Source organism: Armigeres subalbatus, chromosome 2 (genome assembly GCF_024139115.2).
Source record: "Armigeres subalbatus isolate Guangzhou_Male chromosome 2, GZ_Asu_2, whole genome shotgun sequence".
Taxonomy (NCBI): Eukaryota; Metazoa; Arthropoda; class Insecta; order Diptera; family Culicidae; genus Armigeres; species Armigeres subalbatus.
The window spans coordinates 92,324,345-92,396,433 of NC_085140.1; the positions used below are offsets into that span (position 1 = coordinate 92,324,345).

Sequence of the window (72,089 nt, forward strand, 5' to 3'; positions counted from 1 at the left end):
GAAAAGATCATGTAATCTACCACATGCAAATAAAACTGAAAAAAGCTTAAAACAGAAACTCCACTGCAAACTGTACCGCTTCTTCCCACCATCCACAACCAATTTTAGGACGAGTTGACGAGACGAGTATATGTCACATTGCCATCAATAGCAACTTCAAGGTAAAAGAAAAGTAAACCGTTTGCCCTACTGCGCTCCCCGCTCGTAAGCGTGTATTACTACGAGGAAGCGTCGCAAAATCTCGTTGGACAAGTCCGACGGATCATCTGGTCAATGGACGCGGTTGTCCCACTCCGCAAAAAAGCGACGCAAATAGCAGCCCACGATCGTGTCGCCTGAAATCGCGTCATCGAACCGGCGGCATGACTGCCGCAGCCGCCAGTGCTTCAGCGCCAACCTGTAAGCCCGATCGAGTCACCATGCTGTACCGAGAGCGAAAGCAAACAATCTCCCTCCACCCTTTGGCGATTGGTATCGACTTGGTTCTTTCATCGATGAGACAAGCATATGCGGTGCAACCATGATTATGCTCTTGTTCAGGGGTTCACAGGGATTGGGCTACGCGGAGCAAGTAGATTGGTAAACATAAATTCTTCATAATACATAGACCATAATACCGTTTTGACTCAAATGCCGAACACTCGCTTTTAAATGGCCATTTTGGCTTTATTCGTGTAATTCTCTCCATAGCATCTTGAATTCATTTGTAATCCTGATCATCAGAACTGAAAACCGATGGAAATTTAGGTTTAGGGTGCCAAAACGGTGCCAGTGTTCGGAATATGAATCATATTCGGGATTTGAGCCAAAATGATGCATTTGTTGGATAGCGTTAGTTTTATTAGCAATGCGACCCATGGTCCTTACAAACAAATTGTGCTTTATTGGCACATAAACGTTTATTTTCAGCATTTGCATGTTGTAGAAAAAAGATAAAACCTAAGCATTCATCTGCTGGGTAAGAATAACAATTTAACTTACATATTTTAATCCATGTCAGAAAACACAAAAATTAGAAAAATGAGAAAACCACGGTATAGATTAAATTCGATTACTAATTATTGGAACGATTAATTAAGATGGGGTTTTCACTGAGTCAGAGCTCTTGAGTATTCCTTTTAGCTAGGTAGGTTTTCTTTAACAGAAGAATGCTCTGTGTAAATTAAAAACAATTTTCTGTGGCAACAAAGACAATTTTTTTCGAAACTTTAGAATATCTCTTCGGAATTTCTCGTGGTAAAATAAAAAAAACACTTCAGTTGGAATTCTGAAGAAATTTTTTTCTGCTGAAATGAATCAGAATTATTTATAGTAAGAATAATAAACAACACATCCCTTTAGAAAAATTGTCTTAAAAAAAACTCAAACAATATTAACCGCAAAAATTCAACAATTTCTCCGAAAATTCAGTTTTTTTCTAAGAAAAAAAAAACCCGTGGACATTTTAAAGAATCCCACATAGAAATTCAAGAGAAAACCCTTTTAAATAATAAATAGAATTTACTGCCGAAATTTAAAAAAAAACTTAGAGAACTGTCTCTAGCCTCCAAAATAAACGAAAGATAAAAAAAAGAATTCTCTTTGGAAATGTGGAATATTTGAGAGCATTTTGTCCTGGACATTCTGAATGTTCTATGAAAATCAAAAATAAATCATCCCTTGACATTCTGGAGACAGATTTTTATTTGTTGGAAAGCATTGATAATTTATTTTTGTAAAGGAGTAATACGATAGAAATTAAACAATTACAACAAGCGATATATTTTAAGTATTTTATATAATAAACTAGCAATAATTTGTAATAAATTTGAGAATTTTGTAGAACAGCGACCTTTAAAAAAAACAGTGTTTTAAGCACTTAAAAACAGAATCTCTCAATTCTCGTGTAAACATGGATGAGACAGTGTGCCATGAGCTACTCAAGCTCACGTAGCATCAATGAATCGCCTGCTTTGAGCGTGCTTACAGCGGCACACGAGGAGTTAACTTTCGTGAAAAGCTCCTACTGTTGAGAAAACCCGCGTTAGATGTCTTTCGCCATACAAATTCCTGGTGGTTAACTCATGCTGGCTATTTTGCGCATATACTATAGCTCCTTGATGTGATAGAGCGGCGAGTAGCAAATCAGCCACTGCCAATAATTCATTCGGTGCGACGAGAGAAGCCAGCGCACGCAAAAAATAAGTGAGCGTGTCTCAATGTACGACTCATGAGACTCATCTCATGCGCTAGGAATGTATAGCTGGCGTTACTAAGGTCACGATATTATTGAATGAAAATTTCCCACCCAAGTTGTTTTACGCACCTTCGCTGATGTTTGCAATAATGGTTTGCCATGGCAAACAGCGCATGAGCTGATTGCATTGAGATATCCAAAATTTTATGTGCGCGTAAATAGCAATCTTTGACCAATCTCATCCTTTTTTGTACGCGTGCACGATGCTGCTTAAAAACTTTAAAATCACTTTAACCTGGTCAAAACCTGAACAGAACGGATCGCAATGTTCACAAGACTTGTAGAGCACACCAAAGGCTTCCGTTTAGAGGTTGTTGCGATGATTTTTAACCTTTATATCTCTTGTTAGATTTTTTTTCAAAATTAAAAGCTACTAACACTAAGTCGACCTGAGCCACCTCGAAATTTTATCCGAATTAGCTGAAAATTTGACAGAAGGCTTATTTTAGGAATTTTGATTCTGGGTTGACTGGTTGAATTTTTGATACTTTTTGAAAACATGAAGAGGTCTAGTGTAGTACAGTACATATGTATATTTCTCAAACAAACGAAAACAATTCATACATTTCCGAATAAACTTTTTTTTTGCCAAAAAACCGTATTTTGGGCGATCTAATTTTGGCCAATAATGTCATTATTCAGATTCTCAAAAAACGGTTCAGCTGAATTGGTTTTGGTTTAGATTTGTTTCAATTAGTATTGAATGGTATTGGATTTATGTGTTGATTTGCATTAGATAAGCATTGAATGAAAATTTGAATTGTACAGAATTTTAAAGTTAGTTGAACTTAGATTACGATTTACTTTGAGTGGGAATTTGTTTAACCTGAGGATAAATTTTCTTAAGGAATTCAAATTAGTTTGCATTTACGATAGATTTAGATTGGTTGCGGACTCATTTGGGATTGGATATGGATTTAATATGAATTGGATATGGATTTCATTTTGAATTGTTTGAATTTGGATTCCACATAATTTTAATAATTAATTATTGAATATGGATTTGGATAAATAGAAATTGACCTTTTCCACCAAAAAGTGCATCGCATTTTGTTTGTCTCAAATTGAAATTGAAATCTAAAAAAAAAGTTCTGCAGCCTGTTTATGTCAGCATTATCAAATGGACAGAGCACTTGTAAATTTGAGATCCAGCGCGTATTTATTTTTTTTATTGAAGTCATAGTAAAAACATAATGAAACAATTTCACCAAATTAATCCATTTTATGTAAAAAAATCCAGAGGAGACCGTCACTTCCATGACCGGTTTTTCGACTTGTTGCCTTAAGGTGAAGGTCGGTTGAATAGTATAATTGAAACATGAGGTCATGGGGACCTCCACCCCACAGGTGCTCAGGGTGTGGCATTCACCAAAGTTAGAAAGTTAGAACAGCTTTTCTGAATGTGGCAGAGTGAGTGGCTGGATCCCTGAATGTTGTCCCGCGGACCAAGTTTGCTCATAGTGGTTTGTTAAAATAGAACTCCCTGTTGGGAAAGTATATTTTGTTTCATGAGATTTATCAAAATACCCGATTGATTAATTTCACTTTTTAATAGGGGTAGGGTAAATCACTACTTGGGCCTATGGACCCGGTTCCCGGCTCACTGCACAGAAAACTAATGATTTAAACTGTTTGGATATCGTAGGTTTATGGTTGATAATTTTTAAAAAGTCTCCCATTTATTTTTCACAATACTCAATATTTTTCTATCACTTGTTTTACTCCTAATTGATTCAATTGTAGAAAATAAAAATGTAGAATTCAAAATTTCACTCTCCGATGCCACACCACTGAGCCGAAGTGATTCTTTCCACTTTTACAAAACGGTATTATCGAATAAACACCTACCTGAAAATCGTCACAGTGCTCGATACAACCATTGCATGAAGCTGTTAATCACCACACCATAATTCTAAACACCCGCACTTCAATTATTCTTATTTATTCGTCTCACTAGAACTTATTTAAACATACTAGAATACATTTTAAAATGTATTCACAAACCGAACAAAAATTCACCTCGGCCCAAGAACTTCTAGCCGCACCGTGCTGCCAAAAGGCCAGGATTATAAAAATTATCCTTCATCGTTAATAGGAAAATTGTCTAATATGTTGACGTTATCATGTTATTTATAGTTCTCTCGATTTTAAAAGGTGAAATAAATATTGTTTTAAAGTATTTGGAAGAAATTTGGATGAGTTTATATATCTTCTTAACCAAATAAAAATGATTATGAATAATACCATCTGGCATCTTGTTGTCGTGGAACGTGCATATTTTTGTTTACATCGCATTTTCTACCGTCCCGAGAGAGAATGAGAGTAAAATGTTAAGAGATTGAGTGAAATTTTGCTTAGGCCGGGAACTGGTTTTTTTGTATGCCGGATTGGGAATCGCTATGACTGAAATGAGTGCTGCACCTCGTTCATTTAAATCAAATAAAAGCTTCTTTGAACGATATTTAGCACGAATAGCTATTTTTTAAGCAGAAGTGAACCCCAATGCAGTATTATACAGCCTACAAATTTCAGAAAAAGTTGCTTCCTGTCATAAATATCAATTAAATAATGCAGTCGTACGCATGTTAGGCCGGGAATGGGGTAAGAAACCCTATATACTTAAGGTCACTCCTGACGGAATCCAAGTTTCAAAGTGCTCGCGTTTTCGGGGGCACACCACTCGATACGGAGGCGGCGCACAACTGTCATTTTTGTTGACTTAGCTTTGCTGCGTCGCAGCATGCGTGAAATAATAAAAATGACAGTTGAGCGGTGCTTCCGTATCAAGTGGTGTGCCCCCGAAAACGCGAGCACTTTTAAATTTGGATTCCGTCAGGAGTGACCTTAACGGCGTAGGTTGCTGCGTATCTGATTATAGAAATGTTTCACACTCAACCACAAGGGACATATTTCAAATCGCCTATGAAACATTTCCATAAACAGATACACAGCAACCTACGACGTTAAGTGAATCCCCCTAATATTTTTAATGCGACGCCGAATTGAGACTTATTATTTTACACAGGTTTATTGATTTTTCGCAATTGGTACGAAATGAAAAAAAAAAGTCTCAATCTCATTTTGACTTGGAAACTGCTGTACCCTCCCTCCTTTTACGCGCCAGTGTTGCACGACGGGAGAAGTAAAATGGTAATAAAGACTGAAAAGCACTACTACGGAAGCTGAAACACAAGCAAAGCTTGAAACATATTGGCACTATCAGTTAATCAGAATTCCAATGGTCACTTTCCCGATTAGCGATCGCGATACAGCAAACATTTTAGGAATGCGAGAGACAAAAAAATGTGGTGACAAATGTCAACCGTTCGCGACAAAGCCTACTGTTCGATCAAGATCGAGTAAATGTTAGGCCAATTGACCAATTTTTCAATTTATTTTTTATTTTTGATACTTTAAATTTTATAAAAATGTTAGCTGCGTCAAAGTGTAGGATTAGAAACCCGGATAATCATTTACCGTTCTTACCGGCATAGTTGATATCGTTACCCATTAACACTAAGTTCTTCGAACAGTTCACTCCAAATAATCTAAACCCCACCTGATTGTCCAGATACATTTTACGTGCACACGTAACTGCATATGCCTCAGAAAATTCAAGGGAAACTTACGTGTCCGTTGAATTATATCTAAAACTCAAGTAGAACTTACCTGATTATCACGAAGAATTAAATTCTACGTATTTTTTCAGGTGGACACAACATACACTGCCGTAATCTGAAAAAGTGACGTATGCGCCATTTTACAACATACATGTTTTTCATTTTACTGTTAAAGAGTTCGATGAGTACTACTCGTTAACACCATTTCTGGAAAATGGCTAAAACGTCACTTTTTTAGATTACGGCAGAACAGATTTTTTTGGGTGTACATATTTATGATAAAACTATTATTGCGAGAAAAGAGAAAAATTCTAATTTTGCGGAGCAAAGAAGAAGAAGAAGACTGAGTGTCGGAAACTTCAAAATGGCATGCACTGTACGAAAAGTGTTGATATTTATTGATTTTAAGAATATTCGAGAAATCTAAAATGTTTCCAAATAACATAAATATATGACAAAATGCCTTCAAAGTATCATAAAACTTGTTTAAAAAATATAGGGACATGTAACACTCGTTTAAAGTTGCATATTTTTGTTGATTTTAATAATCAACATTCACACCGAAAAAAGAAACCAAAAATTTTTACCGTGCAACAAGTGATTTGACGATTGCGGAACAGCTTTCCGACAGTCGACCGTCGGACCCCGGTTCGAATTTTTCAATCTTCTCGCAATACATTGACCTTAATCAACGAGGTTTTGGTCTAAAGAACGAACCATAAGCAATGCAATATTGATAAAATCCCTTCTCTAAAAATGTAAAACAAAATCCGTGCTGTAAACAACTCGTTGCTCTATAGCAGACCCCAGACGAGGCGTATATTGACAATACTTTTCTCATCAAACTTTTCTTCAATATTTTCACTGATTTGCCGGCATGGCAGTAACTGAAGAAAAACTCATTTTTTTTAAACTAATACGAATCAAATAGCGGTATAACGCACAAAACATGCACACACTCAACCGTCATCGACTCCTGTGGGCAAACTGCGGGGGGAGATGAGGGGAAATATTGAAAAGAATATCAACTATAAGTTTGTTGAACGGCATCGTTAAATCTGGATTCACTCTGATAAGTGATGTGCCTGTGCCAGTTTTTTATACACTATGATCTCAACGAACTACTCAGTATCCCGTCAAAAAATGTTCAATGCTGTACCCGATAGCTCTTGCGAATTGTAAAGGATCACACTTCTACCGGCCAAAACGACGCGCTATACCTATACGAATACACGATCTTTCAAGCAATAACAAGTAATTACCTTACCACGAGTACGCTGGCTTCTACCCCTCTCTTACTAACTGAAAATTAAATGATATTGATTGTATGTATCACATTGAATCATGGCTCCGTAACGTGTTATACACGCCTGAGCCTACCAAATAAACGAACTTAGAAAAACAAACAATTACCTCCGTTGTCCAGCGACGAGATTAAAAAAACACACATCATGCACACCACACACCAAACTCCACAAAAAATTCGGCTGCAAAATAAAATGTTCATGGAGAATTGGAAATTGTCTTGTCTTGTCTTAGCACATGCACAGCCAGTATTGAAAAGCATCCTTGAAATGTCGGTTGTATTTCCGAGCATTTTCTTGTCTGCATTAATATTTGCAGCATATAATAAATATGACACAAGTATTAAAACGGCCAGGCCCACCATGCAGGCTTAAATTTGGAAGACAATCCATAACTCCCCGGCAATCAGATTATATAGATAGAAATAACATGATCAACGAAGAGTTTTGAATCTACGAAAGGAAGAAACGGGGAGAGCCGTACCAACCGTTTCACATTCAGGGGAAAATATGATTGACCTTACATGCCTTTCGCCAAGTTGCTTTACATCCTCTCTAACAGGAAATAAAACAATTGAATTATTTTTCTTGTGTGTCAGTTAATGATAGGTTATGCTGAATTATAGGCCCAGTAACCTTGTGTACACTTTTAACTTATAACTTCTTATAGCTCACTTCTGACTTCCCATTGCTCACTCATCACTTCTAACTTAAAACTTTTCACTTCTTACTTTTCACTTCTCACTACTCACTTCGCACTTCAAATTTTTCACTTCTCATTTCTCACTTCCCACTACTCACTTCTCACTTCTTACTTCGCAATTCTCATTTCTCACTTTTCCCTTCTCCATTTGAATTTCTTACTTCTCACTTCTAACTTTCCACTTCTCAGTTCTCATTTCTCTAACTTTTTATTTCTCACTTCTCATTTCTCATTTCTCACTTTTTATTTCTACTTTCTAGCTATATCTACTGGGGCCCCTCCTTAGCCGTGCGGTAAGACACGCGGCTACAAAGCAAGACCATGCTGAGGGTGGCTGGGTTCGAATCCAGTGCCGGTCTAGACAATTTTCGGATTGAAATTGTCTCGACTTCCCTGGGCATAACAGTATCATTGTGTTAGCCTCATGATATACGAATGCAAAAATGGTAACTTGGCTTAGAAACCTCGCAGTTAATAACTGTGGAAGTGCTTAATGAAGCACTAAGCTGTGAGGCGGCTCTGTCCCAGTATGGGGATGTAATGCCAATAAGAAGAACATGAAGAAGAAGAAGAAGAACCTTGTGTACACCGTGAAATAGATGTTTAGATTGTACGCCATGCTAGTTACAAATCAATTTGACCGGCCCTGATAATATATTGACGATTCTTCAATAGCGGGCATATGATAGTCCCTAACATAGTAGCAACAGACATCGCTAGTTAATTTAATTGGAAAACAAATCCACTTACCTCGCGTAACAAGACATGCCTTCTAGAAGTGGAAACACCCTATAACTCACCAACAGAGTACCAGAGTACACTCACTGATGTTCCAATACAATAGGAGTATTCTGAAGGATACAGAGGTTGAACGCATCATTCTGGGTATCATTTTTTATGAATTCAATCCACGCGTCACTCATGCTTTCTTGGCCGAGTAATTAGATTAATGGATCGGAACACCAATTCACAGAGGTGTCTCTCGTCCGAAGCCTCGTCTCGTTCGAAACTGATCCTTGAACGACCTTATCTACTGTCCTGTCCGCTCCTCCTTTCAAATTCCAGGATTCTCAAAGATTCTTCGTTTTTTTGTAAGTATTGGCATAATCATTGGGTCGGTTCTTGAATTTTTTCAGTGAGAAACAGAGAAAATTTGAATTTTTTGCAGAAGATAAAAAATATGCGTCCGTTATCTTGAATAGCATACTACGATCCCATGAAGAATTGGAAATTTTCCATAGAAAAGTAGGAAATTGCAAAAACAGGGTATGAGAATTAAATAAATAAAAAAATTCCACAAATAACGCAAAATAATTTAATACAAAACAAAAAAATAATTTCACTTTTAAAAGCAAAAATTAAAAAAGAAAAATTTTCCATAGAAAATCAAAATGTTCCGTGGAAAAAAAAATCCATAAATTATTCAATAACAGCAATAAACAATTACAAAATTTTCACAAAATATTTTTTTTCACAAAAAAATAAAAAAAATCCACAAAATAATCAATGAAGAGCAATAAAAATTAGAAAATGTCCATAAAAAATGCAAAAAAGCAATAAACCTGATGAATTTTTCCATTGACTTTAAATACGTTTAAAAAATGGGTCAGATGATATATAGCTATATATGTAGACGAAGAATCAGAAGGAATAAATTTTGGCTGTTACGCCCTTTTCAAATGTTGGTCTAGATCTATGTAAAAAGGCACTAAGGCTTTTTTATATTTCTTTATATTTTTTCCGTGGAACAATATGATTTCCTTATGGAATTTTTTTTTTTATTAATGCAATTTTTGCCTTTAAAAATGCTAATTTATTTTTATTTTGTTGAAAATTTTACATCGTTCATGGAAATTTTGCATTATTTGTGGAAATTTTATATTTATTTCATTTTTGGCAATATCCTTATTTTTTAGGGAATGTTTTAGGGGAGTTTTTATTTTATAGTCAAAAAATTCTCGGTGAGCAATCTCACAAATTAAAAGACCTCGAAAAAGTGAAATAAGTTAGAAAACGAGCAAATGGTTATCACTCATGTGGGCCCTCCTTAGCCGTGCGGTAAAACGCGGCTACAAAGCAAGACCATGCTGAGGGTGGCTGGGTTCGATTCCCGGTGGTAACTTGGCTTAGAAACCTCGCAGTTAATAACTGTGGAAGTGCTTAATAAACACTAAGCTGCGAGGCGGCTCTGTCCCATTGTGGGGATGAAATTCCAATAAGAAGAAGAAAAAGAAGAAGAAGAAGAAGGTTATCACTCATCCGATCGTATTTTGATGCTGGGTCATTAGGCTCAATGCTATTAGGGCAAATGGTCATGAGACCGAATAAGAAGTGAGTTGTGAGATATGGGAAGTTAGGAGTGAGATGCGAAAAGTGGGAAGTAGGAAGAAATAAGACAGGAGAAAACAGAAAGAAGAACAAAGAAAGAAGAAAATTAAAAGAAGAATAAAGAAAATAAAAACCGAATAAAAATAAAAAGGAAAAGAGAAATAAGAAAGAAGGAGAAGAAAGAAAGAAGACAGAAGAAGAAATAAGCAAGAAGAATTAAGGAAAAATGAAGAAGGAAATAAAGAATAAGGAACAAGGAGAAGAAAGAAGAAATAAGAAAGTCGGAAGAGATGAAATAAGAAGGAAAAAGAGGAGGAGGAAGGAGAAAAAAACCAAGAAAGACAAAAGAAAGAAAAGAGTAATTCTCTCTGAGACCGGGTCGAGGTTCTTTAAAATGCCGCAATTTATTTTCATTCGAGAGCTTGCGGCGAGTATATGAAGGATCTGAGTTAAATTCCTCAGAAAGATCGACCGTTAGTTATACACGAAACAACTTTTATGAACCCCTCGATTTTTGTCAATTCTTGACTTACCAAAACTGTCCTAACTCCAACAATTCTAAATCGATCTTATTGGTCAGCATACCGTTGGAAAGAGGAAGAGTGTGCCCTTATTTTGCAATAAAATGTAGGCATCATATCGAATTTGGCCACCATTTTGGATTTATTTTTGAAAACTAAGTTTTGCTTGGATCGTAACCAACGATTTTGAATAATATTACATCTCTCAGCCTCATCCGAGGCCTCAGCTCACCCTTTATTGTGCTTTGTGTCCAATAGTCTCAGGTATATGCTTTTTCTATCAAAAGTTATGAACGATTTATCACATTATTTTTTAAGACCCACCTGACAAACGAACATTATTTTTATGGTTAATATTTGACTTTGACGTCAGTTCCTTGATTTCATACACTATTCTATGCCAAATGTGTTTTAAAAATGAAGAGCATATATACAACAATATTTTATTATCAAAATTTTTGAGTATAACGGAGGTGTATTCAAGTTAATCGATTTAATAAGTTAAGAATCTTGGTATTAATGATTATAAAAGTAAGGTAGAGTTATTTTCAATTATTCTGAACTATAAAGCGCGAAAAAATAATGTCGGCATCGAAAAGAAAGAAAAATAGATTTAAGACATTAAGACATTAATTACGTTGGATTGGATTGATTCGAAGCATGGTTTTCGTTTGCGTGTCTTCAAAATAACTTAGCTCAAAAGAAATATTGAGTTGCTTACCAAGATACCTTCCCATGACTTATCTTCTCAACTAACCAACTTTTCCTTTCCTGTGACACTCACGGAGATGTAGAGGAGCCTCAAATCTTGTACAGTAAGAATAGCTTTCTAATCCCAATAAGACTATTCAATTTGTGAGCTGTGCATATTTGTTGTATACCAGCAAATTACCTTCAACGACTACGATGCGTACAGTCGATCAAACTAAGCTAAGCTAGGGCTGTATGGTGTTTGGCTAAGGTGAGGGACGATAAATAATTTAAAAAATACTGTGCAGCTTGAAAAGATGAAGGAGGAAAGCGGATATTTGTAAAACAAAGTAGTAATCTGGAGTAATTATTTGATCACTACTGAAAGAATGGATCAATTTCAGCATTCTTCGGCAACTTTGGCGGGCAATCACGTGAGAGTTCGAGGTTCTTAATATTTGAATAAATACTATAACAACTAGAATGCATTGACAATATTGATCATACTCGACTATTGATTCTAAATTACTTTTATCATTACTTTTCTCAATGGTTGTTCTTAAACCACCTTTTTTACGTGAATAACAACAAAATACAGGTAAACTTCGATATAACGTACATATCGATTTCAAGTTTGTACGTTATATCGAATTGTACGTTATATCGAAGCATGAGTAATCATCCTTATTTTACACTACATAAATGTTGTACTATCATGTACTTTATGGGCGAATTTAATTTTTTTTACATGTTGCTCAGCTAGCAGTGTGAAACAGCTTTTCTTGTGAACAATTCCTACAAACTTTTTCGTTGCTAAGAAAAATGTCCCGGAGAATTGTGTTCGTGATTTTATTTCTATATAAAGTACAGGAAATAAAAGGCTAAGAGGCACTGGAAACACAAGGCTTGCTTTTCGTTGCACTGTTTGTTTGATTTATTGAGTATACGCGATCTTTAGTGGATTTAAACTAGGGCACGATGGGGCACCTGATTCGCCAAATTGAATATTTTCAACATTATTCTGAAAAAAGCTGATGTCATTTTGTTGGATGTATTCTTCCAGAAATTTTAATTATGCCTTGAAGGAATTTTCAACAAAATGTTTGAAGGATATTTTGATGGAATTTTCAACCAAAAAGATTTCCTAAAGGGATATCCCAAGAAATTCCAAACGGCATCTCCAAACTATTTCCAAAAGAAATGCCTAAAAAATCAAAAGAATTCTCCGAAGCATTATCTGTTGGTATTACCGAAAAACAATCTAAAGGAATTTCCTGAGAAATGTTTAAAGAAATTCTGGAAATTCTGAAGAAAACTCCAGAGGAATTTCCGAAGAAATTTCTAAAAGAGTTGCTGAAAAAACTGAGGAATATGCAAAGTAACTTCCTGCAGAAAGATCTGAAATACTTGCTGGAGAACGAATTTCTGGAGGACTTCTTAGAAAATCCTTAATTTTGTAAATTTTTATTACACAGGATTTTGTTTTTACACGATTTTTTTTCGCTCGTATTTTTGATCGTGTGACTTCAATTTACCACCAAACTCTTCGCAACATGTTTCAAAAAATCCAGAATAAATCGAAGAAAAATCACATGATAATTAATATGCGTTAAATATTTAGGATGAGCAGAAAATTGAGAAAATGTAAATCGCGTAAAAACAAAATCCAGTGTAATGTCTTTTTTTAAATTTAGAAATTAAGTTCGACGCTAACAGGAATTTCTGAAGAAATTTCCTAAGGTATTTGCAAAAGAATCTCCATAGGGATTTTCGGTGGAATTCCTGAAGGAACTCTTAAATGAATTCCTAAAAAATAATTCTAAAGCAACGGATTGGGCCGTCAACGGAACCAGGGAATTACGGCGGTTCTTGCTGGGGTTTTCAACGTGAAGACCGTGGGGTTGTCCTCAACGCCTTCTCTTGTCTCAAGTACTTTCTCTCTACTCTTCAACTCCCAACTTTGGTAACATTGTAACTTTGCAACATCCGTTCGATTCAAAATACTTTGGAATAGTGACCGCATCCCAGGGTTATGACCTCCTTTTTCAAGTCAGTGACCTCGTCTCATAGTATCGACCCAATTACGCCACCCCTTAGTGGCTACTTAACGAAGGTACTTCTGGCCTTCAGGTGTTTAGTTGGAGGACTATGGTGAGTGGTTGGATGCGGTCTTACAGGGTGGTGGAGGCTAATCATGCCCTGCTCTACTGCAGTTGCTGGGAAAACCTACGAGACGAGTTTTACCTGCCATTCACAAACAATTAACGCATTAGACTACATTTTCAAGAATTCCTCGGAAACACTCATCACTTTTATTCTAGAATTTTTTTGAGAAATTCCTGGGATGATTTCTAAAAGTGTTGCTCAAGGAGTTTCCGAAGGGGGTTCGGAGGTCATAGGATTTTCTTGAGAAAAATTAAAGAAAGAATACGATGTAAAAGTATTGACCTAATGTCTAAGGGAAATTCCGAAAGAATTCCTGGAAGAATTTTCAAAGGAATTACTGGATTCATTTCGAGATGATGTTTTGCAGAAATCCCTCCGGGAATTGCCGGAGTTCCTGAAGGAATTTCCGAAGGAATTGCTGTAGAAATTTGGGAATTTCTTAGCAAATTCTATTTCGAGTTCCTACCTAAATACCTTTAGGAATTGCTTGAAAATATATTCAGGAAACTTCTTCGGAGATTCTTTTAAGAATTCATTCAAAAATACCATTGGATACTCTTTAAAATATTCATCCAGAAATTACTTTACGAATTAGTTCCGAAAATTTATTCAGTTTCTTTTAATCCCTTCATGAATTCAATCATATTTTTTATAAGAATCAATTCAAATTTTTTTTTAACTATTTTAGAATTTCCTACAGGAATTCCTCTACAAAATTCACCAGAAATTATTTTGGGAGCTTCTCCAGGAATTTCCTCTAGGATTAATTTTAATATAATCTGGTACGCACTTCAAGCCTGGATCTACAATACCATTACTTTACTCGACATTAGCTGACTTTGTCCTGAAGACAACCCGTCATCAATTCTGACTCGCAAAATGTGTAAAATGGGGAAAAAAGTAATTATTGCTTCTAGCTGATAAAATTAGACTCCATACAATAATGCCATCCCTACATGAATGATCATAACGATTTAGTAAATTATTTTGTAATAACTACCAAAATTAAAATTATTTTTCAAAGTGTACGTTATAACGGGGAAAAATGTACGCTATATCGAGTGACGTTATATCGAGTATACGTTATATCGGGGGTACGTTATATCGAAGATTACCTGTATAACTTCTATCAAGTTGTATCACCATCTGCAGTGGGTGGGTGGCCAAACTAAAAACATCGAACACAGTAAACATTCGCTAATTATGGTTTGTTCCTTTGAGGGTTTGTTAACTGAGTGAAACTTAATTAAAATGCAGCCGAACTTCAAAATGTTATGTCAAACAATTTTGGCACCTAAATTTTATTTGTTTGATGTGGAAAGCCAACAACTTTAACGCTTGTCAGCTTGTAATTTCATATTGAAGGTTATGACACTTTTAAAAACTTCTAAGGTGTCAAACGGGAATTTTCTTAAGTAGACAGGTGCTATTGTGAACCGTGCTGCAATCAGCCTACAAGCCCCCAATCACCATGATCGTATGCAAGTCTCACTCTCTGTCTCTCGTGGCACAGACCGCGCGCTCCAAGAAGCCCGTGTGGCTCCGATTAAAATTTGTCTACTCCTTCGTCCGCCACGCCACGCCGGGGACGATCCACAGAGCTAGCATGCATTTTTCCAAGCCTGAACCCCCAAGCGTACGCCGTTTGGCGCAGATCTCGCAGAGGCGTAGGAATTCTATAAAATAGTCAGTTGGGCAAAACTGAACGGCAGTACCGAGTTTGATGTGCATCGAGCAGCATTATAATCATAAAGAACGAGTTAAATTCGAAAACGGATTTTCGAGTGTGATAAAAAAAACGAAAACCCTGGAGAAAAAATAGGAAGCTGGTTACAGTTCTTTACGTAATAAGTGTTCAACCGCGAAAATTGAGTGCTTCGTTCGCAAAGGTTAGTTCGCATTAAGGACTAAAATCTGCATACTGTTCAGTGGGGGGAGGAGTGTGACGAACTTGGTGAATGTGGTACACAGTGACTAGTCTTGGTTGGATTATGCAAGGCTTGTTTGGCTCGAGCAAGGATTGCTGACCGAAAACCCGACCGCAACGCCAACCAACAGGGCGCGCAGTGCAGTAGCATCGATGAAGTGCGCACATTTTCTTAAAAAACTAGGACATGGCTCTCGATGATCGCATCGATTGCATAACCACGTGCTGGTTTATTTGCGGCGAGACAGTTTTGTCCTCCCACCTGGACCCAGAAGTGTGTCAACATGCGCCGCCGTGTTTTCGGTTGAATGCTCGCCGGAGTGGCTGAAGGGGTTATATCATGATGGCCCAAGACTAGATCAACCGACATCTTTGGTCCGTAGGAAAGGGCATCATCGAGTTGTGCGATGTCCGCTGTGGTGGTGGTCTTAGCAAAGGGAAAACTCTCACGAACATTGCAATTGGAATATACATTTCGAGCAGCGCCGAGGGTTTATGGTGCTATTGTTTGTAAACCCAGGGACGGAAGTGGGACGGTTATGCTTCGTTCGCTTAGTGATTTAACTTGCAAAGGAGTTTAAAGCATCTCGTTGTAGCAGGTGCTTTGTTCGGGTTGCTTTGAGATACAGCAGTGTAAATTATTGACGATAATATCTGCACGAGTGACTTTGCCTTTGTGAATGAAAGTGAAAGGAAGTGATGCACTGCTGCTAATATGCGATTCCAATCATAATATTTTGTAGCATGTATATTTTTGCAGGCATGCTGCTTTTCATATGTATTTAATTGAATGTTGTGTTATCTCCGTGACCTCAGACAATTAGTTGAAATAAATTATGCCAAGAACACTAAATAAATTTAATTTTGAAATATTTTGCTATCTTATTAATTTGCATAGCAAGTCTCAGAAGACAAGTTCTGTGTTTTTGTTAAACGTTCTTTATTTTATTTGTTTTGGAATTTAAAAGCCGAATTCCACTTTTGCGCCTTAGACAAAATCGACAAAAAATGTCCACCAAGAAATTGAGCACCTTCGAATTTTTAATTTATTATTATAGAAACATACTCCAATATTACTCGTGAGTGCATTCCAAAATCAGATGTACTCGTTGCATTTCGTCATTAGAAACATCACTCTAATAAATATAGTGTTTCCATTTCATAGAAGTTTGTACTTTAATTAAAATACGATTAAATATGTCATATTTGTTTGCAATTTCAAAGCTGGACTATACAACCTATAGAATATTTATGGTTCACCGCTCTCATTGATGTCTTTTGAGTAAACGGTAAAACACGATTACGGGGTATTTTTTATAGCTTATACAGTGCTAGACATTCGTTTAGCCGCACCCAACATTGTCTTTGTAGTTTGAAAAATAAGTTAATTTTTAGGTTACTTTTGTTGATTTGGGATACAACTGATTTATTCTTTTCTATTCATAGCCCAAGAAAATAAAATACATCAAATTAAATTCATATAATCAAAAAAACAAAAAAAAATGGGCTGGAAGTTCGTTTAGCCAAACCATTGAAATTTTAGAATAAAATATTATTATGGAACTAGCGGGCTTGGTAGTCATATGGCTACTACATCTGCCTCATACGCAGGAGGTCGTGGGTTCAATCCCAGGTCCGTTCCATTCTCCTACTTTGTATCTTTCTCTTTATTTCTCATGTTCTAGCAATCGCTAGAACTGGAAATGGACTTCCATACCGTTTCCATTACTATTCCTATACCTTCAACTTGAGTATTCTATCAGTAATCTGCTAGAATTGGAAATGAACTATAGAGCTCGTTTCCTACATCCAATTAGAAATTCCATCAGTTACCTTCTCCTATCTATCACATTGGCAGCTCGTTAACCAAGACGGACCTCTGCTTCTCCAACCTAACCCAGAAATTCCAACAAATTCCGCATGAACTCGTGGCAAGTGCAGAGGTATATTCGGCTTGCAGTGGGCGAGTGATTGCATCATCATTTCCTCTCCCTTCCCTACATTGACTTGCATTCTGAAGTGGCAGGCGCCAGTATGACCTAACAAATGAGATCACCAGTACTTGTACATTGAAGATGTGTGCTAGTCCCAAGCAAACATCTGTTGGTTTCCTGTGCAAGAACAGCTGATCTGGTCATAATGGAGTAGCAACTACGAGCAGTCAATCAAGCTCAAGCTCAAGCTAAAATATTATTATAGAACAAATTTAGAAATTATTCCATAACTAGTACTTCGTATGGCCTCCTCCATTTCAAATAATCCGATTTGGCATTGAATCGGATAGCTTCTGTAGTGTGGCCACTGTCTTTAGGCTGGACACACTGTCAAATTGCCGTCCATTTTCGTATGCTTGCCCAGCTCAGATGCCTCAGATATTCCCGATAGGATTGCAGTCAGGACTCCATGCCGGCCATCCAAGCAGTAGAATGTTTTTTTTTTTCGCTAAACCATGTCTTAAACCGCTTGGAAACATGGATCGACGCGTTGTCCTGTTGAAAAATTACGTCTTCTGATGCCTCGTTCTCCATGTGTCCGACCCAAACATCCTTCAGCAGATCCAAACATTCCGGGGTTCATTCTTGTAGATATGGAAGCTTGGCGTGATATGAAAAGGCTCCCCATTCCTGCAAACTTTTACGCCCAAAGTTTAGAGCTGACGACCTACTTTTGGTTTAGATCATGCCAATAAGGCAATCCATTAGACAGTTACGATCAGCTGACGGTTTCTGTTTACCTTAATTTTTTGACTTATTAGTGCTGTCCAATGAGGAGCTCGAAGTAGCTCGAAGTTCGTCCCAAGATTTTTTTATGTATAGGAGGTTATACGACTTCGTTAGTTGATGGGAATAACCAGCGCAGGGGGAAAAAGTTCATTTTCAGTGCAAAACGTAAACAAACCAGCATAAATTCCATACACAAATCCAAGATGGCTGAGTTGGGGATATTGACAAGTCAGAATACCCCTCAATAAATTCATCCTGGTTTGTCCCATCCCTCTCATGTCCATTTGTTAACAAAAAAGAACGAGGAGGAAGGGAACAACTTCGAGCTACTTCGAGCTGCTCATTGGACAGCATTATTCTGACCGGTCTGACAGAACAATCCAAAGAAATTGATAAGCGCGGTTTACACCAGAAGTAAGTTGCCTTCAACTGCATACACACTTTGTTTTGATTTTGATTGTCAGTCCCATCGCTGAATGTCCTCATGAGTAGCCTAATGGTCCAATGCACCGAGTTCATCATTGACGTTTGAGCGGTGTGCTGTTTACTAAGAATAAATTCTTTTTCATTAAGGTCACTCCTGACAAAATCCAAGTTTCAAAGTGCTCGCGTTTTCGGGGGCACACCACTCGATACAGAAGCAACGCACAACTGTCATTTTTATTTTTTCACGCATGCTGCGACGCAGCAAAGCTGAATCAACAAGAATGACAGTTGCCCGCCGCCTCCGTATCGAGTGGTGTGCCCCCGAAAACGCGAGCACTTTGAAACTTGGATTCTGTCATGAGTGACCTTAATCGAGTTCATTTAAGTGTTCATTTTTAGTGAACAGCGCACCACTCAAACGTCATTGTGTTCATTCGATGCTTTAGACCATAGCAGCTATGGGGAGATGCATCGAATGAACACAATGACGTTTAAGCGGTGCGCTGTTTACTAAAAATGAACACTCTTTCATACATCGAGTTCATTCAAAATGAATTTCGGCACCGCTCAAACGTCAAATAATGAACCTATGCACTGCCCCATAGACCTGTGCAGCGGTTCATCGAATTCACTCACCCGATGGATTTTGACATTTGAGCGGGTCGTCTTCTCGAACAAAAGTTCATTTTGCGTTCATTATGCGACCCGCTCAAACGTCATAATTTCTTGGGGGAGTTCATTTTGCGTTAGTCTACATCACTTCGGTCCGTCCAGATTTTTTTTTTGTTTATTTGAAAAAAAAACAAAGATTTGTCACTTTCCATTCCATGCAAATATTTTCTCGCGAATTTGAAACAGTTCTTATGGGACTTCGTCAATTTCGGCTTACTCATCAGATTCGCCCATTTCATGGCCAGTTCGTCCAAAAGACATCCAACTTACGACCTGGATTGGGATGCCCGGGTAGCCTGCTCGTTGGATCTTTGGCCTTCCTTAGCTGCGTGGTTCTGGAAGCTGCCTCTTGGTTCTGCTTCAATCCTGGCTGGCGATCTTTTGATCCATGCTTTTACGTCTGCCGAGGAAACAGATGTCATTTCCTGGCACCCCGCAGTGCCTTGGAATCCAGGCAACAACTTGTTAACTGCTGAATGACCTGGAATCATGTTTCGAATGGTCTTTGCAGCGCCTCGATAGCTCTGGCCGAATCAATGAGGACAACGACCGGTTTGTCGGAGGGAGTGATACCGACAATGGACAGAGCTGCGGTTTCCGATGAAAGACATTGCTTGTTCAGGAAGACTATCCGACATCGTTGGGTTGTTCCCTGTAATGCCTAAGCCGACTCCATCTCTCGAAAGCTCACCGTCAGTGTAGCGGAGCTCATGGTTCCTAAATTTGATGTTTAGCAGGTCGGTGACCGATCTTCATAGAGCTTCTGTGATATCCCCTCTTTTAAAGCAACTCGCATTAGAGCTGTTCATGCTGGCTGCTTCGGGCAGGCAACCTCAGCAGGTGTGGAGGGTAGAAAAACCAGAAGCTATGCAGATATACTAAGGTTAAAGAGTGTGGAGAGTATGCTGATAAGTTCCCGAGATGCTTCACAATTTAACATCAGCCCGTACAGCATCCTGCTGTCAATCAACGCATGGCCAATAGCATGCAGTGGCATTTCTTCTATGTGGTGGTTTTAACAAGGTTAATCCTCTATCTGCAGTCGACTCTGACCGATTTGAAATGTTGGATGTACGACAATCCTCAGTCGATGTAGACTCCAAGGACCTTAACGAGTTTCCGGTTTGGGATCGGCTGCTCGTTACGCTTGCCAGCACGAATGCCCGCGGACATTTTCTCCGACCGACATGGCGAAATCAAACTACGAGGCGATGAACTGCACAAACCGCTGCCTGTTTTTGGAAACGCGTTCACGCCGGAGTATCTCCGACGAGCACAAGCAATACCCAACAAACATTGGAAGCCAATACAGCTATTCAACGAAAAATAGTCTTCTCCAGCTACAAAACCAGATTATTCAGTTAAAATTGTTTCCTAGGTATGTCGTCCGTGTATGATCTTCTTGAAGAGAGCTCCTGGGAAGATTGGCATGTTTCCCTTGGTCGAAGCCACTTTGGAGTACGTCTCCAACTCCGGAGAAATACGTTTTGCCTACGGCTAACCAACCAGGTCGTCGAGCCTTTGATACACATGAAGTTGGTGAGATAAGCCGGTAATCAGCGGTATCGCGGAAGGAGATACTGTTTTTAGGGATCGGAATAACGTGGCTGAGCCGCCACTCGTCGGAAAAAGTTTGACTGGCTGATTTACTTGATTTAGCAAATTGAGAAATACTATTTCGTTCTGACTTGACTTGATTTACCAAATTGAGAAATACTATTTCGTTCAATTACCAACAAAGGGCTTCGCGTCCTAGCCATGAACTGAGCTGATGGATAGATAGACCAGCGGCGACAAAGACGAACGTACTTCAACGCGTGTCGAAGGTTGCTATCGAACGACTCCCAGTCGGCGGCATCATAACGCCACCACGGCCTCTTGGAAGTGGTGGGTGGAAAGGCGTTGACAGTGACTTAAATTAAGAAATGGTTGCTCCCATAGCCCAAGCAACCAGAAGTTCAGATTTTACTTAAATTTACTCTTAACCGAACTAATTGGTTCACTATGGTTCACATCAAGTTCCAAGTATGCTTAACGGAACTTTAAAGTTCACTTTTACGCTCCCACCATACAAAAATTACTTAAAATGAGAGCTGATTAGGCCAAAATAGCCCTTCTTATCCGAACTTCTGGTTGCTTGGGAGAGGTCTGAGGAGACCTCTCACTTTAATACGGGAAGGATGGGCTAGCTAATGGTGGTCACGTCTATGGAGGTAGCAGAATGTAAAAAGGTGGGTGAACCATCGTTGAGCTCCTGAAAAGCTTCGAGTTGGGCACCACCACGGGGGTCCGACCTTGTACCTCCCCAGGACGGGTGCTGAGCATTCATATCTCCCAAGAGAAGAAGGGAAGAAGGGATCTCACTAATGATGTCACTCATCTTTTGTTTCATGGCGGGAAATATTTCACAGGGAAGGTAGACATTTACCATGCTAATAGCAATGCTGTATTGTAGACGAACTCCAACGACTGGGAGGTCTTCGCTAAACTGAAGAACATCAAAAGGAATCTTCCGGAGGAGGCCGTGAAAACCCATTTGTATTTGCCTCCAGCGAAACGACCCATGGAGACTGGGGAGATGCGGTCGACCTCCTGGAGGGCTATAATCAGGCCCGAACTATCGTTTGGCAACGGTTTCAGGTTGTTCCAAAAGCCGATAAGGAAGACAAAGTTCGATAACCAGTAGAAATGTGGAATCTAAAAAGAGATATGAGTATTGCCTAGATCCGTACCCGACGCAGTTAGGGGCGATGATGACGGTGTATCAGTAGCTTTGCCCTGATCAGAAGGGAAGAGAGCGCATTGGGAGTCGAATTGGATACCCTCGAGGATACCCGGGAACAGTACTGGTAATTTTCGTGACTGTGATGTGAAAGCGAAAACAGTTGCATTTTCATTTTCAAGAGACCAAATGAAAATGTAGCCGTCTACCGGTCACCTGTCACTTTACAAGCAGTCATGATGGGAATGTTGCTTTGTTTTGAAATATTAATTTCTAAATAGTTTCAATAAATCTGTGCAAATAACGATGACTAGTCGATAAAATGATTGCATTGTTTTTGATTTTCGAGTAAGAAGTAACATTATTGAAGAAGAAACAGCTTGTTTACAATAGTTTGATGCGCTTTCATGAAATAAAAATCCGTGAAAATTTAGCAGAATTCCTTTCATTGTTTTTGTTTTCTATGAAAGCGGGAGAGAATAAAATGTAAATATCGCGTGACCTCTCTCAATGAAAATGAAAATCTCAGTACTTCCCGGGAAGGTACTGTTGTAGACAGGAGACAGGACCAACAAAAGGAGGAGGATTACATTTGGCGGAATACTGGCAGTAGTATGACCTATCAATTGGGTTGGAGAGTCTGCGGAGCTCGGAATGCTAGAGCTGTAAGAACTTATAACCTGTGGTGGGGGGCCCGGAAGGCCCGGAAAGCGTCCGAAGAACCTTACCTCCATTTCAAAAGGAAAGCCTGTGTTAGTGCATTGCTACTGGAAACGATATCTGTATCCACAGTCGGCTCTCTACATCTCGATGTTCTCTATCTCAATACCACTACCTATGTCGATTGTTTTCCCGGTTCCTTCAATCTACATATATTTTTGCTTTCTACATCTCAACAACCTCTCTATCCTGATTCTCTCTATCTTGATGTGTTCTGATCATATCTTGTTCTGGATTCTTTCTCCTTATGTCGATATGTTCTAATTTTCAGGCTACTAAACCATCTTTGGACAATAACAGACATGTCAACAACAATGAATGACTTTTGTTTTGTCCTCGCTTCAATAGCAACGAGCTTTTTTGGATCTAGTACCCATTTCAATTTTCCTTCCATTCCTCGATCTCTCCCTATCTCGACGGTCCCTTTAATACCGAGATGTGGAGAGGCAAATATTAATGCTGCCGTAATTTAGCAACGTGACGTTTGTTTCCTTAATCGACAACATATTTTTTCTATATTTCTATGAAATTTATGTAATCATAAACTTGTAAATTGACGTATACTTGCCAGAAAACGGCAGCTCGGAAAGAATGTTTTTTTTTTTAATGAGAGGGGATGTACCGTAGCATAGATCAGGCTTCACCATGGTAAGTTATGTTTTTACATGCTAAGCCTGACTTACTAAAAAATGTGTCTAATCCGACTCATCATCGTTGAGGATGCCATTTTTTAAAAAACATAAATATTTCACATTCGTTACGTTGAAGGTGTTAGATTCTGCACATACCAAATATTTTACGAGGTATATTTAATTTCAAAAATCTTACTTTAGATGCTTTCCGGCTTACTGTAAGCGTGTTCAAAAAATCATTTTGCATTCTACACGGCTGAAATAGTTAAGAAGTAGAGAATAAATGGAAGAAGCTCCTACATTGTCAGTTCCACCGAATGTTAGTAGGTGAAGAATATTTGGAAAGTACAAACAAAGGAAGGGACAGGTCTGGCATTAAACCCGTAATGAATACTTTTGATTGAATAGCTCGAATGAAACTTATTACATTACATTTAAAGAACGGATAAGCAATCAGGCGTTTTTATTGTCTTTCTGATTTGTTTAAAAAAAAAACAGTACAGGCGACATTCTTGAGTTAAATTTCTCTTTGTAGAGGCGATATTAAGTAAGGGGATTCGGTAATTCGAACAAAAATTCAATTAAAACTGCGTCTTTTTCCAAATTATAATCAAATATTACTCAAAACTAACAGTTCCCTAATTACCAAATAACCCTGCTCACATAGCAAGATTATTTTTGACAGGCATCGAATTGTTTATGACAGATGTCTTATTAACACAAAAAATTCAAAATAAACGAATTAAAGTAACCTGCTCAATCTTACATAACCAAACTATTGCAAACAAATTTAGAAGTCAACACTCATTGACCTAATTTCCCATATCGGCTTACTCGTGACATAACATTGTTGAATCCTGATAAACCACTTCGCCTAAAACTGCCGCTAAATTTGCTGATCTCAGACTTGTTGCAACTGCGGTGGTTCCCTATCTCAACGTAACTCCACCCACAAGGCTAACAAACTTTTTCGCATCAACAGAAAAAAAACCAAAACTGAAAAAAAACACTCTCAGTTTCATTAGCACCGATCACACAAAGCCAAAGACCTTCCCAGCAGCAGCAACGGTGCACTGCTAACGATGACGCACCTTCCTACGCTGAATAAACTCGCCCAACAGCCCCGCGCGCGCGATTTTGGAGGTCACCAAAATCAGCGCGCGCACACACGCCCAATCACGCAGCTGCTGACGGTCTCTCTCGGTCTCCTCTCCACACCATATTCGCCACGCAAATAAATAAAACAAATCCCTCGGAGTGAAGTTTGTTTACATTTTTTTCGCATCGCTATGATGCAATTCTCCATCTGAGCAGTGGCCCCAATAATGGCGCCCACAAAGTGTCAGCCTGAGTGCGCACGTCACCTCAGTATGGTGACAAACAATGAAGCTTTTGACCACCACCATCATCACCGGCATTTCTTTTAAGGCACACACTAACGGTTGGATGTCACGCTTCGGGGAGCCTTATTTTGCCAATGCTTAAATCTCTTAGGGTCCCAACTAACACATAATAGCATTGATGAGGCACGATTGATCTGTGCGAAACAATCGCCATTGTTTTCCGCGACAAGTTTCGCGAAGAGATGTTTCCGCTCTTCTGCGCCGCAAGTAAAAGTGAAAGATGGCTGTTTTGTTGGACTAATGCTGGCGCCTTAGTACCGAGCTCTTCCTGGTTCGCTTGTCAGTTTGTAGGCTGCAAAACTGGTTTTTGCGCACATCAGGTCGTCCAATACTGTGTCAGCCCAGCTGAATGCACCGACATGGCATGGGATGCTGGAGAACGCGGGTATAGGGTATTGATTGCAGCAATCCATCTTACCTTATTAAGGCGAAGACAAACCAAAGTTAGAGCATAAATTTGAAGAATGTGAATTTAGGAAGTATATTCAGAAATAGGGTAAATAAAATTCGCCGTAGGTACGATGATTTAGCGAAGCACCCTATAAAACCATTGAGCCAAGTAGAGGAGGCTATTAACTCATTTGTGTGAGTCAGCCACTCAAGTTTTCTTCGAGTCTGTTTTGATTCCATTCGAAGAAGCGAATGACCGCGTGATGCTTTGAAAATCGTATGGCCAATGGTATCTGAAGTGGATGCAAACCGAATCAAGCGCACTGGGGCTTGGTTAGATAACCAGACCTCGAAAATTGGGGTGCAAACAAGCATGTGAATGTGTCAATTATCCAAAACTGGGTCAGTGTGAAGGAATTATAAACTATGTTCAGCCGTTCGTTGAACTTTGAAATATGATGAACTGATCGGTATTTTACAATCGTTTTTGTTGAGCTTCCCTATACTGACCGATCTTTCCTTGACTTCTCGTTTACAGATACATTATGAATCTCATAACCACCGCCACGCTGGTGGTGTTGTTGGCCGTAACGGCCATCAACGCCGACGAATGGAACTGGCTGAACAATGGAGAGTCCTTCATGGAAGAATTGATCCGCGAAAAACGACAGGACGGCGGTCAAAATGTTACAGAAGTTGCCGATGACGACATCATCAACTACATACTCGACAGCGGTCGCCAGGGTCGCAGTTTGGAAGGCTTCGACGAAATCTATACCGATCCATCAGTAATGCAAGCCATCCAGAACTCCGACGATGCTGAAGCACGAAACATCATCAAAGAAAAACTCTGCGCACTCGGACTGATGCAGTGCGATGGAGAACTTGTCGATGGTAGACGCCCCTACCTCAATCCACAGAATCTGATCTACGCTCAACCCGTGGCGCTGAAACCTGTTGGTCGACCAATCGCTACCATTCCTATCCGTGGCCCACCTGGTCCTCCTCCTCAAGGTCCTCAGTACGCCTCGAAACCACCATCCCAAAAACCACACCAGGGTCCTTATGGACCACCCCAACCTATGCCCATTCTTCCTAATCGCCCCCAACAGAAAGTAGGATTTGCATCCCAACAGCCACCCTACGGTGGTCCGAATTCCTTCAACGGTGGTTCCTCATTCAGTGGATCCTACTCCAGCCAGTCCGGATCCTATCCTCCCTATCCCCCGAAACCTCTAGGCCCAATCTACGAAGGAAGCGATATCCCATACGAATTCGAAACCCCCAACAAACCACCAGGCGTAATCATCGGCGATGGTCCAACCGTCTTGAAAACTCCACCAGTTGAACAACACATCCATCATCACTACCATCATATCGAGGGAGGAAAAGATGAAAAAACTGTCGTCGTTAACAATCCCATCCCATTATCTTCAGCAGTGATCACTGGTTCGGCTGTTGGTGGTAGCTCATCCTCCAGCAATAGCCTGTACTCATCCGGTGTGTATGGAAACTCCGGAAGTTCCCTATCTGGTTTTAGCCCTGTTGGTGGTAAGGACTTTGATTATCAGGACCTGAAAGGATCCATCAGCAACAATAACTATGGACAGTACGAGAACTATGCTTCGCAATCCAAGCCCGTTAGTGGATCCAACAACTACTACAACCAAGGACCTGCTACATTTGGCAGCTCTAGCAATACTGTCTATGGATCGTACGCGGTAGATAATGCAGGAAGCGGATCCAGTAACAATAACTACAACGGATTGAGCACCAGTAACTATCAATCAAACCAAGGAGGATTCCACTCATCCAATCCGAACCTGTACAAAAAAGAACTCAATGTCAAAGGACCTGCCAACGGTTTGAACAGCTACAGCAGTGACTACAGCAAGTACAGCCAGCAATACAACGGACAGTACAGCAACACCAACGGCCAGTTCAACCAAAACCAGTACTCAATCAACAACGGACAATATAACGGCAACAATGCTCAATACAGTGGAAACAACGGCCTCAGCAATCGTAACGAAGATTGCGTTTGCGTTCCGTACGATCAGTGCCCAGCCCAAGATGTCGTTGGTCGCCGGGATGATCTGATTCTTCCTCTGGATCCACGCAACCTCAAGACCGACATCCAAGCCGATACAGAGCAAGTTGTTATCACCGATGGAAAAGGAGTCATGACCATTGTTCAAGCGCCAAAGAATTTCACTGCCGAGGCTCGTTCGGCCAATGTTACGGAACCAGTTAAGAAGATTACTAAGCGGGAAGCTACCGCCTCTGCAAAGACGGACAAGAGTGATGACAAAGCAAACATCGAACCGGTAAGTCCCCATTCTTTCTCCAATTCACTAACTACAGCTCAAAATTCCAAATCTAATCAAAATTCTGGCCTTTACTAACCTCTACACCTAACCTTAATACCGTAATCTATTTGCTGAAATAGATGTTACCTGTACCATTTGCTTTGTACGTATCAACGTTGTGAAGTTGACCAAACCGGACACTGGACCTAAACAAAAAACACCTCTAAAACAAACACTAAAACAATACATTCTGACATAAGCTTTGGCTTCGCTCACAAAAAAAAACACAATCGAATTGGACTAAGCACCATGCCGTTGAACTGTTGAAAGCCTCTTCAGCGATTCAACAGCCACCCACGCTCACGACCGCAACTGTCTAAAAACTACCATGTTTACTTGTATTGTTTTAGCGTTTGTTGGGAGGTGGCCACGGTGGTGATGGAGGAGGTGGAAAGAAAGTTGTTCCTACCTTTGGGGTGTCCTTTGGTCTACCGTATCCCTCATACCCGTTGAATCCTTATGGACCCAATCCCGCCGGGAATCCCTATTTTGGATCCATTGGTGCCAACGGTCTCAATCTGGGTTTGGTCAACGTGAATCCTCTGTTTTCCCTTCAAGTCACGAAGGATGAATACGGCGACAAGGTCGTGAAGCCACTTGTCAACCTTCACGTGACTCCTACTGAACACATAGTTCACAAAGTGGGACACTTGTTGTCAGCTAAAAAGCAAAACATCCTGCACGTTTTTAATCAGCACGATCACATTCACAACCACTATGGTTATCCTCCACCACCTCCAATCTATCGTCCTCCACATGGACCACCCTTTGTCCACGGGCCACCACCTTCTTTCGGTCCCGCTGGTCCAGAGCTTATCTTCACTAAACCTCCGGGACCTGTCTTTAACGGTCCTGGACCATTATATCCTCATCCTCCCGGCCCTATAATTAGCCGACCACCAGTTCCCCCCTTTATTCCAAGTGGTCCACCACAACCTCCGTTCTACGGCCCCAGACCTCCTTTCTACCGTGATGCAGCTTCTTCCTCTGATGTAGAACTAGACTACAATCCTAGCGATATCGGAAGAGCTTCAAATGTTTCTTTCCCTCAGCAACAACAACCAATCGGTAACTTCCACTACCAGTCGGTGTATCCCCAGAACCAACCAGACTCCCTAAATCAGAATAGAGTACACTACGGTAGACAGTATCAAAACTATCAAGATAGTAACGAAAGACTTCCACCTACCCAGAACATTCCAACACCAGCTCCGGGACACTCCGAAGGTAGTAACACCGTTAGCTTTCCACGTAGTCGGCGATCCACCGACGTTCCGGCTCCGGATCAACTGGAACCATCGGAATCGGTCAGAGAAATTGACTCACAGGCGGTACCAAGTGAACAGATAGAGGTACAGGAAAAGTCTATTTCAGCAGAGAAGGTAAGTGCGTACACTAACCCTCTGTAATGCTGCTTTGATCCATTTTCGTAACATACAACTGCTTTAAAACTCATTCGCATTAATCAAACATTCAAAAACCTACCCCACAGCGTCAGGCATACTACGGAGCTCGCCCACAGCCACAGCAATGCCCGGCTCGCAGCGTTTGCTGTCGCCGCCCAGCTTACCGTCCCCCACAACCTCCGACTCACGCCAATCTGGGTAAATGTGGCGTTCGCAACGCTCAGGGCATCAACGGTCGCATCAAGAATCCAGTCTACGTCGATGGGGACAGTGAGTTCGGCGAGTACCCATGGCAGGTCGCCATCCTGAAGAAGGACCCCAAGGAATCGGTTTACGTTTGCGGAGGAACTTTAATTGATAACCAGTACATCATCACCGCTGCCCATTGTGTCAAAACGTAAGATCCCTTATCCATCTTGTTTGCACTATTGTTCTAACTCTATTTGTTTCTCTCAAAACACAGCTACAACGGCTTCGATCTCCGTGCGCGACTTGGTGAATGGGACGTTAACCATGACGTTGAATTCTATCCGTACATCGAACGCGATGTGATCTCTGTGCAGGTCCACCCCGAGTACTACGCGGGTACGCTTGACAACGATTTGGCCATTCTGAAGATGGATCGTCCTGTGGACTTCACTGGAACTCCGCACATTTCTCCTGCTTGTCTACCCGACAAATTCACCGATTTCTCCGGACAGCGCTGCTGGACAACCGGTTGGGGTAAGGACGCCTTCGGTGATTACGGCAAGTACCAGAACATCCTCAAGGAAGTCGACGTTCCAATCGTGAACCACCACCAGTGTCAGAACCAACTCCGCCAGACGCGTCTCGGATATAGCTACAATTTGAACCCTGGATTCATCTGTGCCGGTGGTGAGGAAGGCAAGGATGCCTGCAAGGGTGACGGAGGTGGCCCATTGGTTTGCGATCGCAACGGAAGCTGGCAAGTTGTGGGCATCGTGTCCTGGGGTATCGGTTGCGGAAAGGCTAACGTCCCCGGGGTCTACGTGAAGGTTGCGCATTACCTGGACTGGATCAACCAGGTTCGCGGACGGTTCTAAGCCAGACTGTTTGTGAATCGTGTTAGGGGATGTAGTATTTATTGATGACTAATATTTATTGCGTAAGCCGAAAGCAAGCGAGAACTTAACCAGTGATACTCGAAAAAGATTAGAATGACGATTCTTCTTATGTAGATAGAAATTTATAAACGATAATAACCTTCAGCAACGGTAGTGACGAAAGTCACGACTCTAAAAACGATTGCTGGAGTTAAAGTGTACGATGCTATGTGAAAGCATTTTCTCCTTAGATGACTCTTTTTGTATGTAGTTTCTGTAGATTTGTAAAACTAGGAATCTAAGAGACGAATAAATTATTCTATTTATTCTGGTAATCAAGAAACTTCAGATGTTCTAATATCCGAACATACAATTGTGCATACTTTCATTTGATTTACTAAAACAGGAAGCGGTGAGCGACAATTGGCGTTCGGAAAGCGTATTGAGTTCTTCAGATGCATAAAAGTTTGCTCAAAGTATTTTTAATGATTTTTGCAAATCGATTAATTACCACTTTATTTTAAATCCAACCTTCCACGCTCGGTAATTAAAGCCAATCGGGGTGTAAAAATAAAGCGTTGACTGTACTTTTTGATACTAAGAACGGACTTGTAATATTCGTAGGGCAATGAAGGAATGCGAAGATCGGCTTCGCCAACACGGACCATGACCATGTCATGTGACTTCATGGTCTTGGAGAAATGTATGAAAACGATCCCACGTAAAGTAGCCTCAAACTTCGGGAATTTGGTCCGCGGATTTTTGCCCCATTTTCCTCACACTTGCGTGGTGTGTTACGGTGTACGATCTACCACGGTCACATTGTCAGCTACAGGCATATCCTAACTTAGGATATGCCTGTATAGCTGACAATGTGACCGTTCCTAACCCAAAGAATACCTTCCCAATATCCTACTCCAGGGATGCCAGATATACAGACATGACTGTATTTATACAGACTTTTGGTCTTGCATACAGACATCATGCAGATTACAGACATTATACAGACTTTTGATTGATGTTACAGACTTTTACAGACATTTGTTATCTTTGGAGGAAAACCGAAGCAGAAAAAATCATGAAAACCTGAAAACCATATCCGATGATGATTCCAGTATAAATTAAAACCTAATGTTCCTTCTGAATACATTACGTAGGAAATCCTGAGAGAACAACACCAAAAAAATTGAATCAATTTTTCTGGGGATCCCGGAATTTTTCGATCGAAAATCTTGAAGTAAGTAAATGTGAAGTGAAGTAAATCTTGAAGTAAATCTTAAGCCTGGAATATGCTTAAATGTGAATTCTTTGGAATAATTGTACAAACTTCATGAAGATTTTATAAGTAATTCGAAGGTGAACTTGGACACTTGAATGGAAGAACTTGATTCTACAAGCACCCGCTGACAAAATGTTCCACAGAGTTGCTAATGTCACAGACATTGCAGATAGTACAGAAAGGGTTCCTGCTGAAATTATGCAAGGGCCGCCTGTGTCCGATTCGGAGCCGGGAGATGATCTTCTGTTCCTTAAAATAGGGAACCTATGTCCACGCCGAAGTGGTCCCTTTAATTTTCCGGAGGTAAACGGATGTAGTTATTCAGTTTTTCCCAGTTTTCTCAAATGATTTTGCAGATATGCAAAGTATGTGCCCGTGCCATATTCCAGTCGGAACGCTTGTTAGCGAAAGCCGAACGTAATATCGACTTCTAATTTACAGCCGCTGTTTTATAAACCTTTCCACAGCTTTGAAGACACCTCTTGACAGAGAAATAGGCCGGTACATTGTGACATCTCGAGGGGGGATGTTGTTTTTGTGGATGGGTACAACGAGGTTTTTCCGCCATTCATCTGGAAAGATTCGATCAGACCACGCTTGGTTGATCAAACCCAGAACCACATTTTGGCGGAGTTGGGCAAGTTTTTGATGATGAAATAACCAGCCATATCGGGACCTGATGATTTTCCATTACTCATTGAGAGGGCGAAGGCAGCTCTGAGGCGCAAAACGCAGAATTGAAATTGGCGTTTTGTGAATCCGGAGGGACTTGAAAGATGGAGAGTGGCCGCTGAACCCAAGTAACCGTAAGCATTAGTTTTAGGCTTTAAATCAGCATCAATGACGCTTCAAAGCATTATAGCAGCCCTGCAAATGTTTCGAAGCTCTTATTCAACATTATATCAGCATCGTTAATGCTGCAAGATAAAATGTTTATTAACATTAAATTAGCATTACATTAGCATTAAAATCGTAATAAAAGCAGTGTTTAATGCAGTCGAAATTTTTGACAGAACCATCAGTTGGAACTTCTGTATGTAGTAGTGAGACTTTTCTCGGATGAATGCATCACAACCACTACTTCAATTTCTACCGGCAAATAAAAGATAATGGTTTAAGTATACCTTTCGGCAGCAAGACATGAAATCGCATCCGTGGCCGAAAGAGCAAAGGAGGACTACTTCGTGGAAGCTGTGCAATGCTTCCAGGTTCGAGACCCATATGGAGAACATTCTACGACATCAACGACGAAAAAAATTACAAAACACATATCATCAGCATAACTTTCTAAATAATATAAATAACTGGAATCACTAATTAATAATGGTAAATTAGATTTTTTTTTGTTTTTTGCCAATTTTCTAATCCGTATCATTTGTCGTGATTCGTCAGTTGTTTATTAAATATAGACAGCTGATCAGCTGCCCGCAAAAGCTCTTCGAAAGCTCCCGAAAAATTCGCCCGAAAAAACGGGCGAAGAAAATCTGACGTTTCTCTTTCAGCCCTATATAAGCATCACTAATGCAACAATTGAGCTTTCATCTATGCATTACAATAGCATGCTAATTCGCCTTTTCCGGCATTATATCAGCATTGTATCTGCACTGAAAGCTGATAAGCATTAAACGGGCAGCATTACGTGCAGTTATAAAGCTGAATTAAAGCAGCGTTTTAATGCTTACGGTTACTTGATTATTAATTATTTCATGGAACGAAAATTTATTTCGCCAGATTAAGGTAGCCTCACACCTCGGGAATTTGGTCAGCGGATTTTTTCCCCATGTATTGTACTTCCAGTTGAAAACCGAAGTGAGCTCTCGCGACAATCGAGTTTTCTCCCGTTTCGTTTTGTCGCAACTATGTCGCGACTAGTGCGCATCTATGCCACCGCCATGCGCCATGATGCGCACTAGTCGCGACGTAGTTGCGACAAAAGGAAACGGGAGAAAACTCGATTGTCGCGAGAGCTCACTTCGGTTTTCAACTGGAAGTACAATATTTTTGCATATGCGATGTTTTCGGGATTTGGGCACGGAAATCAAAATCCCGGCCCCATTTAAAATGCACGGGGTTCAAAATCCGGCGGAAAATTTTCCCGAGGTGTAAGGTAGCCTTTATTGAAGCCTTGATACTCGATGATATCGAAAATGTATGGTGTTGAGTAATTTTCTATTTTCAGTATACCTCTGTAGCCCCATACAGACAAATACAGACATTTTACTGAGATTAACACAGACATTTAAAAATTGTATCTGGCATCCCTGACTCCGTGGTATTTATGAGGGTATCGCTGAGTCGGGGCCTCTCATTAAGTAAGTAGGGGAACGGTTCGGCACTTCATCTCATAGCTCCTATTTCCATCCCATCAAAAACAAAACAATGAAAAGCAATTTTGTTTATTTCTTATTTTTTTTTGATTTTTTCACCAATTTGCACGCGTGTTCTATGTTTTGAGATGATATGAATATACAGTCGCTTCTCCACATCTCGATATTGAAAGGACCATCGAGATAAGGGGAGATCGAGGAATGGAAGGAAAATTTAAATGGGTACTGGATCCAAAAAAGCTCGTTGCTATATGGAAAACTACAACAAAACAAATGTCGTTTCCTGTTGTTGGTGTGTTTATTAAAAAGATATTGCCCGTTGCATCAATTTTTAGACTCTGGCGCAACTTCGTTTTGCTTCAAATTTTTAGCGTGCACACCAATACATTCAAACTATCTTCGTTATTGTTTTTTGTTGTTGTTTTATTTATCAAACACACATGTTTTTGTTTACTCAAATAAACAATAAACAGTGTCAATTCATTTGTGTGTGTGACACGGGAAAAATATGCACGCAAATAATTTTCGCGCAGGAGTCTAATAAGGCGGAATCTGCGCAATAGTTTAGTCTGGATTTTAGTTACTACACGCAGGCAAAAACACTTAGGATTTTCATAAGTTACAACTTATGAATGAGTACTTTTTCGGTTTCATTGAAGACTTATGCTGTCCATAAAAATAGCTTTTGAACTTCATAACTATGACTTATGATTGCCATTAGAGTTGATATTGAAGAAAATATTCAGTTTCTCATGCCTGATGAGTGAATAGCAATTTTTGCTGATTTATATATAGTTTCAACTTTGGTCTATTAAGACGTTTTGAATGCTGTTATTATCCTTTTTGGTTGTGTTTATTATTGCATTACTCTAAACACATTTCAGAAAACCGACTTTTTATCGTTTTTAATGGTTTGAATTTATTTTTTTCAGGCTGATGATTCATAGGAGAAAAATAGTAAAAAAAACATCAATTTGTTATGATAAGAAGATTCTTTCGCTCATGGAGTCATTTCAAATCCTCTAACTGTTTAACAAATATGTTTATTAGAATGCCAATGTTAATAATTTCGTATGACTATTTATTAAAGGTATGGGATTATGGTGGTGGAGTAAAATATAAAATTTTAAAATAAATTTATAATTTTTTAAATAAAATTTTCATTACAAATACTTTTAATTTTCATCTTATTTTTATTATTGAATTCATAAATATGACTGTGATTAATTATTAACCGTTCCTATGATATCAATAGTTCTTACTCATGATATTCATAAGTCTGGTTATGATAGTTGTAAGTAGCTAAAAATGCATTTCTCCTTCTGAATCATAAATTACACTTATGGTTTTCACATATAATCTTTGTGGCGCCAAATCATAAGTGGTTTTTATGAACCTCCTAAGTGTTTTTAGCTGGGTGTAGATAAAGACTGAGACGAGACCTGCAAAGACGGCTTATTTTTCCTTGTTTTGACACTTGTTCTTCTTTTCATCACAGTTGATCATCGATTCTCAACTGTTTCCTTGAGTGTTTCACCTAAATCCCGGGTAGAATCTTCTGAGCACAATAAAAGTGTTTGTGATTTACGGATTTGTAAACTTATTTTTATAAAGATTTTCCTATCGGAAATAAAACACGTATTCATAACAGTTCAATATTAAGCTGTCCGGCTTTTCTAGAATACTTTTCAAAGTGAAAAAGTACTCGTAAAATAAAATCATTCGGAATACTTTTTGAGGGATACCAATACTTTTACACAAAAAGGTGCTGGTTGCATCTGACCTGAGACGAGACCTGCAAAGACGGCTTCTTTTTCCTTGTTTTGACACTTGTTCTTCTTTTCATCACAGTTGATCATCGATTCTCAACTGTTTCCTTGAGTGTTTCACCTAAATCCCGGGTAGAATCTTCTGAGCACAATAAAAGTGTTTGTGATTTATGGGTTTGTAAACTTATTTTTATAAAAATTTTCCTATCGGAAATAAAACACGTATTCATAACAGTTCATAACAGTCGCGGCCGATAAGGTGGGAAATTGATAATATTAAGCTGTCCGGCTTTTCTAGAATACTTTTCAAAGTGAAAAAGTACTCGTAAAACAAAATCATTCAGAATACTTTTTGAGGGATACCAATACTTTTACACAAAAAGGTGCTGGTTGCATCTGACAATTTGTGACAGCGCTTGCTGGTTGCAGATGAAGTTACATTTTTTCCTCTTTGCAAGTCCCGTCCCAGCATCTGACAATTCGTGACAGCGCTTGCTGGTTGCAGATGAAGTTACATTTTTTCCTCTTTGCAAGTCCCGTCCCAGGATAAAGATTGTCGCTTCGGTTCCCTTTGTTCTGCTGTCCGAAACATGTCTGGTACATACCTGTCAAATCGTATGGATTTTTCTTCTTTGACATTTAGCTCCCCTATCCTCGCCAGCAAAAGATGTTCCGGACAGCGACGACAGCGACAATCTTTATCTACACAGAAAAAAAATCCATGGTAACGGTTACTATTTTGTAGACTACGCCATGTTTTTAAAACAACCACAAATTTTCAGTTAAATTAACCACGCATTCGGACAAATTCACCACTGATTCAGTTCATGTAACAACATTCCACCAGGACCACAGTTGATTTCTACTACGCACATGGTAATATCCTAGGATAGGATGTGCCAAGTAGTCAGTAAAAATCGTACCGATTTGCGGTCACAATCGTACACGTAAAAAAATAACCATATATGTTATGGCAAAAAACCATTCGAAAATACTTATACTCTTCATTATGCCACCTAATGAATGATCCAATATTAAAAAGCTAATAACATTCATAAGTTAATGAAAAGTATAAGTTTTGGAATGTATGTGACTAATGCGATGTATAAGTTTTTTCTTATACATATCATTAAGCGCTTGCTTTGGTAAAAAAGTATTAGAAATCTTAATAATATAACATTAAATTTTTTTACGTGTACCGGTTGCTGATTGGTTGAAAATGACAATCGATTACTTCGATTGGTGGCGGCGCGTTTTTCGTAGGGCAGCATGTTGTTAGTTTGGCCGTGTTGCAGGTTTGTAAAGTTTATATCAAGCAAAATACGTAAATGTTTGAGTTTTAGTTTTTTGGTAAAAAATAAATTAATATTGAACTGCAAACGCCATATTAATTATTGTTTGGGTTGTAAAGGTTTAAAACTATTGATTTTAAGCATTACGATTCACTTTTCTGTCATTTTCGATCTCAAAGTCATATTTACATTAGCTAAAACTTCTCTCTGTTAGTCTTTCGCTTCTCTTATGTAAATAATGGATGGAACGGAAAGAAAAACATCAAATTTTGATACATGATATTTGGAAGATTGTGCACCAAATGACTTTGGCTGCACTGGCGACCACCTCGTCAGAGCAACCGACTAAAAAACAACAAGGCAGTCTCAATTGAGTTGTCACATCCTATCCTAGGTAATATCAAACGGGTTTGTTGTCTGCTGAAAATCGTCGGTGCGTATTCTTAAATTAACCCTCGGAATGGTAGTTTCGACCACAACATTTTTTTGCGTGTAGTAACTAAAATATCTTTTGTTTATTATTGTCGAGATTTTTATCATAAGAGTCTAAATGGTGTAAAAATCGCAATAGTTGCAACAGTTTTTCAGTTATCGGACCGCTAAACTTCAAACTGGTGTCAAACTCAATGACAGCTGCATTGCGCTGCACATTTAGATGCACTTTTATTGCATTTGACGTCGATTGACAACCGTTTGACGTCTAGAATGCGTTGCAGTTATCGAACGACATACGTTAACTGAAAAGTAAACATTTTGCAGTTATACCCGAATAAAAAATACAGTAGAATAACAGTACAATTTATTGTAACACTACTATTAATAACATTGAATTGGCGATAGATTATTGTCTGTTTCCTTGGTAACAAAACGCGCCGACCATTTTTTAGGCACTATCAAAATCGTCGCCAACATCTTTATTCTAAAATGATGTTAGTTTTATTAGAAAATAATGTCAATCTGCATTAAAAACAGGGCTCAATTTTGGGAAATAATGTGATTATTGAGTATATAAAATTTTGTTCACAGTTGATTTGACAGATCTTATGGCCATTTCTGCTGGCGACGATTTTGGCGTCAATTTGTTTTGCGACGATTTCAAATCGTCGCGGCCGATAAGGTGGGAAATTGATAAAATATTGTAAATGAAACCATAGAAATACATTTGAATGCATTGTTATGAACCATTTATTCAAATGTAAATGAAGTTTTCGCAATAGAATGTACGGGTTGTTAAGTATCGTAACTATACAAAATCTGAGATTTTTCCATACATTTTTTTCGTCACACAATAGAGTGTATGGTTAATATATTGTTGAAATATCCGAACAAATCTGTTCAAAATACAATGGATTGTATTGTATTTGTATAGTAAAACAATACGATTTTGATTTCTCAGTTGTGACAGCTTTACTGTTCAACAATGCAATTTAAAGGGAAAAATGCATATTTGGCGCTATGAGGCAAATATTGTTAAATAGTTTATATGCAATGTAATGAAACATTTCAAAAGTTATCAATGTATGAATCTTATGTACGAAAAGGTTTCAAAAACATTTGCAAGTATTGTTACATTAGAGAAATATGTTGATGTATTGTATCCTCAGTGTTGATACAATCTGTGCAACCATCAAGAAACAATGTATCCTATTGTATACCGTACATGGTATGGTAATTCAATTGTTTACACTATTGAACCAATAGTACATTTTTATCCGGGACGGCTACTGTAAAATTTTCGTGCGGAAAAAAGAGACAGATACAACTTTATTCACTAGTCAGTAAAACCAATTGAGCGTGTACACACGGAAATTTCAATGCGTGTAGTGCCACAGTTGAACACAACTGTCAGTTTGCGATTGACATTGATAGCACGTATTTATATTAAACAGGTACAGATACGCTCAGTCTACATCGTTATGACGTCATGAAGTAAAATATTTCACTTTGTTTTGTCTTAAAACAATTACTGCATTATAAATATTTTACTATGATTTTTAAGTAACAACGTATTAATTATTCATAATAATAAGTATTCGTTTGGTGCAAAGTCAGCGATCAGCGATTTGATGCGATATTGACTAGTATTTGAAACATTAGAATGTGTTAGTGTTTATGAATCATCGATAGGTAAACTTCGATTAATGAAGTTTACCTCTTTCTTATATAGGTAGTGATCCGCAGCAGGAACGTCTCGGAAAGTGAAATATTTTCGTTCGTTCTTCATTTTGACGCATCACAGAAAGTTACCAAAAATTTTCGTTGCACTTAATTTGTGAAAATTACTTAAAAATGTGCTAAATTCCGTCGGTTTTTTGCAGTCATCGTGTAGTATTTGCCCGGTACATTCGAGCAGTGATAGTTTTCTCCGGAAATGACGCAATATTTGCCACCAAACTTGCTGGCATTATTTGCCCCACGCGATCCGATACCATTTTTGCCCCCTCCGGACAAACTTCCGCACGAGAAAAAGTCCCAAGGCTATGCCGGCGTTGGAGCATTTCTGGATTTGTTCGAGGTAAGTGCGATTTGCTTTAAATTGGTTTGATAGTTTTTTTTTTACCGAGTGAATATTAAAATTCTAGGATCCGAAGGATACACCGCCACCAACGCGGGTTGAAACCCGTGAAGAGCGGATTGAAAGACGTCGCCGGGAGCGAGCAGAACAGGTAGCCTATAAACTAGAACGCGAAATTGCCACTTGGGACCCGAACCAGTTGGAGGCTGCCACTGCAGATCCGTTCAAGACGCTGTTTGTTGCAAGAATTGTAAGTATCTGTCGGATGTTGCAGGGCTAGTCACGGACTGCATCGTACTTGTTTTATGCTTAGTGATTGAATCGTTGATTGTTGTTTCCGTAATCTGAACTAAAGTTGCTAAAATTTGTTTTTCTCAGAATTATGACACTTCGGAATCCAAATTACGGCGGGAGTTTGAAATCTACGGTAAAATCGTAAAAATCATCATCATACACGATAAGGAATCCGGGAAGCCCAGAGGATACGCATTTATTGAGTATGAACATGAAAGGGACATGCACTGTAAGTATTATATAAATATTCATTTTGTTTCCATAGACAATTTCTAAAGATAACAGTGACCGTTTTGAAATCTTCGCTCTCACTGCTATCTCGCATTCAGAGTCTTAGAACCATAGAGTTCTTAAACTATTGAAAAAAAGCTTACAGTTAGGTTTCAACTGAATCTCTAAAGAACCCCGTAGAACCCTGTTGTGAATTCGAGAACCCTAAGCTCTAAACATTTGCCTAACAAAACTTAATTTTCTCGTTCTCGTTCTTCCTGCTACTGCAGTCCCCCGCGGTAGACCGACGACAGTTATAGTCGTAGACGATAGCTGGAGGTGGCCAACGGCTATCACTTGAGGAAAGCCTCACTACTTTCTATTCGAGAACGAGAACCTAGCATAGTCGGCAGCCTGTTGTGCCATCAGCAGCCCACCTCACCATCTTCATCTCCGGCAGGTTACATTTTGACACGCTACTTAGAAAACGTTCTGATGTATCTGTAAACTATCTATACTAAAAAACCGTTTCCTCAGTGGTTCCATTTTAGATCCTAGATTCAATGAAGATGGTTTTGGATTTTGATTGGGACTGGATTGATTCCGTCCGACTGCTGTTTAACTCGCTGTTCGAATCAAACAGGAGAGCACAATTGCATTACATAGTTGGATGGGATTTGGTGGTGTGTCTGGAATGTGGCCCCATCCGTGGGGTGGTTAGGTTTGTATGAGTGTGGTAAGACAGGTTCAAACGATAGCGGGTAATGGCAACCACACACAGACACCCAGTAACGGGATAAAATAAAACGACAAAGCGATTCAATATGGGCGTATCTTTTACGATTGAAGCAAGAATGACCGGTGTTATTGAAGTGGCTAACGATAGTCAAATGGTTTCTTTGGTAGAGTATCATTTTCAAAATGACATCAAGCTGTTCTCGTGCTTTAACAAGTGTTGAATTATTTTCAACTCAACAATCGTCTTGAAATCTAATGGGCTGGATTTGATAGATACCATTTCCAACTTAGCAAATTTTGGTTAACAGTAACACAACTCTATCTGACTTCGTCTATAGTGCAAAGTTTACATCCACGTCCAAAGTTTTCATGCGTTTCCCAATTTCTCTGCTGGCATCGTACTCGGAGGTCACCAGTTAGCCTAAGTACACTAATTTATCAACCACTTCGATTTCGTCCCCACCGATACAAACTCGTGGTGGGTGGTGGGTGGCTCACGTTGTCTTCTTTTGAACCCCTTCCTTTCGTGTACTTCGTCTTCAACGTTTTGATGATTAATCCGAATCGCTTAGCTTCGCTCTTCAGTTTGATTTAGGCTTCCTCCATATTTTCAAAGTCACGTGCTACAGAACAGCAACTGGACTGATTTTTAACTGGACGTTCGCTAACTGGGCTAAACTGCCTATAACCGCATAGTTGTCCCATCTTTGCTGGGTTTCCTATTCATATGGGACAGTTATGCGATTACAGGCAGTAAAGCTCAGTTAAAAAGCAGCTATCCGTCAAAAACAAAAACAATTGCTCGGCTGCTTGAGGATTCTAAAGGTTATTTTTTTTCGTTTCATGTACAACAGTGATCATAACAATGCATCGCGAATTCCCTCGTTAGCCCAGTTAAAAAGCGACACTCGTTCATTGGTCTGATGTTCTACTGAATGGTTGCTGTCTGGTTGCTGTATGATATTTATATCGTCAGCGATACCAAATAGTTGGACGGACTTCATAAAAATGGTATACAGAAACTCGAAAATTTGCTCATTTGTGTTATCCTCGGACAAATCTGTCACCTTCACAGCTCCGTCTTTGAGCGTGATTCGCAATTTGTAATTTTTTCTACTATCTAGGTATGTCTCGTGCTTATTATCGTGTTTGATCTTCTTCGCTAGCTCCAGGTCGACGAACTTTACGAATGTGCATTGCGCACCCAAGTACTCTACTTGGTTGAAGGCAAACAACAGCAGGTGCTGCAGGCTCAACGTTGACCCAATAACTTCGAAAGACGGTTTTTTTCGTCACGTTTTTTGTGATTAAAAATTCAGTTTTTTCGTCATTCTATGTAGGGGGAATGACGGCTTTGGCAGGTTTTGTTCTATTATTGGCAGGGGGTTTTTTATGACTGACTAGGCTCAAATTTGGCCTAAACATTCTTTGCATATCAAAGAATATTGTGGCCAAATTTCATAAAATTCAGTCGACAAAAACCCCCCTGCCAATAATAGACCAAAACCTGCCAAAGCCGTCTTTCCCCCAATATAGTTATTTACAATTATGGTTCAAACGTTTTCAAATTAATTTAAATCTAATTGGAACTTTAATGATACCATTACACTCGTTAACAAAGCCGATGTATTTTACAATCAAGTGGAGAATCTCCACTCACGGTGCAATTCCAGGCAAAACGGCTCGCGAGGTCTTCGAACGACAGTCTCCTTCAACCTGTCGTGTAGTCGGCTAGCCTCTGCTGTAGGACTGTCCATGCCGGGTCGACACGAGTGCTGCTACATAACTTGGGCTGGAGCGTTTGAGGCGCCTGTATATCACACTATCACAGTGTTGACAGTTCTCATCCGCCATCCGTTGCATCACGTGCAGAAGCTTCAGATGTTCGATTTTCCCATTCACAAGCAGGTAAAGGTGGGATCGCTGCAATGAGGAAAGGTTTTTCATCCCAATATTTCAACCCGCACGTGACCAGCCTAGCGCTAAACTGTTCCGTTCCACCTTTCACAGTTCGGTTTGCAGTACGTTGGCTGTTTGTAAGTAGCCACTGGGTACATATTTCGATACCTTCGAAAAAGACAACGTTCACTGCCACCCTTTTTCACTGCCACTGCTACCCCAGGGGTTCCCAATAGTACTGCGAGCAACACCATAGGATTGCCAATCTGGAGATGGCGAGTTCGATTCTCGGTCCAGTCTAGGATGTTTTCGGGTGGGAAACATTCTGGACTCCCTGAACATAGTGAATACAATCCATTGTACGTGCCACACAAGATACATATTCATGCAATGGCGGGCATAGAAAAACTTTCAATTAATAACTGATGGGCTTACCGACAGCGGTGTCGGAGACTGGCGATCCAATCTTTCAGAGCGTGAGTAGCCTGGAAGATTAAGTTATGTATTTATTATTATTACGCACAGTGGCTAAGCGGGGGGGTGGGGGGTGGGCGTGTGTTTGGACATAAACCAACTCCTCCTCCCCCAGAGACAACATTTTAAGTAGAATTTTTTTTTAACCCTCTCAAATTAAAAAAAATGTTCAGAAAACAGAAGGAAACGACGCTGGACGGATTTCAGTCGTTCCACACCGTTGTTGTAGTGTGGGCTTCAAACGGCTGAGCAGTACTCAAGAGTGGGCGCGCTAAAGAGCAATTATAACGATTTCAACAATATATATCGAAAAATGTTTTCGCGATTTGAATTCCAACTTCCAGCGTTCTTGAAACCTTGTCAGCGACATATGCTGTTTGTAAGTTAGTTGTGAATCCAGGATTTCCACGAGATCCTTCACGTGATTCACACCCTCGATTGTCGTTCCTCGCAATTCATAGTCGAACAAAATCGCCGGGTTGATCACCATCCGATTCAATAAACACCAATTGGCGGCGGCGTCGAGTTGGCGTTTCATCTGTACGCAATATGTGTATGAACGGATCTTCAGGTGGTCTGCATAGGACAACCGTGGACCTTCGATAACAGAATTCACATCGTTGAAATAGAGCAGGAAAATCAACGGTCCCAAGTGATTGTCCTGCGGAATGCCAGAAGTGGCATTGAACCTGGGTGAATAGCAGTCTTCTAAAGAAACTGTTGGTTTCCGATCCGTAAGATAGGAACGGGACCAGCATATAAGATCTCTCAAGCTTAGCGATTGCAAAAATCCGTTTGATTTCATTCCCATAATCTGTCGGTAACATACGAAGTTAGGCACAGCAGATTTATCGTTGTGGATCGACCAACTATGAACCCATGTTGATCATCGCTCAGGTAATGTTTACAATGGAACAGCATCGAATCCATGACTACCAGTTCAAATAGTTTTGAAACAGCCATCAATGAAGTAATGCCTCGGTAGTTATTGACGTCACACTTGCTGCCTTTTTTGTAGACTGGGAACAATTGCGCCTCTTTCCAGCATGGGTTTATAGAGAAAGCTGAAAATGCTTCAAAGCAGAGGAAGTAGGGATACGATGAGTTTCCAATAATATGTGATCGGCAGGGAGAACTTCGTTTGAGAAAACGACGGCGAACTTTGTAGAGAATAGACTGCAGCTGTCTTGTCGTGTCGAGGCCGATACTTCGCCCAATACCGTTGTTCATGTATGTAACTCCAAAAAGATTTTGGATGTGATAGGAGTCTAGATTGAATTCTCGGTTCATATCGGTGGTAAGAGCTCTTACTTAAGCGTTTTTGTTCGTAGTTGAGCCTGACATAGTGTTTGAGCAGGAATGTACGATACTTGGTGAATCTTTTGAGGGCGGCCTTTTTCGTTCTTTTCAGCGTAGGTAATTCATATGTCATCCAAGAAGCACGGGAGCCATCGCGAGTGATCTTCTTCGGGACATGCTTATCTAAAACATAAGCCAAGACGCGTGAGAAAGTTTGCGCAGCGAGGTTGACGTCGTCTGCATCCAGAATATGCTCCCAATCCAAATTAGACAACACAACTTCTATACTACGATGGTCTGCCTTCCGAAAATCGTAGGACATAGTCGTTGAAGCTATGGAGGCTTCAAGAGAGTCATAATCCTTGACCGCGATAACTAGTGGGGGATGATGTGGAACGAACTTTACTAATGGTGCGGGTGCAGTTGAAATGAAAGGAGCAGCATCAAAGACGTTCACAAAGCAAAGATAAAAACTCAAAGGTGCAGCCCAATCGGGTTGTACGCAAAGGTGACGTAGGACTCGTAGCTATTTGAAATTGATGGTATTTGCCATAATAATTTGTGTCGTTTTATTTACATTGAGCAAACTGCTCAGAGGCCAACTGAATCAAGAAGTCGAATAGTTGTTCCCAGATGGATGGACTTTGAGTCTCTTACCATGGAATTAACATGACTCATCGGCCGCTGAAGCCACTCGACTGGCTTTCAGTCGTGGACATCACAATCCTTACTTTCCCACGTACAATTACATCGCGGGCGAAAACCAAACGTTGCAAATAAATATATTTGCGTTTGGTTTCACGCCACTTCTGATTCTGCTTATTTCTCCTTTATTGTGGCCATCTTTGAGGATGGTGTCCTCCAAAAAGGTCTTTATACAAAAGAAGGTTGATCCGACAATCCGATATGAACTTTCATCAAAGTGCAAAACTCAATCGTAACTAGCAAATTTGATAGCGCGGCCGAGGGAGATGATGCAATTAATTTGAACGGATGGAATCACTAACAGCAACCAAGCTATCACGCTACACCCGATGCCGCCGAAACAATCCATTTTCGCAATTAACTCTTTCTTTCTATAAAATGCTGGTCCTGAGAAGAACCAATTTTCTTTTCCCAATGCTTCTTTCCAATAACTAACTGCATTCAAACGCTTGTCAACACCTTGCGTTGAAATTGTCCGACCTTGATGATTTTTCGCTAAGCCTCCACCATTTGGAATTAATTTTCAGCATTGCCACTGCTATCCACGCCTTCATGCTGCTGTGTCCACTCCGCATCCGCTCTTTCCGCGGAATCCCAATCAAAATGGCTCGCGCCGGAAAGCAACTTTCTTGAATTCAATAAATTAGGCCCGTTAGCCCCGCCCCTTTATGATCTCCATGGTTGTAAATATAATGTGCACTCTTAAGGATTATTAAAGGGGCGGGGCTAATGGAATTTCTTCATTAGATATAAGAAAGCTGCATTCCGGCGCGCGCGTAATAATAATAACAATAATTAAAATTGAAGTTGGAGGGCCAATCCGACTGATCAATGTACATGTTAAAAATAATTGTAGAACAAAAAATGTGTAAATAAAGAAGAATTTCACTAGTACTACTTACGCGCGCGTGCCATTTTGATCGGGATTCCGCAGCAGACAACGGACCGTTCGAAGAATGACAAATTCCAAGAATCCTATGAAACTTTCTCGCAAGATTCTGAATTTGGTTATGAGATGTTGTTTATCTAAGATGCGTATTGTTGCGAGGAATGACAACAGAAATTTGACTCAATACGAAGTTTCTTCATATTACAAAACATTATCTTTCGGCATCTGTTTGTCCGAGCGACGTTCACCGATGGGTGGTTGCTGTAGATAGTTTCCACTGAGGTGGCGTCTTCATTGATTTTATACAAAAGAAGGTTGATCCGACTATCCGAAATGAACTTTCTTCAAAGTACAAAACTCAATCGTAAATAACGAATTTGATAGCGCGTTGGAGAGAGATGATGTAGTGAATTTTAATGGATGGAATCACTAACAGCAACCAAGCTACCATGCCAAACCCGATGCCACCGAAACAGTCCATTTTCGCAATTAACTCTTTCTTTTCATAAAATGTTGGTCCTGAGAAGAACCAATTTTGGTTCGTTGAGGTTGAATGATCTGCAGCAACACATCGAGGACCACCATCAATGCGATGGATTTTCTTTGAAAATGTTATTAGCGCCTCCGTGATGCTGTGTCCGCTCCGTTGCGATCGCTTTGATGCGTCCGCTCTGCGTAAAATCTTGTTCAAACTGAGGATTGGATCCAAACCCGCAAGTGATTGATTTTTGATGTCTGTGCTAGTGATGCATGTACGTGATTGGTTAGTTCACCTATTTCTAAACTTTTTATCAATTATCGATAATAATAGTTAAAAATTAGTATTTTCATATAAATACAAAGAAGCGTTGACTCATCCTTGATCGAATGGTCCAAAAAAATTGAAAATCCATCGAGAAACGGCGGAGATATTAAAGTTTAAAGTCTATCATATTTTCGTGACGGTCCCTGATTTTCGCAATCGTAAAGTGTACCAAAAATAGAAAACACAGACGTAGTCCTACGTCAAAAAACGGTTGTTTTCGTTAGTCACGAAAAGTGGTGGCTCCAGGATGAAAAGTAGAGATCGCGTAATCTGAACAGAGACAACCACTATGAATTGGAGTCCAAGAAACGCCCGCAAGGTTGAAGTCCCCCAATATCACAATTTCGTGATGTTGTGTGTACCGATGGGTTGAAGATCCCGAGTACGATATGGAGGTATGTAGGCAGCACAGAGTAACAGGTGACGGTTTTTTGTACGCGATGAATACCCAAACTTGTTTGATGGAATTCCAAGCGTCATCCTTGATTGCTTTAGCCTTTAGTCTCGTACTAACAGCGACAAGAACTCCTCCTGTTATAGCTTTTGCGCTGTTGTTTGAGTTGCAGTCACATCGGAATAGAATTCGTAGTCGTCCCCGAAAACGTAACCAGAAAGCGTTATATAATCTACCCACGTCTCAACAAGCACGATGATGCCATAGCATTGGTCCACAGCGGCTGGACGGTAGTCTTTATTAAGATTATTCATTTCTCCAACATTTTGGTAGTATATGCTAACATCGGAACTCGGTTATTTGGACGATGGAGCACAGGAAATCGGAACACTATCAGGTAGGACAACGATTGAGCTCTCACTGTACTTGTCCGGAAACGGAATTCGGAAGACTTCATATCCCAACTCAGACGCAGGACCGGGATGGCTGTTGGTCACTGGCAGGATGGGCTCGACTGCGTTGAGAGGGATAGAGGTTTCTTCAGAGCTAGCGGAATGATAGCGTCCCGATGTCCTACTTTTAATTTTCAAATTACGCTGGCTAGATTCGATTCGAAAGGGCGGTCAGAGATTCCTTCCGGCCAATACAATGAGTCGGTGACTTCATTAGTTGCAGATTTGGGTACAGTCACTTTAAAGGACACGAAAGACAAATCGTTGATATGCTTTCCACGAGGAACGAGCTTTGTCACTTTTACGACGGATGAATTGGTGTTGGAGATATCCATTAGGGGCCGTACACTAATTACGTAAGCAATTTTTCTGGGATTTTCAACACCAGCTGGGGACAGTGTTGGTAGTGGTAGGTAGTGTAGAGCAGGGGTTGAGACATTGATCCGTGATTTCTTTGGCGGTACTGTTTCAGAGCTGGATGGTTGATGACCAACGATCTGAACCCTTTTGTTGTTGAACCCAACAACATTTTTTTCCGGAATGTGAGCGATGGAACTATTGATCTCGTCTAGGACTTTGAAGAAGGAGGTCTCAGCACATGATCTGGATCTATTAATCGGGTCGTCCAAAACGTCGTCTAGGTTGAGCTCATTGATACTTTGGAGGAAACTGGTTTTATCGGTTACATTCATTGGTTTGGAGAGCAGCTGGGATCCGTCTTATTGATTCTACGTAGACTTTCACCGTAGTTACCAAGCCGGGTATCCATCGAAACGGTACGAATAAGTACTTCCCGCAAGGCTCTTACGATCTTCACCACACACACAATTCGCCCCGCACTAACCGAAAAACATGAAAACGAGAATACAAAACCGATCTAATTGTGAGTGAGCCGGCGCAATTGATTTTAACAAAATTTGATAACATAGAAAAATGCAAAAAACAAACGGATCTTCGATCAGATATGCTCATTATCCGACCGTGTTGCCAGAAGAGTCAAGAGGAAGATGTTTTTCTCTGCGTTTGAATATTTCTGTCCGTTGCTTAGGGAACTGTGGGCCTGTATAATGCGTTCCATCCTGTTTTTCAGTATGTTTAATCACCGTTGAGAAGCGATATGGACCGGTATACTCGGGCTGTGTTATCACCCCCTTTCTTCTTCACTAACATGATGACGCCCTCCACGAAAGTATCCTACGAAAGGCTGAAACACATAAGGCTAAATCCTCATAAGGCTGAAATCCTGAAAGGCTGAAAGTCTCAAAAGGCTGTAATTATCAGAAGGCTGAAACGTATCGAAAGGCTGAAATTGATGGGATGAAATGAATCCCAACCATACGATATGTTGTACCAACTATGTTGAGTGGTTGGATAGTAAATAATTGATGAAGAATAGAGAATAATGAATAAAGAAGAATAAAAAATGAAGAATAAAGAATGAAGAATAAAGAATAAAGAATGCAGAATAAAGAATAAAAAATAAAGAATAAAGATTAAGGAATAAAGAATAAAGAATAAAGATGAAGAATAATGAATAAAGAATAAAGAATGAAGAATGAAGAATAAAGAATAAAGAAAAAAGAATAAAGAATAAAAATTTCACAGAGATGAAGGAAGGAGGAAAGAAGACGGAAGAAGAGAGAAAGAAGACGGTAGAAGAGAGAAGGAAAAAAAGATGAAAGATTGAAGAAAGAACATAGAAGAAGGAAGAAGGAAAAAGTAAGATAAAGATGAAATAAGAAATAATGATGAAGCAAGAAGAAACAAGGAAGAAGGAAGGATAAAGATGGAAGAATGAAGAAGGAATAAAGAAGATGGAACAAGAATGAAGAAAAAAGAAAGAAGAAGGAAAATGGAGGAAGAAGAAAACAGGAGTAGGAAGAAAGAAGGAAGTATAAAAAAGGAAAAACCTTCTTCTAGGAAAAAAGAAGAGAGAAGAATAAAGAATAAAAAAAAATACAGAAAGCAATCTAGCAAGAATCAAAAACTAAATACAAGAACCAAGAACAATTAAGACTTGTTCCCTTCTATGTTACCGCCATCGGGAGTGACAATGGGTCTGGGGGTGAGAATGGGTCTTCGCTCTCACCGGCAGTCTGGAGGTCGTAGAGAAAAATCGTTCAAAATGGTCTCTTATATTTTAGTCTTCTTGCCCTCAGATACATTCAATGCATTCTACATGCATTCATTCAGTGACCCATTCTCACCCCCATTGGACCCAGTGTCACACCCGACGACAGTACCTCAAAATTTTATGAGCTGTATAGACTACAAAATAAGAATTCCGTATAAAAATTGAAAGACAACAAGAAGTCACAAGAAGGTTAGGTTAGAAGCCTTTTGTTATTTCAGTCTTATGTGAGATTTTTACTTTTCAGCCTTTCGTGTTCAGCTTTACGAGTTTTCAGCCTTATGTGATTCAGCCTTTCGTGGAAGACCCCTTCCACGAAGGCATGGGGGAGATTGCCGTTGAGTGATTCATTCAGAAGCATGTTCAACTCACGGTGGATGACGTCTTGAGTTAACGAGACGAGACGGTGCTAAAATCGAATATTCTCCAGGGTGTAACGGCAGTCGATGTTGCACGTTATGACGTCGAAAATAAACATCCTCTGAAGCATCACTCGACGGTCTGCCAATGGTTGCAAGTCAATCAAAGCACAACGATTTTCATATGGAGGCAGGTTTGATGGATCGTTCCATGGTAAGCGGCACAAGGCGTAGTTGATGAAGCGTTTTTGTATTCTCTCGATGTGATGATTTTTCTTGCAATGCATATTACCTGCAGTGCCAACATGCCACCTTTCACCCGTTTGATGGTGGTTATGGAATGTGGCTGCAGATAACAGCCGTCGTACGCAAGCCGTAGTTGCGCATAGAGGTCTGGTGCGCGTCGTGGAATTTCTCGAATACCAGCTACGAGGATGTTCTCGGCAAGGCTGACAATAGTCATCGTCGCAGCAAGAAAAGCCACAGTAGCGACGAGTTGTGTTGTCTTCATTGCTACTCGACCCATCGTCAATGACGCGCACGACGTTAGCTTTCGTCGTGCAACCAAATCGTCATGACGACATCTAAGAACGAAGAATTCATACCATTATTCTTCAAGCGGCAGCTGCCGTGCAAAGATTTTTATGAATTCTTTGTAATAATGAATGTAAAGTAACGTATGAAGGAAGATGTTATAAATATTATCAAAACATTTATGTTACCAAAGCTCGTACTAATTTGTTTATTTAGACTTTATTTTTTTCGGTTTCTGCATACGACGAGAATGACTATTGTCAGCGCTGGTTATCGGTATGGCGACGGAGCTAATAGGCGAGCGTGCCATTGAAAAACTTTTCTCTCGCAGCGCGCTGTGCAGTGCCAGAGGGAGCGTAGACGTTTGCAGATCTTTGTGTCGTGCACTTGCAGCGCGATTAGTCAGCTATCCAGACTCTTCTCCATGCGTGTGACGTGGCTGTGCTTCTATACTGCAATCGCTTTATCTCTCCTGGTACACATTCGCAAAAACGACAAAGATAGGCAGGGAAAGCTGTTCGCTCTTGACTTTCTGCTGACACACGATATCGAGGTTCTGGCTGCTGATGAAAGTTCGAAGTGCGTTGAGTTGTTGATCGTTCCGATGTTGATGGATGCAAGGTTGAAGGACGTGAGAGCCATTTATGGAAGAAAGTCCGCATCCTGCCCGTTGTGGCATCGTTTCTAGCCGGGCGGGCGTCATCGGCTTCGGCTACTTCTCGTCGATGTGGACGAATTGTCCGTATCGTTGCCGGCGGTTCGATCTTTCGATGGCATGCTGGCTTTTTGGTTTGCTAGCTTTTTGAATATGTCAATCAAGACCACTTCATCTGTCTGTGGTTGTCTGTACAGCGACGACGTTGAGCTGCTGAAAGAAACCGTTCGTGTAATTGGAGCAGTCGCCTGTCCGCAGTTCTGACTCGCCAGCTGTGGCAGCTCGGAGAAGGCCTCCAGCGTTGCTGGTTATGGAGCGACAGAACGCAGACCTATAGGTTTGGCGCTCGGGGGTTTTGTACCGTGGTTTCTGGACTAGCAGCTTTTTGTTCTGGACACACGATATGCCAGTATGCGCTTGTTCTTTGTAGTATTTACAAGAGACGATCTGTCCCTTGTAAACAATAATGTAGGCCTGTTGTTCATCGATCGTGACCCACGAATCAATGCATTTGGGCCGACCAAATGCCGAGCGGTGTTCCAACACACTCGAACCCATCTCCCCATGTTAGCTCTCGCAGCGATAACACTTCGCCGAGCGCATTCAAAATTCTCACCACTTTCTGTTCAGGGACGTTTCCTGGCAGGTCGTGCTCTTCAACTTCTACTCATCCATCTTGCATGGTGATGTGAAACTTGTACTTTTTTCCCGCGTGCTCCACTTCATGCTTCTCATCATGTCCTTGCACTAAAACGCGCGACGCGGTATGGACGAAATCGAATTTTAACCACTGTAATCGATCACTTGACTTTCCAAGAGCGAAATCGGAAACACGTCAGTCTCAGAAGCTGAGCGGAAACTGTGCACATTCGCATAATCGATTCGAAACGTATTTTCGCATCGAACACTCATCGCGACACAATTATCAAAGGAAAGAATTTGAAATATAATAATCAATAACCTGCGTGTGGCTTCCAACAAAGTATAACAGCACTGCTTGCAAAGGCTAACTGCCGATCAGTAGATATAACTTTGATCGCTATAGCGGACATAAACTGCTTTGCAAAATATTTCGCCTAGCACGTGACTAGACGAGCGCTGGACTGTTTATTTTAGGCTGATCCGGTTGTTGGAAGAAACGCCGTTGGATCAGATCGGCGGAGGGGTTTTGCTTGATTGGGTAAACGACCAGTGACCAGGATATCACTGTAAGTAGTTCAATACGCAACTTGAGTAGCGATCCTATGATTTTTATTCTACTGATCTTACTCTATTATTTACAATTTGCTATTTAAACAGTCACTTTCGGTACAATTATGCCACCCTCGCTAAAAAAATGGCACCTGAAACTTTGTGTTTCTCGTTTTGTTTTTCAATTGTCATATTTTATTTTGAGAGCATGCTTTCCATTTCAATGGTCAGAAAGCTTACTGTCAAGTTCAAGATCAGGATAAGATAAATGATTTGTAAATTAATTCTCTCAAACCCCTTTAATTTATTGATATCTCACGAAGTGGACGGATTTCGGTGGTATACGGATTTTGGTTCCCCACGTTACCCGACATTAACCGGCCACGCTGACGAACACGATCCCATGTATGCAACAAACTGGTCATCCCCATACACTTGTTCAAGCCTACCGAGCCTGGTTAAAGATGAAGAACGAACTGGTGCATATTATTTTTCTTTTCAACCTACAAAACCGATTTCTTAGAAACAAACACCTTAATCTTACCTTGGATTTCCTAAATATTTTTGAAGAAACAAATGTTTTCATAATCTAAACCTCGTGACAGTGCGGTTAGTGGTTATTATGTTTTTATGAGGTGAGGGTTCGAATCCTGATCCAGCCGTGGAAACTCTTCGATAAGCAAAATATTCTTCACTGGTACCACCTGCTACTGTAAGTGTTCAATCTTCAATCATTCAATCTTTTTCCCATTATTGGTTGAAGAGGGCGAAATTGTCTTTTTCAGTCATCGGATGTTTCAAGTATTTTCCTGATTGTGCATATTTTAAGATATTTGCAGATTTTTCTGAGGTCAAGGAACAGAACAGAATTTCGCAGTTAATATTGGTGTAAGTGTTCCCAGTCGTGGGGTGGGTTGCCAGTAAAATGTAAAAAAGGATTTTGTTATAATTTGATGAAATTGTTGGCAAATTTTTATTTTCTTCAGAATTGACAACTTTTTTCATTCATTTGAAACTCAAAATTTATGTGAACGTAACTTGTGATGGATGATTTTTTTCAAATTTTATTTAATTCAATCCAAAGAGCTATTTGACTATCGTTTCCACCCAGCCACACTCCAAATTCGTTCCCGGCGATGGAAATCCTCTTCAAAGGTAACATATTGCACGTGTGACCAATGTAAGTTTGATTAATTTTCCGATTCGTAAGTGTTGCATATTTCGCTGGAAGTATGCTCCCATCGATGATAAATGGTGCTGCTGAGATATTTCGGGGTGCTGTAGGTACACCCATTGTTAGCAATACTCAAGAATTGTACACAGATCTCACTATATTTTGAATCACCATGTTTGAAATGTAAGAGTTCGTGCTTCGGAGGCCACGTAATTCGTAAGTGTGTTTCATTTATATTTCTTCTAATTAAATGTATTCAAACAATATTTATTGCGCTCAACATTTTGAACGTAAGTATTGTGCGCACCAGGTAAAAGGTTAAAAAGTGAAAACAAGGTTTGCGAAACTAGAACCTTGCACTGGAGAACACGAGCCCTTGCAAAACGCATCGCCCACCACAACCCAAGTTCAAACACAAAGATTACTGAAAATTACCAAAAATTCGTAAGTTGTTCCCTCGTAAGTAATATTACCGGTTCAAACTATTGGTAGGTATTATTACAATCACTTTTAGTATGATACACGAAGGGTTGTATCACAGTAAGACAAAACGGTGCAGTGTCGTTGATAATAGGATCTACCAGAAAAATTAGATGAGGTATAGGTTCTTTGTTGACTTCATTATCCAAGGCATGTTGCACTCCGCTTCGTCTAGGGTCAAGATTAGTTTCGACATTAGTTCTAAACCTACAACGGTTTGTTTTTAAACAATAAATCTAGGAGATTCAATTCACGTCTATACGCATCATAAGGGAAGCTTTTCCGTCACATTCTTAACTTTCTTAGGAGCTATTGAAACGAGAATCATTTTATTATCACAATTTTTTGCTTGCGACACACACACTTCCGTCCGAAAATCTGTTCCTTGTGCGTCGCAAATTGCTTCTATCCCAAATATAGCCGCCTACAAGCATGCCGATGGTAAGAAAATCGATGGTAAGCGAGTGCTGGTCGATGTGGAACGCGCCCGCACCGTGAAAGGTTGGCTCCCGCGCCGCCTTGGCGGAGGACTGGGCGGAACTCGTCGTGGAGGAGCCGATGTCAACATCAAACACTCCGGTCGTGAGGATAACGAACGCGAAAGGGAACGCTATCGCTTGGAACGTGAACGAGAAGACCGTGATCGACGTGGCGATCGTTTCGATCAACGTAAGTAGTATTCAAGCTTCCATATTAATTCAGTTGAAATTGCAAAGTTGTATCAACTTTGCTAGTCAAATTGTCTGTACGTCAACTGAAATGATAATACAGAAACAAAAGTTTTATTCTTCATATAATTAATTCACCATTATTATTCCAGGGTTCGACCGCCGTCGCTCACGGTCTCGTGATCGCGAACGTCGCAGGCGTAGCCGATCGAAGGATCGGAGCAGACGCAGACACAGTCGTGATCGGGAATATGACGATCGATGGGATAAGGAGCGGGAGCGCAGTCGTGAGAAGGATCGTGAGCGGGATCGTGAGCGCGATCGTGATCGTTCCGATCGTGACCGTGATCGTGAGAAGAAACGTAGACGCTCTCGTAGCCGATCGCGGGAACGCGATCGCGACCGTGCTGAGAAGAAACGCGACAAGCGTGACAAGGACCGGGATCGCGAGCGTAAGGAACGCAAACCGGAGTTCCGCGAAGGCGAGATCAAGATCAAGGAGGAACCACTGGACGGTAAGTGTTGCTATGACGTATTCATATGTACGCAATTTGTAATCATAATGACAATATCAAAAACTTATGTGTTGTGATTAGGATACATCCATCAAATGATAGTTGCAAGAAAAACCTTCATTGGCAATTGAGACTCCAGGGCTATTAGTTATGTAGCCTAAACTGTTTAGTAGTATCTAAGTCTCTGACATTCTCCAAAACATGATTAATTTCTGTCAAAATTTTAAACTAATTGTCGTTTTTTTTTACCAATCGCAGATTATCCCGACTACAGTACCCAGTACACCAACTATCAAGCGCAGGTCAAAAACGAAGACGACGAAGAAAAGTATCGCCCGCACGAGGACGAAGAACAGAACGGATCTTCCCGGGTGCGAAGTAGTGGTGGTGCTGGAGAAAACGGTAGCCGCTACGGTGCCCCTGGTCGTGATGACGATGCCTATGACGATCGTTATGACGGTTATTAGCATGAGTGAGTGGTTGGTCAGCGAATTCCTTCTTCGCAGTCTTTCTCCACATATATTAATTGTAAATTTCTGCGAGTGTTGTAAGCCATCTCTGCTTCTAAGATCACTAGGTTGCAATTTTCTGACAATTTTCCTACCCGGACTCCACACATCAAAGGTTAAGTATTGTTCGTAAGTTCATAGCTACTTTTAAAATTGTATGGCATTTCGCAGGTTAAGTGTGTTCAAAATTTCAAATGCTCTGTTATCAGTATAGTTCAGAATTTTTGGACGGTTCTGATTCAGCCAGGGCACGGAATTCTGAACGTTCATTTCAAAGTAGGTAACTTGGTAAAATCTATTTATAAAACAATATTTGTCTTGAGATAAATGTTTGGGTACTTGGACTATTTGAAACAACCATCGACGTCTGCGGTTCGTGTTCGTCAGATGTATAATAGTTTTCCTTTTAGTTAATAGGATGGGATTCGTGTAAACCCAGGCGTAAGTAAAATTTTGAATACAATAGCCACATTTGATCATCCGATATATCGTTATTCCTTCATCCGAACTCTCCTTTGTTCACGATAATAATCTGTTTGTTGCAGCTTATTCTCATGAGAGTTGTTTCGTAATCGTCAATATTATACAAATAATGAACAAGCTGAATTTGAATCCCTTATTATCCGCACCATCTCAAACTATCAAACATATTCAAATCCGTATTGAATGGTATTAAGTAAACCTGTTTTTAGTTTTTTATTGGTGACTTGACTTGAAATCTATTCTAAGCGATGTGCAGCCTACGCCCTCACCAGTTGCCAGGCTAAATGTCGGTTGACTTCTTTCGTTTCTTTGTAAATACTACGTCGCCACAAGCCTCTGGATCTATTGCGATGTTTGGCTAGATTCCAGTCTAATGCTTGTTAACAGTCCGCGTTCCCGTAGGGTTGGATGGGACAAGATGGGTCACCTAAGGCGAACCCTGAATGCCTTCAAACAGAAACATTTGGATTCAACTTTTTAACGTGAATCTATAAAAACAGCTCATAATCTGTAAGCCAGGGGTATGAAATAACAGAAATTCCACTGTTTATTTCATTTTGAGTCATTTCATCGAGCCGTTGAGTGTTCTCCACTGATACACACCATGTTTCGCTAGCGTAACTAGCTATGTCGATCTTGGTACCGCCATTTGACGCCATTTGGCTACCAAGATATTGGAAGCTTTCAACATTCTCCAGTGGTTGCCCGGCTACTGTGAAACTGGAAGGAGTCACCGTGTTTACATCCAACGATTTGGTTTTGTTGACGTTGATGACTAAACCTGCCGAAGAGGAGCTTACTCTGCATATCAGAGCGCCGTTGCGCGAGGAGTGCAACGTCATCAGCCAATTCGAAGTCGTTTAGGTGCTCCATGGTTATAGGCTGCCATAACAGCCCGCCGTTTGGTTCACGGCCAATCGCATCTACCAGAATCTCGTCGATTACGATGAGGAACAGTAACGGTGATAGAATACATCCTTGCCTCACACCAGCTACGACCCGGATAGGGTCGGACAGGACCCCATTGTGCAGCACTCTACACGAAAAGGCCTCGTACTGTGCTTCGATGAGGCCGATGATTTTCTTAGGAACCCCCTTGCGTCTCAGGGCGGCCCACATCTTCTTCTTATTGGCATTACATCCCCACACTGGGACAGAGCCGCCTCGGAGCTTAGTGTTCATTAAGCACTTCCACAGTTATTAACTACGAGGTTTCTAAGCCAGGTTACCATTTTAGCATTCGTATATCATGAGGCTAACACGATGATACTTTTATGCCCAGGGAAGTCGAGATAATTTTCAATCCGAAAATTGCCTAGACCGGCACCGGGAATCGAACCCAGCCACCCTCAGCATGGTCTTGCTTTGTAGCCGCGCGTCTTACCGCACGGCTAAGGAGGGCCCCGACCCACATTTTCTCGTGATTGAGACGGTCGAAAGCTTTTTCGTAGTCCATGAATACCAAGTAAAGGGACTCTTGGAATTCGTTGACCTGCTCCAGAATGATACGGAGCGTGACAATATGGTCCACACAGGAGAGTCGCATCGATCTTCTCCTGAATCCGGGCTAGGATAATTTTGCACAGAACTTTGAGAACGGTACACAGCAACATAATGCCTCGCCAGTTATCGCATACAGTCAGGTCACCCTTTTTGGGCACCTTCACTAAGATACCTTGCATCCAGTCGACCGGGATAGTTGCGGTGTCCCAGATATTACGAAATAAACGATGCTGTAGTTGAGCGGATGTCATGGGGTCAGCTTTGAGCATCTCGGTTGATATGCGGTCGACCCCTGGGGCTTTATTCGATTTCATGCTTTGGATGGCTGTTTGAATCTCTAGCAGTGATGGAGCTTCGGTATTGACGCGTGTTATACGTCGGATCCTAGGCAGATTTTTTTTTTAACGTTGTAAAATTTTGTTTATTTGAATATGGTTTTAAAACTAGTTACAAGGTAATTATTTACATTTCAACGTGGAGGTAAAAATCTAATTCATCAACATCTACTGCATAATCACAATTTATGATAAAGGTGACATAATTTATAAATAGTTTGAGAATTTTCGTATTGCTTCTATTTGTAATTCCTGCTAGCACTGGATGGATCAAATCTTCGAATGAAAAAATACGATTGTCAATGACCATTGTTAACATCCTTTGAAGGTGTGTCCACGCTGCCGTCACTCGTTGACACTCACTCAGCTTGTGTTTAATCGTCTCAACAGCTATATTGCAGTGTATGCAATTTTCGCTGTCGACTCGTCTGATGGTGTACCAAAGCTGCCTGTGCTCAATCTTTTCGTTGACGAGTAGGTACCAACTGCTGCGTTGGGCGGATGTCATCTTCTTGTTACAAATATTCAACCACACTCGCTTCCAATCCACAGTTGGGTGACGGAGCTCAACCCTTGGTCTATCGGTCTGGTCTATGTGAAAGCGATGGATTTGCTCGGATGAAGGGCTATGTCGGATTTGAGGTGGCAAGCCAGGATATAGTTGCAAGATTTTTTCAAACAAGGAAGATCTGCAGGTGAAGCAGGAGGATTCGCTTGTGTAATGTAGGACCGATAAAAAGGGGTTGAGTCGATTTCCTGTATTTGGCGGTTAATTAGAAGAGCTGGAGATTTCAAAGCTATAAGCTGGAGCTTTATTCCTCCTTGATCTAGGGGTCTTGCTAGCTGTTGTATCGGTACACGCGCCGGATACCGCCTCCACAGAAAAGATCCCATGTAGAGGTGTGCGCCGCCGCGCCACGCCGCCGCCGCCGACAGTTTTTGGCACGCCGCCGCCGCCGACATTTTTGCATCGGCGCGCCGCCGTTTGAAATTTGTCACGCCGCTGATCTATAATTTTCCACGCCGCTTAAAATTTTCAGTGGAAACTCCTAAGATTCATTGGATTTTCCGTATAATTTCCTGATAGATCTCTACAACATTACGTTGAAACTCCAGAGAATTTTTCGTGAAGATACCAATTATTTCCATGAAAATTCCATACAATATCTTGTTAACACTTCGAAGAGCTCTCCGTAAAAACCAAGCGTGAAAATTGCGGAGGCACGTTGAAATAAAAAAAATCGGTTTGAAATTGAATTTTTGAACAGAAAAAAGTTGTTCGGCAGAAAGTCACAAGGCTGAAAGTTGTAAGGCCGAATCGTTTAACCGAAAAGACTATTTGAAAGAAGCCTACCCGAGCAAAGCTTAAGAGCAAATTGATAACTTGATTTAATGTTGTGAAATCATTGATTATGTTTACTTAATTTGATATCTTTTTGGTCGTTTTAACGGTTAAAATAACAAAACGTATAGCAGAGTTATCTTACTGTGACATCAAACCAAAAACTATTTCTGCTATTGATGATAGCAAATCGAAAACTAAATTTGATATTGGTTTCCGATAGCAAAATAAGTAGGGGAACAGGTGGTAAAATGAACACGTTAAGGACTTGCATTGAATTCAATCATTAAACGAGGATAATTTGCTAGTTTTACCACTGGGTCAACAATTTAACTCACATTCTTATTACACTGAACATTTTTTTCGCCAACATACATTGTTTTATAGAGTTTTTCTTCGAAATAAAAAAACATCGAAATTTTGTATGTACAAAAATAGTGCGGGTAAAATGAACAACGCTTCTAAAATCCTTTTGAAACATTTAATTTTGTTTTTTGAACTCTAGCACTGTATATATATAACTATTTAAGTTTACGAGAGCCTTTTGAACAATCTGGTAGATCTTTTGAAAAGCTCTTAATAAAATACTAAAAAGTAGAAGAAAAGTTTTGAAATATCAATTATTTTTAAATTCAATTTACATATCCAAAGTTTTATCTTGGTTATTTGATATAATTAGTTTCTTGAACTTCTGCTTCACAATTGCATAGCTTTTATCAAACATTTGTGTAAGTTTGAAACAAGTGTTCATGTTACCTGCATACATGCCTTGTGATAAATAACTCTTCCTAGAACGATGAAGACCAATAATTTTACTATTTACCCCTGCAACATCCTTGTAAAGGTTGTCCTATTTGCCGCTGTAGTTTGAACAGGTTTGAACCAATGTTATGATGAATTTATTGAGTGTTGAAGCTTGCGGAAAAATGCTTGAAAATTACATCAGACCCTATTTTTACGGACTCGTTTGATATTTTGGATAGTAATAGCTATTCATTTGGTCTCAAAACCAAAATATTAGCTCAGGTACCTTTTTTTATTTCGAGGAAAACGGGAAGTTGTTCCAAATTTCCACAGGAAAATATTCGAAATATTCACGGAAAGTTCCTATTAAGTCGCTGTTGAGTATTCTTTAAAATTCACACAGAAAATTGTGACTAGTGAAAGAGATGCTGTAACGTTGACTTCCCCAATCTAAACTAATCAAGACGGTTAGTTTGTATCCTTTATTAGAGTGATTTTTCCGCAGAGAGAAGTTAATCATTAAACGGCTAACTTCAAAACTTCGGAAAAATGCTCGTTGTTACGGCGATATGTGCGTGCGATGAAATCATTTGGGTGCTGAGTGGGTGACGAGATCCACTGAACTGGATAAAAGAGGAGGAGAAAAGAAGCGATTATCGGTTTTGGGCGGGAAGGTGTTGGTGAACGCTTGGTATGGCAGTTGATGTAAACCTGCGAATCGTAAAGCATCAAAGGAGGATTGGCATTTTTCTGTCCGCAAAGAAGCACATTTTATGACGATTGAGTGAAGCGATAGTGAGGGTTTTTTGTCACCCAAGTTCGAACCAGAAGATTTCGGGACTGTTTTGGCCAACCGAGCCCCGAGTGGACCGTGGACCGAGGACGAAGCCCCGGTACATCTGCAGTGCAAGTGTCTATTGATAGTGGCCCGTGTATTCGAAGTTAGCCACTCCGTGGTCATCCCCGTACCTCCGGATGATATATTCAGCAGCGTCGGTTTATCAAACGGAGCCACCGAAGATTCCCCGCCGGAATCACTCCCGGGACCGCCATTCTCTGAATTCCGAGATTTTCAAGCCCGTTGCCGGCAAGCCCCGGCTGGTCCACGTGATTGTCAAGCCATCTCATCATCGACGCGGCCGCCATTTGGATTTCAACAAGACAAACAAGCGTCAGTGAAGATCGACCTTCCACCCTTGAGGCCGCTGGTTTACTTTCTAGTGCCCCACCCTTCGTTGATTACCGTCGTTGATACCGCGGCCGATGCTCGGGGCCCTCAGCATCATTCGACGATCGCCGATACGGGATTATACCCAACCAACCATCGTCCGGTGGATTTCCACCGGATCCGACAAAGCTACCGCTAGTCCACGTGATTTCCAGTTGTTCCACCGTACGACGATCGCTAGGACGCGATCGCATCCGAGCCGTATTCTTCTCAGCCGCACACTTTATTGAATTACGTCCGACACCAACGAAGCCCCCGCTACGATTGCCTCAATAAAACCAAGTCCGACCGTGAGTAATTTACGTAAGTTAGGTTCCCGTGATCCGAAAGCTCCCCAGCGTCCGTACGCCCTGGGACCCGGAATCCAAAAGAGGTCTTGAGCACCCACCCCACGGACTGTCGTTGGCTCTAGACCAGCAGTCTGGGGTCTGCTGCCGGTTTCCCTCCGAACCCGAGCTTTTAGGTTCCGGGGTCAAAAAGTAGGTCTTATATCGTTTTTGAGGATTGTTTTTGAATTTCTTCAGAAAGTTTTATCTATTTTTGATTAAAAATTCTTGGTAAGCTCCATTCCATTCCAATAAGACCGAAAGTGACAGACGGCCATGCTGGTAATTTGGCCGAAAAAGCCGTTTGCCCTAACAGTTCATCTGTTACTGAAACCATCGTTGACTAAAAATGCCAATTTAGAAGAAATATTTTTTTGACAGTATGGGCGATTTGTCCAAAAATGTCATTTGGACCAACGGGGTCATACGGCCAAATTTCAATGACTGAACCTCGTACTGAACGGGTAATATGGTCAGAAATGGCCACTTTTTTGTTAATTGACTTGTAAAAATTTGTTTACCCTAACAGGTCATTTGGCTGAAAATGGTCTTCGGGTGAAAAAGTCGTTTGACCGAATATACATCATCATCATTTGACCAAAAATGCCGTTTGGTAAAAAATGGCATTTGGCAGAAAGAGCCATTTGGCCCTTAAATGTCCTTTCTGCAAACTTCTTTAAAAAGTGTCGTTCGGCTAAATTGATCATTTTGCCAAAAAGACGTTTATCCGAATAGGTCATTTGGCAGATAATGCCGTTCGGATAGAAAGGACATTTTCGAGCCAAATTACCATTCCTACCAAACGGCATTTTCGGTCAAATGATCTATTCGGTTAAGCGTTTTTTTTTTCGGACAAATTACCAGTTCGGCTGAATGTCCATTTCGGCTGTATGTCGTTTTCGGTAAACATACATTTTTGGTCAAACCATTTTTGACCTGACAACAATTTCGGATAAACGTTCAATTCGGCTTAATGGGATTTGGTTAGATGGCTATTGGCATAAATGCCAGTATCGACTTAAAAGTAGAGAGGTTACGAAATTTCATTCAACAGTCGTTTGATAAAAGGCCTTTTCAACGTAAATGTCATTAGGCCAAACGGATGGATATTTGGACTAAATTACTCATTCAGTTATTGACATTTGGCCGTATGACCAGTTGGCCTAAACGATATTTTCGAACAAATGACTCATTCTGTCAAACGACCATATCGGCCAAACGGCATTTTTGGGCTGATGACTTATTCGACCTGTTAGGGATACGACTTTTTCGGACAAATTACCATTTCGGACAAACGGCTTTCAGCCAATGGAATTTCCCAAGAATTTCTTACGGGCAATTCACTAGTTGTTCGATAACTGCAACATGACGCATTCTATACGTCAAACAATTGTCAGACGTCGTCAAATAAAAGTGCATCCGATTGTTCACCGCTATGCAGCTATCATCGACTTTGACATATTTTTGAAGCTCAGCTGTTCGATAACTGCAAAACTGATGTAATTTTCGAAATGCAGTTAAAATCATTGCAGTTAAATGACTTTCAGTTATCGATCGTCTACTGTACAATGAATTTCCCGTAGAATTCCAATAATTTCGTACAATTTTTCGTTGGATCATTTTGAACAATCCTCCGCGGAAATTCTAAAGAAGTTTCCGTTAAACTTACGGAGAATTACTCCTGATCATTCCAGAGAAATTCTTAAGAATTGACTGTTTTATCGTTGCCCATGCCAAACTAGCCGTCTTTATTATGCTAGACTGAGAAAGCCAACGGTAAAACACCCATTCAACCAGCCGCACTCTACTACAAATATCAATAATGTTCTGTGCAAATTTGGAAGAATACTTAACAGAAACTCAACAAGAACTTTTCATAAATTTCCGAAGTTTTTCCTGTAGAAGGAAATTTTTTGTGAAAATTCTGAAGTTTCTCATGTAAATTGCAACAAATTTTCTGCTGAAATTTCAAACAAGTTTATTTGGGAATTCAATCCTAAAATATTTTCCAAATTTTGGTTTTTCTCCAGATTTTTCTGGAGAAGTTCATTAGATTTTTCATGCGAAAATCAAAAAATTCTTCTTTTAATGTATTGAAAATATCCCGAAAAAATTTAAAAAAATCTTAAAAAACGTAATGAGAAAATCGCCACGCCGATTCACGCCGCCGCCGCCGCCGGGTAAAATGACTTTCGGCGTGACGCCGAAAACGCCGCCGCCGCCGACCAAAATTCTGACAAACGCCGCCGCCGACGAATATTGGACCGGCGCACACCTCTAATCCCATGGTGGAGGTTATTTTTGCGGTGTGTACATTGTTTGGTGGTAATAATGAAGATAGATACCAGACTTTGGATGTTAGGAACGTATTTAAAAGTATTACCTTCTGATGAATCGTAAGCGTGCGTGTCGAATGCAGCCAAATTTGTTGTGCTACTTTACCAACCAGCGTGTCCCAATTTAGAGCGATCATACGTCGAATCGAGTTGGTAAATTTCACTCCTAATACTTTAATTTCATTTTCAGTTCTAAGCCAGTCTACGTTTATCGGGTTCCCATTCACATATCCTACATCAATGGACGTTGTTTTACGTAGATTCAGGACCGCTCCTGAAATATCTCCGAATCGAATAAATAAGTCACGCATCGCATGAACTTTGTATTCAGATGTGGCAACAACAGTGATATCATCTGCATATGCGACGACTAAGTCATTACCGCATACACGCTCTAAAGCGATCACCAACGGGTGTAGGTACAACACAAACAAATGCATCGATATCGGCTCGCCTTGACGTAACGACCGCTGGATTGGGAAAGATGTCGTCAGATGTCCGTTTATCAACAGGCGAGAGGCGGAGGTGGACGAAATCCGGGAAAGTAGGGCTATGAGTTGATGGTTGAAACCGAGAGAGCGCATGGTTTCATAGAGATATGAGTGCCTCACACGGTCGAACGCATGATCGAGATCGAAGCTCACCAATTTGCCTACCTGCTTAAGCGCTGTTAGCTGAGCAATCCGATCCTTCAACGCTAATGTGGCTTGGAAGATGTTTTTGTTTGTGTTTGAACATTTCTGTGCATTGCTCAGTATTTGGTGTTCTTTCATCACATTCTCTAAGCGGTACTTCAGTATACGAGACAGCAGCTTGTAGTCGAAGTTGAGAAGGGAGATGGGCCGGTATGAGCCAACCGTGTTGCCAGCTCCTCTTTTCTTAACCAGCACAATTACACCCTCAACAAATTTGGCCGGAATGTTTGATGACAAAGCTTCATTCAACACCAGATTTAGCTCGCGATGGATAATGTCGAATGCACGTAAATAGAACTCCTTCGGTATACCATCGGGCCCTGATGATTTTTTGGATGCACTTGTTCTGATTGCGTTCCAAATGTCTGTTGTGGTGATTGCACTCATACATGCAACATTCGCCGCGTCATTCTCGGGGATAATCTGGTCGCACTGGAAATCATCATGTTGTTGAGCTCCTCTGCTTTCTTCGGAGTATAGTTCGGGAAAGTATCGGTGGATATGATCTTCTATGGCTCGAGATTCGTCGATGGTTTCGCATCCTTCATCATCTAGCTGCAGTATCGTTGTGCGTTTTCTTCTCTGAACCCCGAGTTGAAAGATAGATAATGGTTCACCGGCAAGAATTGGCTCATTGATAAGCAAGAAGGATTGGGTAAATCTTCGTTGCAATGCCAACATTTTCCCCTTGATGCGGTTTATTGTTGATAGCATGATCGGGTTTTGATAATAACGGTCGTAGGCTTGTCTCAGTTGGCAATAGAGAGTTTGGTGCGCGTAGTGGAATTCATCGAAAATTTGCTTCGAATGCCAGCGGAAGAAGCTAGCAATTTTCGGTTTACAAAACTGTATCCACCATTCCATCCAACTGCGGTAATTTCGTCGTTGACGAGTCCAAAATTGCCATCGTAATTGCAGTTCTGTTAGGGTTTCTTCGGTGAGCAGGTGCGGACGAAGTGACCAAAAACCACGGCCAGGTTCTCTACCCAAATCCGGCAAGCAAATACGAGATGTGACAGCCATGTGATCGGTGAATGAACATACATGTTTATCGATGTTTCGCAGCTGTTCGCATAAACCACCAGATACGTAGATTCGATCTAGTCTTGACGAAGAATTGGCAGATGAGCGCAGTTTTAGCCAAACGTCATGTAGTCGTAGCTGTTGAATTGCGGTTTGAAGCGATGGACTCATATTGTGTCCCGTCGCATCGCTTTGTCGCAACACGCAATTGAAGTCTCCTGCCAGAATAACGTGCTCGGTACGGTGGCGAAGATAAAACGCTAGAGTATTATTGAAGAACACGATAGGCTGTGCCGGATGGGGCATAAACGCAACAGAGTGTGGTATCGTGCACGCGCACTGCAACGAGGCGGCCATCCAGACTTTTTTCTACGTGTGAGTATTGTATGTGATCCTTCAGCGCTATGGCGGTGAGATGTCGACGTTGGCAATGACATTAAAACCCGGTAACAATAATTGCTCATTTTCGATCTCTTGGAAGAAAATAATGTCCAGCTCCAATGTCCGAATAAACGTTCGGAGCGCATTGAGCTTCGTCGTGTTCGTGATCGTGTTTACGTTTATCGTACCGATATTGTAACTGGTGAAGAGGATGGCTTATGGAAGGAGGTCGAGAGTGTTGTCTTCGTCACATCGCATTTTCTTCACCTGCTTATGTGATCGCTTGCTGGAGGTGGATGAGTCGGTTTCGTTGCCGTCGGCTTTTTTCTGCAGTGCCGATCTGCGGGTGATTCTAGTCCATGACTCGTTTTCGTTGCCCTCTTGAGATGCATCTACCAGCGCTGGGTAGTGATCTATTGCCACCGGAGGGGGCGGAGGGGGCATTGTACCGCTCGTCGATGGCACGGCATCTGCTTGAGTTGGTTGCGGCGAGATGCGATTTACAGCCGGTTTCTTTGCGGTGTGTGACTTCGTACGTGCCGACTGTGGGTTTTTTGCTACGTCTGCATAGGAGATGCTACTCGCCGCCAGTTTTTGTACCAGTAATTTTTTATTCTGTACACACGAGACGCCGTTATGTATAGACTCACTACAGTAGCGACACGTCTGTTGCTGCCCATAGTAAGCCACATGGGTTATTTCTGAATCTATTGTGACATACGAGGCAATATTTTTTTTCACGATCATTCGGGCAGTTCGTACACCGGTCGGCAATCCGGCGAAGTAATGTTTTTCATCCCATGTCTCTTCGCGCATGGAGAGAACCTCTCCGTATCCGCTGAGAAATTTAACGATCTTGCCATTCGTAACATCTTTAGAGAGGTTGAAGAGCTTAACTTCCACCGCCCCGTCTTCCATCGCCAAATGCAGCTTGTATGGCTTGTCATCTACTGTCATCTCGTGTTTTTTGTCATTCTCCTCGACAATACGTTGTGCCGTTTCTAGGCTTGAGGTTTTAACGAAAGCAATTCCGAGGCTACGGCTGTACTGAATCCGCAATACCTCCTCTCGCTTCAGTCCCAACGTTGCACCAACGAATTGGTGAACCTCCTCGGACAATGGCTTCTTCGGCACATTCGCATAGTCAATGCGGAATGTGTTTTCGCGTCGTTTTATCGCGGACATTTGCACGCGAAGGCGGCAGAACTAAAAACGACACGAAACTATTTAAATGGCTTCACTCGCGAAAAAATCACTTCCGAAAATAAAGAAGGAAAACGAATATACGCCAGCGATTGGCTCCCGCGGTTGCAAAAAGTACGAATGCGTCTAATCTGCTCGGGAGTTGAGCGCGAACTGAGATCATGCCGAGGTGGTGATGGCCTGGCTGGCAAAAGTTGTTCGAAGTGCTCAAACCAGCGTTTCAGTGGATCGGTCAATAACTGATCATTCGCGTCTTTCACAGGTATCGTTGCATTTATCTTCGCCCCGCTTAAGCGTCGTGAGATATCGTAGAGAAGGCGAATGTCGCCGATTGCGGCGGCTCTCTTTCCTTCGTCGGCCAGAGAGTCTGCCCACGCTCGCTTATCCCGTCGACATGAGCGTTTTACTTCCTTCTCAAGAGCCGAGTATCGTTGACGGGCTAAGACTTTGGCTCATCTGGTTTTTGATCGCTCTATCGCGGCTTTGGCTTCTCTTCGCTCCTCTATCTTCCTTCAGGACTCATCGGTGATCCATTGTTTTCTCTGGGTGCGCAATTCGCCCAGATTGTTCTCGCTGATGACGATGAAGGCATTCTTGATGGCGGTCCATTGGTCTTCCACGCTGCCACCTTCCGGAATATCTGCAGCATGTGTCTCCAGTTCTTCAACGAAGGATCTGCATCTTCCTGTCGGCTATGAGGAGGTGATGATCAGACGCGATATCGGCACTACGTTTATTCCGTACATAAAGATAGCTCCGTTTCCACTTTCGGCTGATGCAGATGTGGTCGATTTGATTTTCTGTAAAGTCGTCACGGAAGACCCACGTGACCTTATGAACCGGTCGATGAGGGAAGAGCGATCCCCCGATCACCATGTCGTTATTACCACAAAATTCTGCGAACAGCTCTCCGTTTTCGCTCATTTCTCCGAGACCATGGCGTCCCATATTGCGCTCATGGTTCGAGTTGTCGGATACAATTTTCGCATTGAAGTCGCCCAAACAGATCTTGATATCACCCTTCGGGATTATATCTACGACGTCATTGAGTTGACTGTAGAAGTTCTCTTTGTCTTGCAGATCGGCAGCATCGGTTGGCTCATAATATTGGATTATAGTAAGGTTTCGGACCCGTGTTCTAAATCTGGCAACAATTAATCTTTCACTTAAAGGTTCCCACTTCATAAGCGCAGAGTGTGCCCTATAATAATGATACAAATTGTATAAAACATAGTTTTCCAAAGCGATGGGTTGCGACCCCCAGCCTATGTAAATCTTATGGAAGGTGGTCGTGACCTCCCAACTTTGGGAAGGTGTGATAAAAAGTATAGGATTTTTTAAGCATCGTTATTATTTCATGATTTCTGAAGTTGTTACTGACTTATCACGATTCACTACTATGTTAATTATATTTGAAATCTATTCTCTTTAATCGATTTCCGCATTGCATTTCTAAAAGTTTCAGAATTATAAGGCTGTGCCTTTTTTTTACAAATTCAAATAATAGTGATAGCTAAAAAGGAAGTACGAATAGTCCTCCTGACCTGTAAGGTCAGACATATTTTTAACGGACATCGCATTGTGTCTGTTCATTAAAAACAAGAACTTTTTTTTTCAAAATATCCGAAATTTAGGTTTTTATCGTTTTAATATATAAAATTTATAATACCGCTTTTCCCAAATTTATAATCAAATCATAGAACATGTCTATGTTTTATTATTTGATTGGGCGGATTATATTGCCCTAACATCTATTTTATTACCTTTGAGCTGTTTGTCATCTATTTTTGAAGGCCCAAACCTCTACTTATTTATACACAAGTTAATCACACCATAAATTGAAATATCTTCATCCTGGGCCTGAACCGATTGCTAGAAATTAATGAGGAAGTTTCTCGAGGAACTCGAAGAGCAAAGCATTCTCAAGAGTTTCTATTGGAACTTATTGATGAATATCTTCAAAAGTTTCAAATTATGATAAATAATATCAGATGATTTTGAAGGATTTATGATTCATAAGAAGACTGTGTGTGAACTTGAACAGCTTTCGAACTATTTTTGATTAATTTCGTCAAAACAAAATCTGGAGTTCTGAAAGAATTTGTGGTAAGAGAATTTTCGACCAGCGTTTCTGACCAGTGAAAACAAAAATGTTAGTCTTAGATTAACCCTCTAAATATCATCAATAAAATTCTGAAGCAAATCCAAGGTATTCTAGAGTTATTTTTAGAAGATTATTTGAGATTAATCATTTCTTGTGGAATTGAGAGAAAAATATAAGCCTTTCACTTCAAGAAGAAATTGTGATTCTGCTTTTACTTTTCTATCAAAAGCTACATATATAGAAATTTCTTGAATTAATTGATTGATTGTCTTTATTAAAGAGACTTATTGCAGCCCTAGGCTGGCTCATCATTGGAGATTCTCTGTTCTAGAATTAGAATTCACAAGAAATTAATGTGGATTCCTTCGATTCCGCATGTGACAAAACTGGGATTGATTCATACTGAACAGGTCTAAGAGCTTCCTAGTCCTCCCTTTAATAAAATAAACATAAAAAATAGCTGATTTCTTGTTTAGATCCGCTAATATGATATTTTAGTATCAGTTCCTCCAGTCGGGAAAAAACCGGGAATCTGAGAATCGATTTTGAATGGACACCCTGCTTTCACTATATTACTAAATATGTTTAAATTTTACATTGCTCGATGAGATTACACGTTTTATAAAAACTGTGTTTCGCATTAGAAACAATACTAAAAAATATTTTACCTTGCCATACTCTACCAAAATGAAATTTTATCATCAAATCGAGTGACAATAAAGTAGAACCAAATTATCCCTCCTACAAAGTCAAAAGTATGCTCAAAAACGACCCTGACCCATCTTAGTTCGTGACCCATCTTGACCCACCTACCCTATTTCATTTGCTATCGGCCTTTGGTGAGCATAACGATGAAGCTCGGTATTCGAGATCAAACTGTGAGGTCCGAGTTATGTACCACAGATCTGTTGATGAACACCAACACAGCAGCCGTTAATAAACAACATGTTTCACATTTTGCATGAGAATTAAAAACTCGTATTAAGGTACGTTGACTTTCCAGATGTTTCTTAAACTCGCAAAGGCGCCTATGTCGTTCTTGATACCGACGCCTGTCGCCATTTTGCCAACAATATATTGGAAGCTTTCAGCGTTCTCCTCTCATTCTTCGGCAACTGCGAACCTGGAAGTGGTGGCCGTGTTCACATTTAACGACTTGGTTTTTTGATGTTAATAACTATACCTGGCGATAAGGAGCGTTCGCCATGGTTGATAAGCTAACTCTGCATATTAGAGTGTCGTTGCGCAACGAATGCAACGTCATCAGCTAATTCGAAGTCATTAGGAGCTCCGTGGCCCACGGTTTGGTTTACACGGTCAATCGCACCTACCAGAATATCGTCGATTACGATGAGGAACAGTAGCGATGAAAAAATACATCACACCAGCTACGATCTGGATGGAATCGGACAAGATACCGTTGTGCGACACTCTACACGAGAAGGCCTCGTACTGTGCCTCAATGATGCCGATGATGAGGGTGCCCCTCATTTGTGTGAAATTGAAATTCGTTGCCCTGCTCCAGAATGTAACAGAGCGTGAAAATACGGTTCATACAGGAGTCGCATCAATCTGCTCCTGACCCGGGCTAGGATCGCTTTGCATAGAACTTGGAGAACGGTACACCGGAACATGCGAACAGAGACAGAATGTCGCCTTCTGGAGATTCTGGCATGTCGGAGATGAACAGATTGAAAAGCGGGGCTCCGTGGATACTGCCCTGGGGGACGCCTGCGACGATGTTGTGCGCATTGGAACTCGCTCCGCTGATCGAGACCCGAAATGTCCTTGCCGAAAAGTAATTGTTTATGATTTTTATGTAATTGTAGTTTGTACACCAGGCCATCACGCCATAAATTGTCGAATGCCTTCTCGATATCGAGTAGGTACGGTTGATCGACCGCGTTGTAAACCAAACTGTTCCTCAAGCAAGATGTTGTGATGTTCGGCAGACTCAAGCAACCGGCTGTGAATCGCCTTTTCAAACAGCTTGGATAACCCTGAGAGAAGGCTGATGGAACGATAACTTTTCGGAGAGGAAGGATCCTTCCGATGGGAAATAGCTGAGACGAAGACACTGATTAAAGATCAGCGGAGGATGCTCGAAGAACGGAGCACTCATTTGTTTTAGATCGAGAATCAGAATAGGTACTGTCAAACCCTGGGGACTTCATGTTTTTCGATTATTTGATATTGCCCGTCAATTCGCCAGCTGAGATCTCCAACTCCTCCGAGAAGTCGTTGGGAATAAGATGAATGTTAATAGCATGCTCGTTAAGCTGCTTCGTGTGGACTGACGACGATATTCTGTTCAAGATTGTGTGAGCTGACGAACTGACGACCTATTTTGACGACTTTCTTTGCAGGAGTTATCAAGCGTTACTTAGAGCCATTGTGGTCTAATGGCATCAAATGTGGAAGGTACCGAGGTTTGGATTTTAGAATTTTAGTTGGTAGAACGCGGATCTTATTGGAGAAATCACTATTCCTGAAGTACACCATTCTGCCCTGGATAAATTTTGTTAAATGATTGCAACGTGTCTTAAGGACAGCAATCCGGTACCCTGGTACCGGATTATATATTTGGTGAGTGTATCAATGGTTAGGGTGTTGCTTACCAGTCGAGCAGTTTGCACATGTTGTTCACGGGCCTGCTGTCTCAGGATGGAGTGGAGCTGCTCGTCAATTTCCTCCGGTGTGGCCGGATGTCTCCGGTTGCCGACGGAATCCAGGAGGAGGGAGCAGCGGTGGCCATTTGCTGAAAGATGGAGCATGAACCGACGCAGCTGCTGCTGCCAGTCGCTTGT

The 72,089-nt window shown here is 40.7% G+C and overlaps 2 protein-coding genes across 5 annotated transcripts; both read left to right on the forward strand.

Moving 5' to 3' along the window:
• Nucleotides 1–15,281: 15,281 nt before the first annotated feature.
• LOC134209965 (uncharacterized) lies at nucleotides 15,282–30,365 on the forward strand. Of its 4 annotated transcripts, XM_062685981.1 has the most exons (6): nucleotides 15,282–15,457; nucleotides 25,722–27,510; nucleotides 28,605–28,682; nucleotides 28,746–28,934; nucleotides 29,045–29,355; nucleotides 29,422–30,365. In XM_062685981.1, exons 2-6 carry the CDS (start codon nucleotides 25,729–25,731, stop codon nucleotides 30,020–30,022), a joined length of 2,961 nt encoding a protein of 986 aa, XP_062541965.1. In that variant the 5' UTR covers nucleotides 15,282–15,457; nucleotides 25,722–25,728; the 3' UTR covers nucleotides 30,023–30,365. The 4 variants fall into 4 exon arrangements, with proteins under 4 accessions (XP_062541965.1, XP_062541964.1, XP_062541966.1 ...); XM_062685980.1 differs by having other exon boundaries at nucleotides 27,903–28,934; XM_062685982.1 differs by lacking the exon at nucleotides 28,605–28,682.
• Nucleotides 30,366–38,889: 8,524 nt separating this feature from the next.
• On the forward strand, nucleotides 38,890–56,063 carry LOC134209966 (U1 small nuclear ribonucleoprotein 70 kDa-like). Its single transcript, XM_062685984.1, has 6 exons — nucleotides 38,890–39,204; nucleotides 39,272–39,454; nucleotides 39,583–39,727; nucleotides 54,308–54,556; nucleotides 54,708–55,070; nucleotides 55,329–56,063. Exons 1-6 carry the CDS (start codon nucleotides 39,061–39,063, stop codon nucleotides 55,535–55,537), a joined length of 1,293 nt encoding a protein of 430 aa, XP_062541968.1. The 5' UTR covers nucleotides 38,890–39,060; the 3' UTR covers nucleotides 55,538–56,063.
• The last annotated feature ends 16,026 nt before the right edge of the window (nucleotides 56,064–72,089 follow it).

Bases quoted from the DNA above. Each gene is read 5' to 3' on its own strand.
- LOC134209966 (XM_062685984.1), top strand. From the start codon at position 39,061: ATGACGCAATATTTGCCACCAAACTTGCTGGCATTATTTGCCCCACGC. The intron at 39,455-39,582 runs GTAAGTATCTGT...TGTTTTTCTCAG, and splicing joins CGCTGTTTGTTGCAAGAATT to AATTATGACACTTCGGAATC. The intron at 55,071-55,328 runs GTAAGTGTTGCT...TACCAATCGCAG, and splicing joins CAAGGAGGAACCACTGGACG to ATTATCCCGACTACAGTACC.
- LOC134209965 (XM_062685980.1), top strand. From the start codon at position 25,729: ATGAATCTCATAACCACCGCCACGCTGGTGGTGTTGTTGGCCGTAACG. The intron at 27,511-27,902 runs GTAAGTCCCCAT...GTATTGTTTTAG, and splicing joins ACAAAGCAAACATCGAACCG to CGTTTGTTGGGAGGTGGCCA. The intron at 28,935-29,044 runs GTAAGTGCGTAC...CCTACCCCACAG, and splicing joins AGTCTATTTCAGCAGAGAAG to CGTCAGGCATACTACGGAGC.